A 72,089-nucleotide genomic window follows, 5' to 3' on the forward strand; every position below is an offset into this window, starting at 1 on the left:
GTCAGGTGGAAGAGGAACAAAGCTCACCTGGGAGTTGTGCAAGAAAAAGAAGAAAAAAATGAAGAACGAAAAAGCAAGAAGAGAGAATCGTGATTGAGCTTAATAAGAAGCCTGTTTTGAGGTATTTACTGTAATTAACCTTGCATTTGCAACCAGAAATTGTGTCTCTGTGGTTGTGTTTGGGGGTTAGGGTATTGCAGTGCCCCCTAGTGGTTTTTCAATAATTAAACAATTGCTAACTTCTTTATACACAACATCTAGGTATTTCTATACTGTGTGGAACTGTAAAATCTGTGAGTTAAATCCTTTATGATGTGCAACTTCTGACAGTTGTGTGTGTCCATTAGTGACTGCTTGTGAGTCCTAATCAATATATCTTAATTGGGTGCTGCTAATTGGTACCTGGGACAGAAAGTACTCCCGGGTCCTTAATAAAAGGGACCGCACTCCCTTATCCAGGCAAGTCAGAGCTGGGAGAAAGCAGAGCAACACTCAGCTGGAGGAGGGCAGTGCGGTGGTGAGAGGAATTGGGAAGAGATATTGTGTTTTGTGGAGAGAGACAACCTATCTTGTGTTACTTTGTGGAGGAATTGGTGAATTAGCCATCCTTTATTTGAACTCAGGACTCGTTATGTGTTTGTGTTTTGGGGTTTGGGGCTTGCTGATGCCCTGGGTTCGTTCCATCACACTGTCTCTTGCATTTTTCAGGTATGAAGAGAGACATTTTGATGTAAAAGAGTTACACTCAATAAGCCCCTTAGCATGGCAACTTGCTCAAAGTCGATTAGCACATACTAGCAAGAATTTCACTGTACTCTATACACATGATAATAATGACCTAATTTCCCTTCCCTTAAACCTCCAAATGAGCTCTTCCTCCCTCACCACATTCTATTGTGATGACAGCAGCCTTTCCATGGAAATCTGTACTTCAGATGCTTGGCACTAAACATAACTGGCATTTTTAGTGCATCTGTTTTGACTACTTACGTACAGTATATGGATAATGCTAGGAGACTCTACCTGAAAGAGGACCAAAACATCTAGTCCAGTAAGTCTTTTATAATTTTGGGAAATTAAAACATTAAATGATTGAAAGCTACTTGTGCTTTACAATGGCAAAAAAAAAAAAAAAATCAGAAAATCTCTCAGTGCTAATGGTATGAATGAGTAAAAACTTGTAACATTTAACTCAGTCATAAAGAATATTGGATATGCAGAAAGTTCATGTGATTTCTATATTATATTTGACACTGATCTATTCTTTAATGCTCATATTATTGTGATATTCAAAACCTGCCTTTTCCAGCTCAGAAAAATAAGGAAATGCACAAACATTTTATCTAACAATGCAATATAGAGGAAATGTAATTGGTGCCTTCATTTTAGATCGATTAACTGTCTAATCTATGTATTTTCACCTTGCAGCTATTTGAAAATGATTGCAAGGATCATCATTAGAGCCTCTCTAAAGCCTCTACATTGATTTGTAGTTACATTTGAGGAATATCTGAGGGTGTTAAAATCTTTGTATAGCATATTAATGTATATATTTCATGTACACTTTGATCTCAAATTGCAGCTCTTCTAAAACTTCCTAACATCAATAAATTATAAAACTATGTGGAAGAGCCCTTATTTATCTAAATACTGCTTTTACTACTACTTCTACTACGTACTGCTGTCTGTAAATGTTTCATGATTATGTCAATTTCTGTTACTGATTTTGGCTGGGATAGACTCCAGTTTTCACCAAGACTCTGCTCTTGATTAAGCGCTTTATAAAATGACATGACATGGTATTTGCACCTTTGTCTAAGTGTTCTAAATCTGTCTCAATAAGGAACTGTACCATAACATTAACAAACATGCTTAATCGATCCACTTAGTGTAGTGCAAGGCAGGGATCAATCAAGTGGGCTGCCTTTGAGGACCTTGCTTTTAACACAACATGGGGGTGAGGAACATTAATGAAACTGTCCCATGGATGAATTGCCTTTCATTGTGCTGCTTTACACATCTATGCTTTTTGCTGTCTTCGCTTTCCTTATGGTCACATCAAAGACGTAGATCTCATTTCATATTTAGGGAGATAACAACCAGGATTTTTTCTCGATTATGTTTAGGAGGCAGAGCATAACAGTACTGCACATTTGACAATTTACACAAATGTGACGTGTGAGTCCCTGTCTTGCACCCCAAAACATGAGGCTGTGTCTTAGTACTTTAGCAAAACTAGCTTTATTCAGCTTGAAACAGGAACAACAACAACAACATTTATTTATATAACACATTTTCATACAATCAATGTAGCTCAAAGTGCTTTACATGATGAAGTAAGAGAAGAAGGACAAAATAAATAAGAATTAAAATTAGGGAACACTAATTAACATATAATAAATGTAAGGACCGTTGGCCAGGGAGGACAGAAAAAACAAACAAAAACTCCAGACGGCGGGAGAAAAAAATAAAATCTGCAGGGGTTCCAGGCCATGAGACCACTCAGCCCTCTCTGGACATTCTACCTCACATAAATGACCTCAATTAGTCCTCGGTGTATTCAGGGTTCTCATTGAAAAATTTGATGTGGACTTCTGGCCTTTAATCCATCAATGTAGGGACATCACGGTGCTTTGATTAGGTGGTGGTGGCGACAGAAAACCGGAAAAAGAACAGAAGAGAAAGTAGGGGTTAGTATGGATTTTGGAGCCACCATGAATAGTAATTAATTGAATATACAGAGCGTCAGGATTAAACTTAGATGATGCTATGAGAAAGCAATGTTAAAGTAATATGTTTTCAGCAGTGTTTTAAAGTGCTCTACTGTATTAGCCTGGCAAATTCCTATTGTCAGGCTATTCCAGATTTTAGGTGCATAACAGCAGAAGGCTGCCTCACCACTTCTTTTGAGTTTTGTTCTTGGAATTCTAAGGAGACACTCATTTGAGGATCTGAGGTTACGATTTGGAATATAAGGTGTCAGACATTCTGATATATAAGATGGGGGCGAGATTATTTAAGGCTTTGTAAAACATAAGCAGAATTTTAAAGTCAATTCTGAATGACACAGGTAACCAGTGTAGTGACATCAAAACAGCGGTGATGTGCTCGGATTTTCTTTTCCTAGTTAGGATTCTAGCAGCTGCATTTTGCATTAGTTACAATCGATTTATTACTTTTTTGGGTAGTCCTGAGAGGAGTGTGTTACAGTAATTTAGCCGACTGAAAACGAAAGCATGAACTAATTTTTCAGCATCTTGCAATGATATAAGAGGTCTAACTTTTGCTATATTTCTTAAATGAAAAAATACTGTCCTAGTAATCTGATTAATATTTGATTTAAAATAGTAAATAAAAATAGTTCATTTTATTTTAGTATGATGAAACTCAAAGAGTATCCTTCTGTTAACTAATTTAACATGGCAAACTAAACTTTGTTTTTGGACATGTAAAATATTTCCTTTTAACCTGATGGACAGTATGGATTATTTTTCAGACAGCAGGGTGCTTTTTATGTAGAATTGCAATAAAATGAGATGTCTGTGTTGCTGTCACTTTCTTCGAAGCATGTACAAGTTAAGTTATTATGATATACAACAGAAAAACCATTCATGCTTTATTTGTACTACATTTACTTATTTGGCTGATGTCATCTTTATCCAAGCAGACTTACAACGTTTTAGCTACAATTGGTTGTATTTCTTTTGTTTTTCCAGTTGGACCACAGGAAAGTGAAGTGACTTGCTCATGGTCGCACAGGTCAGCAGCAGGTTTTGAACCCACAACTTCAGGATTTGAAGTCCAAATCCTTAACCTCTACACTAGAAGAGGGAGCACCTGACAAGGCGGATAATCTACAAGAGTTTCTTGATCTATAGAAATTAGGAAGGCAAATAAGAATGCTTTTATTTTCGAGGAAAGAACGATGTAAAGCTTGTTTAACTGAATTACTGACGATTTTGTGTACCTTATCTTTGACTCCATACCTGTGCTTACGGCATTGTCGTGAACAACATGGGTTTCTATGTAGTTGTCATTTGCACTTTAGTATCATTAAGTAAAAGTCTTGTAGACCAGAACAACAAAATTGGATGCAAACATGAAAAATGCCCTCCATCCTCTCCAGGCTCATTCCAGCATGAAGAAGCGCCCCACTACTATCAGGCAATTAATTCTATGCTTCAACCTGATATTGACATATTGACTGACTGACTGATTGTTTGGCTGTATTATATGTGCTGTGAGTCTGTGTCCTTGTTTTTTATGTTTCTGCCTCTGTATGCATCTGAATGTCCCCATGGGATTAAAGGTGTATCTTGTCTAGTCTAGTCTAATGTAGCAGATAGACTTAATGTCCAAACTCTCGTGAAATTGAAAAGTAATCAGAATCAGAATGAAAATCACATTTATTGGCCAAATATGCATGCATACAAGGAATTTGACTCCAGTTTTGGTGACTATCCAAGTACAAGTTACATAACTGACATACACACAACTGTTAATCACACGCCTGAGATAAAACAAAACATACGCATACAAAGTGCAGAGTGCAAGTCAGTGCAAGAAATGCTGAAATATACACTGAAAAACAAGTATTAACAACATGTAAACACTGCAGGAACTACCTGGGAGGATTGGAGGGGTATGGTGCCCAGGCTGATGAAATAAGCATTTGTGAGCTTGATAACCTGTTGGGGAAAAAAAAAAAAAAAACTCCAGATTGTTCTGACTACACCAAAGGGCCTGCTGCTCAATCTTCTGTCTGTTTGCAGACTCATCACCATTCCTGATGAACCAAATGATGGTTGTGTCATTTGCATATTTGATTAAGTCTGGGGCGGCATGGTGGCGCAGTGGTAGCGCTGCTGCCTCGCAGTTAGGAGACCCGGGTCCTCCCTGCGTGGAGTTTGCATGTTCTCCCCGTGTCTGCGTGGGTTTCCTCCGGGCGCTCCGGTTTCCTCCCACAATCCAAAGACATGCAGGTTAGGTGAATTGGCGATTCTAAATTGGCCCTAGTGTGTGCTTGGTGTGTGGGTGTGTTAGTGTGTGTCCTGCGGTGGGTTGGCACCCTGCCCAGGATTGGTTCCTGCCTTGTGCCCTGTGTTGGCTGGGATTGGCTCCAGCAGACCCCCGTGACCCTGTATTCGGATTCAGCGGGTTAGAAAATGGATGGATGGATTAAGTCTGACAGAGGGGTGCTTAGAGGTGCAGTTAGTGTAGAGGGAGAAGAGAAAACAAATCCAGATCATATTATGTGATATCATCTACTGTTAAATTGTGCTCTGTACTTGTAATATCTTTATTTTATTGTTATACTGTGTTCAGGTCTACTTGTGTGTATTGTATTGTATTGACCCCTTCTCCTTGACACCCATTGCATGCCCAACCTACCTGGAAAGGGGTCTCTCTTTGAACTGCCTTTCCCAAGGTTTCTTCCATTTTGTTCTTTACTAGTTTTTTTTTTTTTGTCTTCTTAGAGAGCCAAGGTTGGGGCCCATTGCCAAACTTCTTGTGGGATTTTGGGCTATACAAAAATAAATTGTATTGTATTGGGAGAGCACACATCCTGTTTTGATCGTACAATAGCTAGATGCGAGATTCTCCAGTTTCACCTGAGGTTTTCTATTGATCAGGAAACTCAAGGAGGCAGGGATGGAAAGCATAGTTTCACCATACAAGAGCTTCTGAAAGAACCAATAAAGAAACCTGTTTTTCTTAGAAAACATTTGGGGGCTTGATGTGCTTTGGACGTGCTCTGTCTCTGGGTATGTCAGAGGACAGGGACTGCATGAAGTGGGTTTTAGCCTCACCTGGGGAGGCAAAAAGGGAGGGTGGGGGGGTTAAGGGGGGAAGAGAAAGAGAGCAGGCTTGATCTATATCTAATCTATCATCTCAATCTTTATAATTATAACTATCAACGTAATAATAAGCTGCATGGCAACAACTCTTGGGGGAATAGGAAATTAAGACCTAAACTATTTCACTTCCAGTTAAGACTATAATATGACACCAAAAACTCAGAATCAGTGTCTCCATGATGGGACAGTTAACTTCGTAAGCTGGAATGTTAAAGGCCTGAATCACGAATTAAAGAGAAAAAGTACTTTCTCACCTAACAGGTCTAAATGCTAAAATAGTATTTTTACAGGAAACCCACTTACTAAGTAAGGATCAGTTCCGGCTGCAAAAAGACTGGACTGGCCAAATATCTAATCTAATCTATCATCTCAATCTTTATAATTATAACTATCAACGTAATAATAAGCTGCATGGCAACAACTCTTGGGGGAATAGGAAATTAAGACCTAAACTATTTCACTTCCAGTTAAGACTATAATATGACACCAAAAACTCAGAATCAGTGTCTCCATGATGGGACAGTTAACTTCGTAAGCTGGAATGTTAAAGGCCTGAATCACGAATTAAAGAGAAAAAAAGTACTTTCTCACCTAACAGGTCTAAATGCTAAAATAGTATTTTTACAGGAAACCCACTTACTAAGCAAGGATCAGTTCCGGCTGCAAAAAGACTGGACTGGCCAAATGTTCCATTCTAGTTTTACAAAGAAAACTAGAGGGGTGGGAATTCTCATACATAGAACAGTACCATTTGTAGCATCAGATGTAGTATTGGATCCTGAAGGGAGATATGTGATGGTCATGGGAGACTTATCTAACTGTAAAATGATTTTGATAAATGTTTATGCACCTAATGTTGATGATAAGGAATTTATACAAAATTTATTTGCATCCATTCCCAATCTGAACACTCATAAACTTATAATGGCTGGGGACTTTAATTGTGTTCTAAATCCACTTTTAGATAAGACTTCCTCCACAGGGGAACCGCAACTAACACCGCAAAGATAATTACAAAGTTTATAACTGATCACAACTTATCAGATCCCTGGAGGTTTTTAAACCCAAATTCAAGAACATATTCTTTCTACTCACCAGTACATCATTGCTACTCAAGGATTGATTACTTCTTTATAGATAATAACTTCTTGCCTAAGATTAAATCTTGTAAATACGATGCTATTGTTATTTCAGACCATGCTCCGATGATCTTGGAGCTGAAATTACTAAGCCCCATACACTCACCCCAGATGGCGTCTCAATCCGCTTCTATTAGCTGACGAGAATTGTACTGAATTTATATCCAAACAAATTGAATTCTTTCTAGAGACAAATACATCCCCTGAGATCTCTGCAGGAATACTCTGGGAAACTCTTAAGGCCTTCTTAAGAGGACAGATTATCTCATATCTTTCCCACAGAAATAAATCCGAGCGAAGAAAGTAGCAGAGATAAAAGCGAAATTACTAAAATAGATGAAGAACATGCCAGACTACCAAGCGAGACTCTACATAAGAGGAGGCAGGCTCTACATTCAGAATTAAACCTCTTGACAACTAAAGAAACCGAACAACTAATTTACAAATCCAGACATCATTATTATGAACATGGAGAAAGCTAATAAGCTTTTAGCGCAACAAATTCACAAGCAAGATGCATAACGCAATCTCGGTAATTACTAACACGAACGGAGATAAAATCATCGAACACAAAAATATAATGTACACTTTTAGAGACTACTATAAATCCCTATATACTACTGAGTTTAAAGAAGACAATATACAATCTAATGCATTTCTGGATAAATTACAGATACCACAAATTGACGCTTTAGTGTGGAGGAGCTCGATAAACCTCTGTCATTATCAGAATTACTGGATGCTATAAAGTCACTCCAAGGTGGAAAAGCAGCAGGCCCTGACGGCTACCCTGCAGAGTTTTACAAGAAATTCTCCGCTCAGCTAGCTCCCTCCTATTAGCAACATTTACAGAAGCCAGAGATAACCAATCTCTTCCACAAACCTTTCGCCAAGCACTAATCACTGTCTTTCCAAAACAAAATAAGGACTTATTACAATGTGCATCATACAGACCAATTTCACTTCTGAATAACGACGTTAAAATACTCTCTAAAATCATAGCTAGAAGGATGGAGAAAGTGCTCCCCTCAGTAATATCACAAGACCAAACTGGATTTATTAGGGGCCGACACTTATCTTCAAATCTTCGACGCCTGTTTAATGTAATATACTCACCAACTAAATCAAACACCCCAGAAATATTATTATCATTGGATGCAGAAAAAGCATTCGACATGATTGAATGGAAATACCTTTTACTATTTTGGAGAAGTTTGGGTTTGGCCCAACATTTGTGCATGGATTAAATTACTGTATACTAACCCAGAAGCTTCAGTTTGCATCAATAACATTTGCTCAGACTACTTTAAACTAGAGCGTGGCACAAGACAAGGATGCCCTTTGTCACCACTGCTGTTTGCAATTGCCATTGAACCACTGGCAATACATTGTCGAAATACTGATCAGATAAAGGGGATTAGCAGAGAAGGACTGGAACAGAAAATCTCATTATATGCAGATGACATGGTACTGTATATATCGGACCCAGAAAATTCTGTGCCTGCAGTCTTAGCAGCACTCACAGAATTTCAAAAGCTCTCTGGTCTCAGAATTAATCTGAATAAAAGTGTACTCTTTCCGGTGAATTCAAGCATATAATATTAGATTAGACACCCTTCCTTTTATCATTGCAGAACAGTTTAAATACCTCGGGGTAAACATCACAAGTAAACATAAAGCTCTTTATCAACAAAATTTCGTCGTCTGCATGGAAAAAATTAAACAAGACTTGCATAGATGGTCAACCCTTCATCTCACACTAGCTGGAAGAATTAACACTGTTAAGATGAATATTCTTCCTAAGCTCCTTTTTATTTCAAAACATACCAATATACATTAATAAATCGTTCTTTAAGCAATTAGATTCAACAATAACCTCATTTATTTGGAATTCTAAACATCCACGCATCAAAAGAGCGACCCTACAAAGACAAAAGGCAGAAGGCGGCATGGCTCTACCTAACTTCCAGTTTTATTACTGGGCAAATATACAGTCGATAAGAACCTGGACACAAATAGAAGAACATACACAGGCATGGACCGCAATAGAAGTAAAATCCTGCAGTACTTCTTTGTATTCCTTGCTTTGTGCTCCAATAAACACACGTTATCGGCAATACACTAATAACCCAATTGTGCTCCACTCACTTAGAATCTGGAACCAATGTAGAAAGCATTTTAAGACGGAGAAGCTTCTTTCTGTGGCACCCTGCAAAAGAACCACCTCTTTCAACCCTCACAAACATATGCAGTTTTAATATCTGGAAAAATTTGGAATTAACTTGCTTAGAGATCTTTATATAGACAACGTCTTTGCATCCTATGAACAATTACATTCCAAATTTAACATTCCAGCTACAAATTTCTTTCACTATCTTCAAATCAGGAACTTTGTTAAACAGAACCTTCCAGATTTTCCTCATCTTGCACCCTCATCCACGCTGGAAAAATTATTGCTCAATTTCAAGGAGTTAGACTCCATCTCTACAATATATAAAATCCTTTTACAATCCCTTCCTTTCAAAGATCCAAGAGGACACTGGGAAAATGACCTCTCAATTAATATATCAGAAAAGGAGTGGAAAGTAGCAATGCAGAGAATTCACTCAAGCTCCATATGCAAAGCATACAATTATACAACTCAAAATTATATATCGAGCACATCTGTCTCGACTAAAACTCTCCAAAATGTTTCCAGGGCATGATCCAACCTGTGAACGTTGCAACCAAGCCCCAGCCTCACTAGGTCACATGTTCTGGGCCTGCTCCAAATTAACATTATTCTGGACAAAAATTTTTAATTACCTCTCAGACAGTCTTGGACTCACAATCCCTCCTAACCCATTAACAGCTGTGTTTGGGGTTCTTCCAGAGGGTCTTAAAGTGGAGAAAGACAAACAAATTGTGATTGCATTCACTACACTGTTGGCACGCAGACTTATTCTGATAAACTGGAAGAACCCAAACTCTCCTCTTTAAGTCAGTGGGAAACTGATGTGTTATATTATTTAAAATTGGTAAAAATCAAATACTCAGTTAGAGGATCTGTGCAGACTTTTTTCAAAACATGGCAGGATCTAATCAGTAATATTTTGAAATGATTTTATAAAGCACAGAGAATTTGTTGATTTAGGTATTTTTTCAAGCCTTAAATTTTACACCGTTTGGCTTGCTCTCTCTCTCAAGGGTGGGGATCGATCTGTTCTTAGCATAATTCTTTTTTTGTAAAAACTTGATTGCTATGTATTGATTGTAATAAAATTAATAAATAAAAAAAAAAAAAAGAAAACATTTGGACATTTGTAAGTTTGTATTTGTATCTTTCCTCTTCTCATCACTGTCTTGGCTTTATATAACAAATCTGTTTTCAGTCTTATTTGCTCCTCTCTTCTGTTGTGTTTAAATTAGCCTTTAATAATCTTGTGTACGACAGAGTGGACTTATAATTCATATAATAACTTTGGTTACTGTGTGTTTTTATCAGTTACACAATGTATCTGAGAGCTAGAAAAGGCTGTTTTGCGTGTTCTTAATGGCACCTGAATTCATCCTATTAATATTGTGTCTGTTTTGCTCACTCGGACACTTCTTTTGAGTGTAGTTGAGTGAAAATAAAAATATCTAAAAAAAACAAAACAAAACAAAACAAAAACTAAACAGTCTGCATACAGTACATCCATTGAAGTCCTCTGATTACTGTTGCTGCTTCTGTAGTGCAGCTAAATACATATTTCATATGAAAGTGTGCTTAGTGTTAAGCTTTGGGCACTGATCTTCAATGGCAGTGTCAGGCTCCTGTATGTCGAGTATCCTCTGGTTTCTGAAGGATGTGTTGACCTACTTGGTCAAGGTGATGATAAATTATAGCCATAGCTATTGGCTAACTAGTTGTCAATATAAATTAGAATGCTAGGTAGCAATCAACTACCAAATTAATTTTAAGTCGTCGTATCCAACAAAGTGTTACCAATAAATGAGGCCGACTACATGAGCACTTAATGAAGTTGCTCCTTTCTACAGTAGTCATAATCTGAGGGAGTCCCAAAAGCACACAAATACCATAGATATTGCCGAAAAATGCCATCTATGCATTAAATACCATTCAAACTCCAACTAGACACAAAAGAGGCCTAGAATAATCGTTATAAAAGATTAATTTAACAAAAGTGCTCCATAGTACAAGAAGCTTCTTAGAGCACAAAAGGAATTGTATAAGAAGGCAAGGCAATCCACAGGCAAACACAGTCCCAATACAAAATCGCAAGGTGAAGTCAAAAACAGAGGAACTCACAATAAACTCAAAACACAACTCAACACTCTACTCTCTGGTACATTTAAGATGAATTGCCAGGAACTATGGAAGACCCTCCAGACAGTTTTTGTGTCACGTTGCAGCCAGCTTTCTTTTGTTTCATTAATATTGCTTGAATATTCTTTTTACATTTTTTATTTGTATCAATGCCTTGGTTATCTCCCAAGAGGTGGGGCTACCTGCCATTCACTGGCAGGCCTATAAATTTAATGAGTCTCCTGTACTTCCTGGTGGTTCATATCAAGTGTGTGTAGGAGTGGTGAGTTGGATTTGTGTTTTGTTGTACCTTTTGTGGATTTCTGGTAATTTTTTTATCCTTTAGCTTTGTTTTTTGACTGTGTGCGATACTGTATTTGGAGTTGTCCTCTTTGGATTGACAATGATTTTTTTAGGCAATTGCATTTTGCTTTTATGCTCTACTGAGCTTGCTTTTGTTCACAGAATGATTTTGTCAAGAATAAACTAAGATTCTTCAAGGCCATTTTGCAGTTGAGGTTGTGACAGTAAGTCAGGGTTGGGTTGTGACGTAATCCCCCCAGTAGGCAATTTTGGAAGTGTTTATGGTATTTGATGCCACAACAGTACGGTGGAGAACATCTGGGATTTGTCAGGGCCTATATTTAGTATGCCTGTTTCTATGTAGAGCACATAATGTATATAATGTCTCCAGAAACTATTAAGGACATTTTTTTTACATTTTGTTTTGTTGCAGCATTTAAAATTCTCTCAAATGACATTCAATACCCCAGAATGACAAAGCAATAAGGATTATTTAAATTTTGGTATTTTAAAAAAACAAAACCTGAAAGCACATTGAGGCAAGTATTCAAACAATTTGCTATGACACTTGAAATGTGGAACATGATTGAGAAGTTTCTACACCTTGTTTGGAGTACAAGTGATGTAATCAATTCATTTGCTTGGACATGATTAGGGAAGGTGTACACTTGTCGGGTCCAGAGTCCACAGTTGACAGTGTTTATCAGAACAAAAACAAAGCCATGAAGTCAAAGTCAAAGAGTTGCCTTTAGGGGTTAGAGACAGGATTTTGTTGAGGCACAGTTCTGGGGAAGGCTACAACAATAAAATATTATGCAGCATTGATGGTTCACAAGAACACATTGGCCTCCATAATTTTTGCATGGAGCAAGTTCGGTTGTTCCTAGAGCTTGCTGCCTGGCCAAACTGAACAAATGATCGGGGAGAAGATAGGTGACCAAGAACTTGATGGTCACTCTTTGACTGAGCTCCAGAAAACCTATGTTGAGATGGGAAGAACAACCATCACAGCAATATTCCATTAATCTAAGCTGTTGTGATTTTGCATACAAGTTGATAAATATTTTGTATGTTTTTATTTGTACCTTAGGCAAAGCAATGTAATATTTGTGTTACATTATTGATAATGACAGCAATGGTTTGATGGTTAAAGAACCCCTTCCCCCCTTTTAGGGTAATTTTACGACAGGGTTGGGGGAAGTGCCTCATATTTGGTAAAGTCTCTTTCTCAACCCCCACAGGAAAGCCAGGCTGCCTAACTGGTAAGGTTTACCTTAAAAGGTTTGGAGGGCTGGTGTGAAGGTGTTCTCTGCCTCATTGGTTTGAAGTATGGTATGTTTGGAACTGGCTTGTATCAAAAGCCTTTAAGTACCACAACACCCTATTGGCTCTAGGGGTTGGATAGAAAACCTATAAATTGGCTTGCTTTACCTCACTCTCTCTCTCTCTTACCAAACTGATGAAAGACCATCACACACCATGAACTGAAAATGACAACACAATGAAGATCACAGCACAGCAGCCATATTGAGACAGGCATGCAGCCTGTTCTGCAGAAAGCTGACCACAAATGATGCCTTAACTAGAGACATTTTAAGTAACTAGCAAGTCTGTGTGCCGCCTAAAACTACACATCACCATTTATCAGGTTGTATGGTTGCCAATATTCAAATGTACTTTGCATATTGTTATTCATGAATATTATCAATGACACTGCACAACAAAGTTTTTGCTTCTTGAACACTGTTGGATGTTTCTTATAGATTTTTATCCATCATGTACCGTTTCAGTTTTGCCATGATTTTTTCTTATATTTGTATCCAAACATTTTCACTCCTGTAAGTGACTTATCAACAATGGTTTGTGTAGCCTGGGCATGTCCAGGCATGGAATCAGGCCAGGCTGGAAGCTATTCTGTGGAAGTTGACATCCTGGGCAGGTCTGAACGAGCTTGACGCTGTCTCAGCATGCTATCAAGGTGGCTTGCTTACATCGATCCAACTCATTTGGCTTATATAGTCAGTCAGTTTGGTTTATATAGATAGTGTGTATGTATAGTATCAGTATAGTCACCTCATGTGCGTTGGAACTGGGGAGTCCTCTACAGCGCATCTTCAACCTGAGCCTGGAACAGGGGAGTGTCCCAAGGCTTTGGAAAACATCTTGTATCACCCCTGTCCCAAAGGTATCACGTCCTAGTGAGCTGAATGACTTCCGGCCTGTTGCTCTGACATCACATCTGATAAGGACCATGGAGCGGCTGCTGCTTCACCACCTGAGGCCACAGGTCCGCCCTCGACCCTCTGCAGTTTGCATACCAGGAGAAGGTGGGAGCAGAGGATGCCATCATCTATATGCTACACCGATCCCTCTCCCACCTGGACAGATGCAGTGGTGCTGTAAGAATTATGTTTTTGGACTTCTCTAGCGCCTTCAACACCATCCAACCTCTGCTCCTTAAAGACAAGCTGACTGAGATGGGAGTAGACTCACACCTGGCGGCATGGATTGTGGACTATCTTACAGACAGACCTCAATATGTGCGTCTTGGGAACTGCAGGTCTGACATTGTGTTCAGCAATACAGGGGCACCGCAGGGGACTGTACTTTCTCCGGTCCTGTTCAATCTATATACATCCGACTTCCAATATGACTCGGAGTCCTGCCTGCTATTGTGGGCTGCATCAGGTGTGGGCAGGAGGAGGAGTACAGAAAGTTAATCAAAGACTTTGTTAAATGGTGCGACTCAAACCACTTACACCTTAACACCAGCAAGACCAAGGAGCTGGTGGTGGATTTTAGGAGGCCTAGGCCCCTCATGGACCCTGTGATCATCAGAGGTGACTGTGTGCAGAGGGTGCAGACCTATAAATATCTGGGAGTGCAGCTGGATGACAAATTGGACTGGACTGCCAATACTGATGCTCTATGGAAGAAAGGCCAGAGCAGACTATACTTTCTGAGAAGGTTGGCATCCTTCAACATCTGCAGTAAGATGCTGCAGATGTTCTACCAGACGGTTGTGGCGAGTGCCCTCTTCTACGCAGTGGTGTGCTGGGGTGCCAGCATAATGATGAAAGACGCCTCACGCCTGGACAAACTTGTTAAGAAGGAAGGCTGTATTGTAGGAATAAAGTTGGACAGTTTAACATCTGTGGCAGAGCGACGGGCATTAAGCAAACTCCTGTCAATCATGAATAATCCACTGCATCCACTGAACAGTGTCATCTCCAGGCAGAGGAGTAGCTTCAGCGACAGACTGCTTTCACTGTCCTGCTCCACTGACAGACTGAGAAGATCGTTCCTCCCCCACACTATGCGACTCTTCAATTCCACCCGGGGGAGTAAATGCTAACATTAATTTTATTTTCATTTTTTTCATTTTTATTACTATTTAATGTAATATTGTTTCTTTGTATCAGTATACTACTGCTGGATTATGTGAATTTCCCCTTGGGATTAATAAAGTATCTATCTATCTATCTATCTATCTATCTATCTATCTATCAATCAATCAATCATTTGGCTTATATAGTCAGTCAGTTTGGTTTACATAGATAGTGTGTATGTATAGTATCAGTATAGTCTGTAGCAATATAACAGTAAGCTTGATGCTATAGATGTTTTGGTGTTGGGTGATATGTCTCATCAATGTTGCAACAGCCGTGATACATTCTGCTGTATCTGTGGCGAATATACACTTGCACCTCAAAGACATTGGATGACTGCTCTTGTGAAGAAAGCTTACCATCTGTATTTGGCTGCAAAACTGGTGATCAAAACAAGGAATTGGTGCCTCACATTTGCTGTGCGACATGTGCTGTCAGTCTGACAGCCTGGCTCAGAGGCTTTCGAAAGACGATCCTGTTTGCTGTTCCGATGATATGGCAAGAACAAAAAGACCATGTGACAGACTTCTGTTTGACAAATGTGTCTGGTTTCTCTGCCAAAAACAAGAAGTCAATTGAATATCCTAATCTGCCTTCAGCAATGAGACCCGTGCCACATGACGACAGTCTTCCAATTCTGAAACTGGTCACCAGAGGACTGGACCTTAGACGAACCAGATGAAGAAACTGCAATTCAGGGTACTGACAGTGACATTGACCCGGATTTTGAACTGTGCTCATCAGGCGATCCACATCTGATAACACAGTCTGAACTGAACGATTTGGCCAGAGAGCTGCTGGGTTCGAGACTGCAGAAATGGTGTTTGCTATCACCAGGTATGAAAATTTCTGTGTTTCGAGGCCGACATCATGATATAACCAAATTTTTTGCAGAAGTCGATATTCACCTGTTTCTGTTGCGACATTGAAGGATTGTTCTCGGCCTTGGGTTGTGATCACAACCCAGAAGAGTGGTGTCTTTTCATTGATTCATCAATGTTAAGCCTGAAAGCTGTTCTGCTATACAATGTCAACGTTTATCCTTCAGTACCTGTTGGGTATGCAGCACACATGAAAGAACTGTTGCTGAAGCACATGCAGTATAGCAGGTGCAATATCTGTGGAGATCTTAAAGTCGTTACTCTGTTACTAGGACTGCAGCTTGGCTATACAAAGTACTGTTGTTTCATCTGTGAATGGGACAGCCATGCCAAAGAGTCACACTATTCTCGACAGAGCTGGCCACTCTATAATGTTAGTTACAGAACAGAAAAATGTGGCACATGAATCGCTTGTTGACCCGGCAAAGATATTTTTGCCTCCTCTTCACATACTCCTCTTCACATAAAACTGGGATGTTATTGTCTAAGTAAACATGTTTGATATTTCTCAGAGTTCCTACGTGATGCAGTAAAATCAAAATGATATTTGTGCATACCCAGTAGGTACGTGTCACAATCAGCAAAAACTTTTCAGGAAGCAAAAAAAATGTTGTGCAGTGTAATACATTATTTAAATTGTAATTTAACTCCTTCTTGTCTTTTAATACACCTAATTGACTGAGGTTATAAATGTAGAAGGGAAGGTGTGGAGAAATTATATGGTACAGTACCTTAAAACAGTGGAAAGTCTGTGTGATTTGAGGCATTCTGACAAAGGCTACTTATTAATAACACAAAAGGGGAAAGTAGAGTAATATATTACTCTACCAAGAAAAAACAAGCTTTATGAGAGGCCTGAGACCACATGAAATCCCACTTGAAGTCTGACGGAAGAGACCCAAAGAACTCCCAATACTATGATCAATACTGTCAGAAACAAGATTCTCTGATTTGCTGAAATGAAGATTAAGCTGTATGGCCTCAATTGCAAGTGTCATAACCCGAGTGATCCAGGCGCCACTCACCACATGCACAGCACCCTTTCAACTGTGAAGCATGGGAGTGACTGCATCATTCTGTAGGTTTTTTTTTCTTATTTCGGTGGCAGAAACTGAGAGACTAGTAAAGACAGAGCAAGCTGATGTGAATAAAATACAGATTTCCTTATAATGAAGAAAGGTGCAACATTCACTTTTCAACAGAACAATGACCCCTGAGCACATAACAAATACAACACAGAAGTGGCTTAGTTAGGGACAACTTCCAATTTCAGTGGCCCAGCCAGAGTTTGGACTTGAATTCAATCAATATATCTCTGGAGAACAATCTAAAAATCAATGATCTGAACCCGATCTGACAGAAACAAAGGATCTGTAAAGAATATCAGAAAAATCCCCATTTCTAGGTATGCAAGGGTTTGTGACATCAAACCCAAGAAGATTCCATAGTGTAATTGCTGGCAACAATGCTTTCTAAAGGCACTGTATGTACTTGAGAATTGCACAGCAACTCCCCACAGACGATCAGGTAACCTGGCCATTTAGACTGATATGTCTAGTCTTTGTAAAGTGATTGCATCAACAGGGGAAAAATGCAAAGTTTTCTCAAAGTTGCCCAAACCCAGGATCTATACCACTGAGCCACACCACAAATAAATAAATACTTTGAAATTTAACTTAATGTAAATTTTTTTATTTCAACAGATACTGAGTAAAATATATATAAAAAACTGAACTAAGTACCATTACATTAAGGATGCATAAAATTGGCCAAAGCTTTTAAGGCCTCATTTGATGTAATCTTGAACATAAAAATATAGACCATGTAACTATTTTCAAATGCTGTGCCTCTTTGGATGAAAAGCTGCAGATATGCTAAATCTGTTTGCTTACTTAGATCTTGAAGAGTATCTTGTTGAAGAAAAAAATCATGACTTGAAAATATTTTCTTACAGTACTAGTCTGTTTACTTCATTTGATTTTACTCTAATAGAGAAATAGAGAGATCAATATCTGAGATCCTCTGGACATCCTCTGAAATTAAAAATAAAGAACATTTTCAATGGTAACAGGCCATTCATCCCAATATGGCTAATTCAAGCCCCTGGTGCTGTGTGCTTCTCATTCTCTATTTCAGGATGGATGTTGGAGTTGCAATGAAGAAGGGTCCATTTTGACTCAACAGGAGTGTGATTCTCAGCAAATATCACTGGGTCAGCAAGAAAATATTTGTCTGCAAGGCTAAAAAAATAAGCATGTTGTGACTAAAAACTTGCATTTAACACGTTTAATGTAATTTAAAGTAATTTAAATCCTAAGTACATATTTGGTCATTCCAGAATGATGTCCACACAATTCCTTTCCTCTCACATTCATGTCTAGATAAGTTAATGTTTTCATTTTTTTCAATTGGTAGTAAAAATTTACTTCAAGCCTGTCCTGGTGTTCAATTGTTTTGTGAATTCAGAAGCAGCTGTTGGGACTAATAAAAAAGATATAACAAAATATACACGATAAAATAACCTCTTGAAAATCTAAGGCAAAAAAATTTGAAGTAGTAAACTAATCTGTAATTGAAGTTACACAGAATGTTCTTTGGTTTAAGATAAGACAATTTCAAAAATTGCTTCTCAATATAAAATACAGAGTATTTCATTTGAGATTAAAAATTTGAGCTTTACTGACATACTGTTATTTCCTTGAACAGTAAGTTTGTGAAACCGCAATAAAATCAACCCAATAGAAGACCAGTTTCTTGAGAACATGACATTAGTAGTTTGTGGCATTATAGGTAATCGCATCTAAAAAGCACAGACTGACAAAAAACATTTTATCCAAGAATCAATGGTCCAGAGTGAAGACAAGTTTTTGTAAAGACAAAAAGCCATCAAAAAAAATGTGATCAATAAAAGTAAACACTGATCAATGCTTTTGATACATCTCTACATATAGTATATCAAATCCAACATCAGTCTGTATGTCTGTCCGATTTCACAAGAGATCTACTTAACGGCTTTTATATCGTGTTTTTTTCTATAATTTGCTTGAACATTCCAGTTGATTTTATGACTTCTGTCATTGCGCTAGGTATCAAAAGTCTGGCTGTGACACTAATTCATTTGTGTGAATCCAAGAGACAGGCTGAGGGCTGAGGGGAGGGGGAGTCAGGACCTTAGGAGTTAGGAGCCAGGTGTGGCCATAACTATTGATCTCTATCTCTCATCAATAACAATAATTCTCTAATTGATATTTTGATAACCATTGATCTCTTATCTCTCATCAATAAAAATTATGATATTGATGAGAGAGATATCATTGTTATTGATTTCTGTAGAGAGATAGATAGAGATAGTTAGACAGATACAGTGCATCCGGAAAGTATTCACAGCGCATCACTTTTTCCACATTTTGTTATGTTGCAGACTTATTCCAAAATTGATTAAATTCATTTTTTTCCTCAGAATTCTACACACAACACCCCATAATGACAACGTGAAAAAAGTTTACTTCAGGTTTTTGCAAATTTATTAAAAATAAAAACACTGAGAAATCACATGTACATGAGCAAAGCCTTTGCTCAATACTTTGGTGTGAATTGTCAATACAGCTTTGGCATTCACACCAAAGAGTTCAATCTTTGTCTCATCAGACCAGAGAATTTTGTTTCTTATGGTCTGAGAGTCCTTCAGGTGCCTTTTGCCAAACTCCAGGTGGGCTGCCATGTGCCTTTTACTAAGGAGTGGCTTCCGTCTGGCCACTCTACCATACAGGCCTGATTGGTGGATTGCTGCAGAGATGGTTGTCCTTCTGGAAGATTCTCTCTCCACAGAAGACCCCTGGAGCTGTGACAGAGTCAGAGTGACCATTGGATTCTTGGTTACCACCTTGACTAAGGCCCTTTTCTCCCGATCGCTCAGTTGGGCCGGCCAGCTCTAGGAAGTGCCCTGGTGGTTTCGAACTTCTTCCACTTACAGATGATGGAGGCCACTGTGCTCATTGGGACCTTCAAAGCAGCAGACCTTTTTCTGTAACCTTCCCCAGATTTGTGCCTCGAGACAATTCCTTTGACTTCATGCTTGGCTTGTGCTCTGACATGAACTGTCAACTGTGGGACCTTATATAGACAGGTGAGTGCCTTTCCAAATCCTGTCCAATCAACTGAATTTACCACAGGTGGACACCAATTAAGCTGCAGAAACATCTCAAGGATGATCAGGGGAAACAGGATGCACCGGACATGTGCTTTCTCAATTTTTTTATTTTTAATAAATTTGCAAAAATCTCAAGTAAACTTTTTTCATGTTGTCATTATGGGGTGTTGTGTGTAGAATTTTGAGGATAAAAATGAATTTAATCCCTTTTGGAATAAGGCTGTAACATAACAAAATGTGGAAAAAGTGATGCGTTGTGGAAAAATAAATCAGTTATTGATCAAATCTGGTGTGCGTGACAAGGGCCACGAGAAGTCTGTCTTGCGACAAGTGCAGCTTCTGTTTTCTGTAACGAACAAGAAGTTACAAGTGCCCAACTGATGACCTTTAAAATTGTGTAACTACTGATCCAAACAAAATTATTGTAAAGATGTAATGTCTTGAAATTCTTGTGCAACTAAAGTCATAAGGTAAAATTTTGCGCTTAGCATTATAAAAGATTTAGGACACCGACACCTGGCAGATGAAGGGCAGGTGTCCTAGGACTGTGCTTCTCTGTCATTCTTACCTTTGCCTGGTGTGTATTAATAAAATATTTTTACTAACTTTAATTATATCTCTGTCTTCAGTCACAAGAAATGACACTAGAGAAAAGTGTCCACACCGTGAATACTTTCCGGATGCACTGTAGATATCATTAATGTTATTGATGAGAGATAGAGATCAATAGTTATCGAAATATCAATTAGAGAATTATTGTGATGAATGATTGATACAGATTAATAGTTATCAAAATATCTCTCTATCAAAATATCAATTAGAGATAGATTATAGATAGATAAAGATAGATATCAGTTGAGAGATATCAGTTGAGAGACAAGATAAATCAGTTGAGAGACAAGATAACCATTGATACAATTAAGAGATATTATCTGACTTTTATAGACATTAATACAAGATATCAATATTGATTAAGAGATATTGATATTAAGATACTGTCACACACGTGCGCATGGGAAACAGCTGAAGGGCCTAAACAATTGTAATTCTATTGCGGTGAAGTGTACTGACTGTCTCTCTCAGTTCCTTGCTGCAGACTTTTCCCGGGAAATCCCGCCTGTTTCTGGCCCCGATGATGACATTGTAACAAGGAGTGTGCAAGAGAGGTGAAAAAGAGTGCAGGCAGGATGGAATGGGTGGAGAAGAGTATCAAGAGTAATTTGTGACAGATGAGTATCAGCAAGAGTGAACGGGAAGGTATACAGGACATTAGTGAGACCAGCCATGTTATATGGGTTGGAGACGGTGGCACTGACCAGAAAGCAGGAGACAGAGCTGGAGGTAGCAGAGTTAAAGATGCTAAGATTTACACTGGGTGTGACGAGGATGGATAGGATTAGAAATGAGTACATTAGAGGGTCAGCTCAAGTTGGACGGTTGGGAGACAAAGTCAGAGAGGCGAGATTATATTGGTTTGGTCATGTGCAGAGGAGAGATGCTGCCAGGCAAGAGGAAAAAAGGAAGGCCTAAGAGGAGGTTTATGGATGTGGTGAGAGAAGACATGCAGGTGATGGGTGTTAAAGAAAAAGATGCAAAGGACAGAAAGATATGGAAGAAGATGATCCACTGTGGCAACCCCTAATGGGAGCAGCCGAAAGAAGAAGATGATTAATAGATTTGATAAAAATGAGATAATCAACATCTATATCAATATTATTAGATCTGTATCAATTTCCATCTCTATCCATCTCTCTATCTCGATAGAGATCAATCTCTTGTTATGTCTTTATTAATTTCTTATCTCTTGATATCTTTTCTGTGTGTTGCTCTACAACATATCTATTGATAAGATTTCTATCTCAGTAGATGCATTTTGTGTCTGAATATCTCTTGATCTCTCATTTGATATATATCTCTTTCTCTTGCTTATTAGCCTGTTATTAGCCCTTCACTATCTTCTGTATCTATTCACCTAGCACATATACTTTAAGCAAATATTCCTTTTAGTTTTTATGTAATTTCTTCAGTAATACCAAATACAGTATATCAACTACTTATGTTTTTCTGACGTTTGAATTATTTCAAGTAGATTTTATATACATTTATCTAACTAGTTTTACCTTCTGTGTAGGTATCTGTTGGTACAATCAATCGCGCTTTTTTCACTTGGATCAATAATGTATGTATGTACGTAAGCATCTATCTTGTATACTGTCTTTCATATCTCGTTACCATCTCACTTTTTCTCACCTACTTACCTTACCTATCATATTTTAATAATAAAAACAACACTTTATATAAAACCTTTCCTGTTAGTTTTTATAGTATTTCTTCAGGTATAGCAAAGAAGTTAATCATGCTTACTTAAAAATGAATTTAGTTTCTTCTTTGTTGACATATCCAGCTCCCCAGGTTGCATCTATTAGATACCATGCTCCATCGATGCAAACAGCATTCCATGTATGAGTGGATTTCTTTTTGATGCTGCATGGCTCACAGTTTCCATTTATCAAAACACATTCTACATGTGCCAACCTGACAAAAAAATAAATTCACATTCAGAGAGAGTGAAGAAAGCAACAAAGTGAATGATGTACATTGTTTTTACAATCCTTGAAAAACAAAACATTTTGCTATGATGTAAATGACTGTCTTGGTAGGAAATGCAAAATATTTTATGAGCTACTGCATTAGGATTTTCTTTTGCAGTGACATGGAGCATTACTTGTGCACTTACACTAACAATCTCTTCAGATATTGAAAACATACAACATACAATTCAATATGACTATTAATGTGTCTGACCAGTGCCACAGGCATTTAGGCACTGCTGTATCCTTACCCTTCCTAACTCTGAAATAGCTGTGTTACATAAAATGGAACTGTGGTTCTGGTTCTGTTAGAATGTGTAGTATTTGTTAGAAAAATATTGCGCCATGTGTGCAAATTAATGTAGGGATTTTAACTTAAATTTTACCTGCACATTTCGTTGAACAGGGTTGCATATCCAGCACATACAGCTTTACGTTTTTTAAACACCACCTTGTGATCACTAGTCCATGAAGATTTCTTTTGCAGAAATTCAACATCATATGCTGAAAATACAGGTTTATTATTATTACTTTTTTTCATTTTTACTACTTGTCACTGTAGATAAATATGATGATTTCTTCAGTTTCAGTTTTTATTATTTAACTGATTATGATGGCAAAGTTACTGCTGCTGTCTTGGAGATCTGGAATTCATGGCTCAAATCCTTGTCTTTGGAATGTACATGTTCTCCTTATGTCTGTTTGGATATTTCTCTAATCTAGCCTTCATCCTAATCATGTATTTGATTAACTGGACATTGCAAATTGGCTCCATGTAGGCAAGTGGACAAGGTGATTGAAAATGTGTGTGCTTGAGTATTTTCCTTACATGGATTTGTATATGACAGTGAATTTGAATCTGAAATCTTTGTTTTCTGGTTATTCCTACTAACTTATACTCATGACCCTCTTTTAATTATGTGTTTCAAATAGAAAAGCAGCAGTGCCAACACTAAAGCACTGCTTTATAACACCATCTGGGTGATAACAGCAAATTCTGATGCCTACCTATATTGGTGCATACCCACAGCCAGATGGCTCGGACCCTCTCACGCTCTGTTGATGCCAGTTTACACAGCTTTTTGACCACCTTCTTCAGGGTTTGTCCTGTTACCTGTTTAACATCATAGACAATCTAGAATGTTGCAACCAGTTTTAAAGATACTGAACTTGGGAAAACATGGATAATTAATGAAAGTTTGTGTAGAACTCTTGGAGATTTAGAATAACAAAAACAATCAATTATAAATAGTTTAAAAATTTGAATTCAGATATATTTTAATCTTTTACATTTCAACTCTCAAAAGTTAAGATAATGAAAACAACAAATCTTTTTAGCATTTTATGTATCCAGAAAGATGCAATTACCAACATCCCTTGCACCTCTAGTCTATTAGACTTCAATGTTTGACTAACTGCTGCTTTATGAACCATTACAAACTTTCCTGTCACTTGGACTGATTATAAATGAAAGGAATCCCAGCTTATTCTCTCACCATATAGAAATCCCAGGTTACATCCCTCAAACAAAGATCCTAATTGCAGGCAATGACAGGTATGTCAGTGCTGTAGAGAGACCAAACACGGCCAAAATGAATTAAGACAGTAGTGTTCAAGATGGGGTTGGTTACAGGGCCATTCTTAGCAGTTTGGGGGCCCTACACGGTTCTGAAATGACAGGGCTAATTTAGGATGAGTAGGGTATTGTGACATACGATGTGAGGAACTGGCACAAACGGCTGCAGTGCCACGGGCATGACAGGGGCCCCAGGCCCACAGCCTGACAAAAAAAAAATCGTAAGTCGGGGCCGGGACAGGGGCACCCATCACGGTCAAGGCCCTACGCAATGCTCACAGCAAACAAACCCAATGAAACTCCTGAAATACTAGCCGACTCCAAATGTAACCGCCTCCACTTGCTGAAATTTTTATCTATATTTGAAAGACAGGACATTAAAAATTGGCAGCAGAAGTAGAAATCCTACTACAGTGATCCCTCTCTATATCGCGCTTCGACTTTTGTGGCTTCACTCCATCTCAGATTTTATATGTAAGCATATCTAAATATATATCACCGATTTTTCACTGGCTCACGGATTTCTGCGGACAATGGGTCTTTTAATTTATGGTACATGCTTCCTCAGTTGGTTTGCCCAGTTGATTTCATACAAGGGACACTATTGGCGGATGGCCGAGAAGCTACCCAAGAGCACGTATTACGTATTAAATAAAACTCATTGATATACGATATGCTTCCCACGCGGTGCTTCACATACTTTAAAAGCCCGAACAGCACGTATTGATTTTTGATTGTCTCTCTCACTCTCTCTGCTCTTGACAGTGAGGGTGTGAGCAGAGGGGCTGTTCGCACACTGGCCTAGAGGATATGGATGCTCCTCTAAAAATGCTGAAAGACTACCTTCACAATGCTCCCTTCCTTGCAGCTGCTTTGTCGCGGTGCTTCGCATACTTAAAAGCCTGAACAGCCCTATTGATTTTTGATTGTTTGCTTTTCGCTCTCTGTCTCTCTCTCTGTGTGTGACATTCTCTGCTCCTGACGCGCACTCCTTTGAAGAGGAAGATATGTTTGATTTCTTTTAATTGTGAGACGGAACTGTAATCTTTGTCTTGTCATGGAACACAGTTTAAACTTTTGAAAAAGAGACAAATGTTTGTTTGCAGTGTTTTAAAGTCCCTGTCTCTACAACCCCGTGTTTCTGTGCAAATCTGTGACCCAAGCGTGTCAATATAAAAATATAAACGTATGGTTTTTACTTCGCAGATTTTCACCTTTCACGACGGGTTCTGGAAAAGGAACAGGTTTTCTATGCTCTGACTGCGAAAAAATTCGACTTATAAATAAAGAATCCTACTTCGTGGAAATTCATTTATCACGGTAGAGTCTGGAACTGATTAACTGCGATAAACGAGGGCCGACTGTATACCAATGCAGTTCTATGCACATGCACCACATGATCTTCTAACTACACTATATTAAGCTTAGAATATGAAACAGATATACTTTATAGTGAGAGATGATTACCTACTTATTTTCTTATTTTCATTACCTACTTATCTACAGATGGGACTTGGACAGCATACAGGCTTATGTAGTAAAGTATTACAAGTAGGAAATAAAAATGTTAGGATTGATCGAATACAGAATGGGAGGTCTGAAGAATCACAGCTTGTGAGAAGAATTTAAGAGTTGTAGTGAACTTGTCATTAACAACTGCCAAACAGTGTTCAGAAGTCATTAAGAAGGCAAAAAGAATGTCAGGTTATACAGTACGATGTGTAGAGTACAAGTCCAAGGATGTTATGCTCAAGCTTTATAACACACTGGTGGGGCCTCATCTGGAGTACTATGTGAAGTTGATCTCCAGTTTACAAAAAGGACATAGCAGCACTAGAAAAAGTCCAGAGAATAGTTGTTAAGCTGATTACAGGGCTAGGGGGATGAGTTATGAGGAACGATTAAAAGAACTGAGCCTTACCAGTTTCAGCAAAAGAAGATTAAGAGGAAAAATGACTTGACGTGTTGATGTGAAGGGATTAGTACATCGGATCGAGACTTACTTGAAAATGACTTCAACAAGAACATGGGGACAAAGTTGGAAACTTAATGGTAAATTTCACACAAACATCAGGAAGTTTTTTCACGCAGAGCCATAGACACATACCAAGTAGTGTGGTAGACAGTTGGGCTTTAGGACAGACTTTGAATCCAGACAGTAGGACTTTGGGGGACTCATTGAAAAATAACTCCGGGAAAGGTCTATAAGAGAGCCTTTGTCGTAACAAGGAGCATTGACTCGATTATAGGGTAATGAAATGAAATATCCAAACAGCTGTAGATGTAATGAATTTTGAGCAAACACAATGTATCTAAGCCCTTGTCCCCCAACCATCTATGAGCTTTTAAGAGAGGAACTGTATATTGTCATTATAGTAATGACATGCAGTGCTACAGAGCAGGTCCATAATGCTCCCATAATATTTTTGGGAAATTACAAGATCATTCTAAGAAATAACAGAACAGAATGAGAATATGGTGCCTTGATATGGCTGATACGCACTGTGCACTAGCTATACATTCAGATAAAGATCATTGTAAGCCCCAGGACTGAGGACGTATTAAGTCACTGTGGCATATAAATATTAAAATGTTATATACATAAAGTATGTTGGAATGCATTTTTGTTCTGTTGGAAACAATATTCTTTCACAAAGCCTAAAAAGTTAATTGCAGAAATACATCACCTCTGACATCATTTGTTCCTTTGATTTCTCAAAATCATGACCTACGACAAACAAATATACAGTTAAAAAATCTTTCAATGCAAAGGTATTATTGCCCGGTTCATGTTTGCAATATAACAAATATTTGACCCTTTGTGGAACAAGGTGAATTGTAGAGTCTTAAACATAGTTGGGTTGCCAGCCTGGCCACCCTGTTTGAATTGTGAAGCAACATAAGCAATTGTAGAGTTTGAAAGAAATAGACACACTTTCGTGAGAACATAAAATCATTTGCTTAATCAGCATTTTTCTGGTTAAATGGAAAGCTCAGGTCATAAGCGAGACACCTACTTCCAGGGATGTCTGTTTTCATATGCTTCGGACTGGATGAGGTGGGACTTTTGGAGGTTTGGTCACTTGGTATCCAGGTGCGCCTTGTATGAGCTGTGGAGGAAAGAGACAGGGCAGTTAGTGACAGCACCCCCTCTCGCCTTGGGGTGGCATCTGATTCTTAATCAGAGCTGGCAAGGTTGTCCTCAAGTGCAAGTGTGTGCAAAATGTTTAAAACAAAAAGTACTAACTGTTGTAGAGCACAAATAGTCAAATTCATGAAAGAGTAGATACATTTTCAGAAAGCATAAACTAAGTAGTTTTGAACTTCTAGGGATATTTAGTAATTATTAATAAATTTTTAATATTTCTATTGGTGTCCTATCAAGGATTTGCTCTTATCTGTCATCTAAAATTGTGTGGATATCCGAAAGTGGAGTGAATGGGTCTAATAATGGAAAGATTGATGCACAAATTGTTTTTTGAAAAAGCTCTTTGTTAGTTGTAGGAATGTGACAAAAGAATGTACACAACAGTAAAAATATCTCTTCCCTTAGTTGATGAATGTTTTGTTTTCTTCTAGCTATACTCTTCTTACCCTAGGAACTTATACAAAGCTTTATTAAATGAACCTGTCCAGATTAACTCATTGTTAATAGCACATTAACCTTTTTGTTTTATTTTGTTCAAACATAATCTCTGGGGTTGTCTGCCAGAACTCACTGGAGTTACAGCATCTCTGAAGGAACAAATCACACACATTGCATATAAAAATGCACCAAACAAGAAACCTATGACACTTAATCAATGACATCTCTAAAAATAATTTATACAGAGGATTGCCCACTTCTCTGCTTTACAAATAGAATTTAATTTAATGAACATAAGGCAAACAGATACAACTATTACTTATTTCATTCTTATTATGAACATAGAGACAAGGTCTAATTATTATCTATCATACAATTATTCATTCAATTTCTGACTCTCCTTCTTACAGTAAACTAATATTTGGCACCAAGACCTTTACTGACAAATCTAAAATGAAAGTGAAAGTGACCTCAAAAAGAAATTAGTAAGTGCGTGCATTATTTCAAGATGGTTAATTAAACGTGAGGAAGTGCTTTCTTTGGTCACTTCACACGTGAATGTTCTCCATGTGTGTCACAGTGGTTATTCATTGCAAAAGAAAAAGCAAAGCACAATTGACATGTAGTATTACAGAAGGCGTATCATACTAGGCATCTCAGTTCCATACTGAATACTGTGGTAATTGTAGTAGCTGTCGGAGGAAGCACATTGCTTTTGGCTCATCTTGTGCATGAAGTACTGCCACATACCTTTCAAATTTGCAAAAAATGTAATGATTGAAGACATTGAAATCTGTAATAAAAAAACAGACTCAAGTTAGATTGATTTTAGCCTGCAGGAGGGCCTCATGAGTGAAAACATAGGTTTTGTTCAAACCGATTTTTCTCCACGCCAGTCTGTACTCTTTATTTTGACTCAAGGAAAGGTTATTGTCCGCACACTTTTTTTATACATGGAAATCTTCTAACTTTACATCTTTTTTTTACTTGATTTCTACAAACACAATTATTCACGTAAAGACAGTCTATCCTAGCATTTTCCTTAACCAGAAACCAACTAAAGATGAGGTATAAATAAAAACTCTGCATATTTTGCACCTGTAAATGTTTAACATAAATATGTTTTTTTAAATAAAGAAGGAAAGAAATTTACTTTAAAAAAGTTTATTTTCCCAGGATAATGATATGCACAGCAGAAGAAAATAGAAACAGCTATTTACCTTAAAAATGTCCCATGAAAAGCAGTTAATAGGAAAATGAAGACATTAGTTAAAAAATTTGGTTGGAGTGAAACCCAGCAGCAACCACATCTCTCCAGGACAAGAGTTGGTTAGAATTTCAGAAAGACAGACACAAATGCATGCCTCCTTTTTAGAGGGTGGTGCAGATCTAATTATGCAATATTCATTATGCTATAACTTATTTACATGGAAAATCACCCGAAAAATCTCGGACCATCGAGAAGTGTACAAACTGACGACGTGAAGAATCGTCTTCGCGCCCAACTGGAATTGTCCCTGCATCAATCAAAGTCACCCAGATGATCTGGATCTGCATAATTAGATCTGGACCACCCTGTATATTTCTTCCTATACTGATTTATTTTCATTTGCTATAACTAATTTATTAAATATCTGGCAAACCTACTATGCCAGAAATGAATAAATATGACAGTTTGTCATTCATCTCAATCCCGACTAAAACACTTGTGAACATTTTCTTCAGAGTTCAAATAAATTAGATTAGATTAGTTTAAAACAACAGAGGTTGCGCCAAAGTGCTGTACAAAAAAGCATTAAAATAAACACAATGCAAACAATCATGCAAAAGCAGATTAATAAAACAACCAATTATAACATCCACCACAATCCCATCATACACAATGAAAGACAGAAGAAAACAAGTAGGTCTTAAGCCGACTTTTAAAAACTTCGATTGAGGATGAAGACCTGATGTGCAGAGGTAAGTCATTCCAAAGTCTAGGAGCAACAACTGAGAAAGCTTGGTGTCCCCTTGACTTCAGCCGAGAACTTGGCACTACAATGAGCAGTCATCCAGATGACCTCAGTGCTCTTGGTGGCATAAAGGGGTGAAGGAGATCACAGATGCACGGTTGGAACGAGACCATGCAAGGCTTTAGAAACAAACAACAAGATTTTAAAATCAATGTGTCACCTCACCGGTAGCCAGTGGAGAGAGGCTAAAATGGGGGAGATGTGATTCCTTTTTCTCGACCCAATTAAAAATCTAGCGGCAAGATCTACACAGATAATAAAGCAAATACATTTATAGTACGGAACATCTGCATAATGAATAATGTGTGCTGTCTAACAAATTATTTTAAGAATGAGAGAAGTCAGTATAGCTTGGTGCCAACTGCACTACTTCAATTGAGATCAAGATTCAACTCGATAAACTCTTAAAATAACCATTATGGTTGGTTATACATAAACAGGGCAATAGCACGGACATTTACATAGATGTTTACAACTTTATCGTGAAAAGGCAGTTTATCAATCTTGAGAAGCTGTTTCATTGTTGAGAGTTCATGTTTTTCTGCTCAAAAATACAAAAGATAAAATTAAATGATGTACCTGGATAATCAACCAAGATTAATATACCCATGTTAAATTGTCAGAGGTGTGTGTGATTATTCCGGTGACCCCTAAGGCTTGCTTCTACCCACAGACTACATTTGGAGACTGTAATTGCCATTGTTTAACATGAGGAAAAGAGCTGTGCCAATGAAAGTCACATAAGCCATTATGAGGCTGAAAAACAAAAACTCTTAAAAGAGACTGAGTAAAACCTTAGGATTACCTAAATCAACTTACTGGAATGTCATCATGGAGAAAGATGCACTGCTGAGCTCAGTATTTGCAAAGAGAAAATTAGGTCAAGAAGATCTCTACTGCTGATGACAGAAGAATCCCCACTATGGTAAAGAAAAAGCCCTAACTGGCTGTCCCAAACACAGGCCACACTGCAAGATGTAAACCACTAATTGGCCACAAAAACCAGAAAGGTAAGATTACAGTTTCCTAAAAGTACTTAAAGAGACTGCAGAATTCTGGAAATGGTCTTGTGGACAGACAAGATAAAGAGGAACCTGTATCAGTGTGATGGCAAGAGCAAAGTGTGGAGGCAAAGGAACTGCCCAAGATCCAAAGCATACCCCCTTATCTGTTAAACATGGTGCTAGGGATGTTATGGCTTAGGCATGTTTGGCTACTATAAGTTCTTGCATGCTTACCTTCACTGATGGTGGGGCTGCGGATGGCAACAGCACAATGAGTTCTGAGGTTTAGAAAAATATCTTTATCTGCTCAAAAGCTCTAGTTCCAGTAATGGCCCCCAAACTCATGGATGGTGCTTCATCCCAAAAGAAGATAATGATCCCAAACATACTGCTAAGGCAACACAGGAGTTTTTCAGAACTATAAAATTCTTGAAATCCAAGCCTTCCATATGCTGAGGAGAAAATTTAAGGAAACAATCCCCGAAACAAGCAGCATTACAGGCTTGGCAGACCTGGTGAGGTGTATAAATCGCAGACTTCAAGTGGCCATTGCATACAAGGGATATGCAACAAAGTACTAAATATGACGGCTTTAATATACCAACCATTGCTGTTGTCCCAAACATTATGGTGTCCTGAAATGGGGCGGGGGGGGGATTACATCCTTCTATATAAAAGCAGTTGGGATTGTCCTTCCGTCCCGTGAGTGCTACGCAGGCGCAGAGTTTCACACACGCCCCGTTCATTTTGCAATGCACGATGGGATTTGTAGTTTCGTTTTTCCAGGTAAAATATGATTTTCTACTCCAGACTGTGCGATATCTTCTTCTTTCTTACTATATAAAAGCGGTCGGGATTGTCCTTCTGTCCCGTGAGTGGAAAGCATAGCGGTATTCCGCTTATCACAGACTTACTACTTGCAGCTTGCAGTACGAATCGACGTGATGTAAGCAGAGTTCTGGTGCTGTCATCGTTCCCTTGCTTTTGTGCGCGATGCACTGGAAAAATAGACAAAATGATGTCTCTGGAAATAATTAATGTTGATGGAGTACAAATGCCTCACCGCGTAGTAAATATCACGGGGGTTCAAAAGGGTGACCTCAATATAGAAAAAAAAGTTTCATCACAAAAATAACAGAAACTACGAGTATTAGAGTAATACCGCTCGAATGCAATATAACCAAATTAATGAGTTTATAGTATAAATTATCAAATTGATCTACATATTGAATTGCCTTAAGTGGTCAACTTAAAAGTCGGTCACCTTAAAAGGCGGGTCAGCCTAGTATTGTATAAAAAGTGTTGTCATTTCTACATGGTGTGACTAAAGTGTATGCAAATACCCTTAAATTATATTCTGTGATATGCACTTTAAATCACATCTGAACTTTGTGAATTGTTAAAAACTGCACCACAGAGATATATCTAGGAAAAATGTGTCTTTTTGTCCTAAATATTATGGAGGACATTGTTCTACTCATGTAGAGATCATTCTCACAAGATAAACTTCACATCCAAATAACAGACTGAGAACATCACTCGGTGCTTTCCTCAGGTAAGGAAAAGCTGCTACTCATGTTATTTGAATGCTCTCTTCTTTTTCAGAACAAAAATAAATAACCACCACTTGCTTATCTCAGTGCCCTGTAGGTCTGGTGACAAATGACGTCTTGTTTTTTTTGAAAGTATTCTGATAAAAGATGAATGAAAAAAGTTAAACATCAGTTGGGGATTACCAAAATATCTAATCTAGTACAAGCAAAAATAAAACTCTACCCTATAAAGATTGCCCTATAAAGATTGCACTCTCATCATATGAACAAAAAGTTATTTAACTGTAAATTTTTTAATGGTGTAACTGAAAGTGCCAAATGGGAAAAAAAATGAAATTAAATTAATCTAATTCGTCAGTAAAAAATAAACTAAGAAAAATTTCTCAGTCAAGGATTAAAATAAAATAAATAAAGCTGATTTTAACAATGATTAATTGCCTAAATAAAAGTGGGTAAAACTAGGAATCTGCATTTTTAAGGTAACTTTATACATAAACTTTATATGTGCAATATGCCTCCACCAGGGGGCAGTACAAATGACATCACTCTGCACTACAGAGGATCATAGATAATTGAAATGAATACATTTTTCAGCATGCTAAATTAAATTTAACACAATTAATACTAGAATTATACTTTTATTCTACATTGACAACATTTGCCTAAAAAGAATTTCCATGAATACAATTCACTTATACCTTTCATCTTTATCCTTTACCTAACTTTATTGCCATTTGCAAGATATTTGAAGGTCCAAAGTGGTAAACTGCAGTATATAAAATAACCTACGAGATGGAGAAATAAAGCTGGATTACTTTGTAAAGAAAGAAATGTTTAAAATGAAAGAATCTATAAAATTAAAAATCCAGGTAGGTATAGAAATGATTAGAGAAATGAAGGCTTTAACCAGGCTGTAGGGTGTTTATGCAGCATTTGTGGTGTCCTTTTGGTAATTTGGAATCCAAAACTGTCTTCTCAGAAATTGCATATATCTTTCAGTTCTTTTATATATACATTTGTGCATGAAATATAATTTAAGGCAATGTATTTTCAGTTACCTTGGTATATACATGCAGAGTTTTTTTGTGTGAGAATGGCGTAGTTGAGGAGTTCATTGAATGTACAAAATGTTTTTAGCAGTTATCACTCCCCTCTTTTAAGGTTTTGTATTTTTCAAAATTTTGGGGAACAGCTGCTGGGCAGTATTCTTTGCTTTACTGTCAAAAGATCATGCATATGGATGCAGCACCCTTACCATGTTATAGCACATATATTTTTTATTTGATGGTTAGCACTGCTTAAGGATTCTGCTTCCTAGATATGAACCCCAAACCCGATGGCTGTCTGGCCATTCTCTCAGTGTCTTCCAGGGATCAGAAGAGCCACAGAGAACTCGAGGCCATCTGGCAAGAGCTCCATGTAGTGACTCCAGGTGTCCCTGCAAAACCCTTAAAGTGTCCAGATCAATTTCAAGTTACATGTCCTAATTGTGGGTTACTGGGAGGCTAAACATAGACTGTTCAGCCTCCACCTTACCCCCTTGTCTAACTGGGGAATTTCTACCATCTCCCCCCAGTAAAAAGTTTGTACTCCTGCAGTGATCAGCTCCAGGTGATCTCAACATGGGGGTACAGCTCTCCCATCTTACGCAACACAAATTCTTGCTTTGTGTCCTCTCACTATTGCTGCAGTGCTTTGGACTTCAAACCCTGAATTTGTGGATTCAAATCCCTCCACAGACACCATGTAACCCTGAAGTCACTTCACCCCTCTGTGCTCCAACTGGAGAAAACAAGAAGAAATGTAACCCAATTGTATCTGAAATGCTGAAAAGTCACTTTGGATAAAAGTTTTGGCCAAATTAACAATTTAACATCTCCATTTTTTTTTTTTTACAATTAGTGTGCCTTTGGATCAGTTCACCTGAAAGGGTTAGACTTCAGAATACCTTTAAAAAACTTACTCTGAACAAACACAACTCATGCTAAATGCAAGTAAACAACCAAACAACTTGGTAATCCCAAAACATTATTTCAATCATGCTTTATTTACAAAAAAACCTGGCATACATGATAAATATGAAAAACATACATCTGAACAATTCAAATCAGGGTCACACAGCAAGCTTCTTACCATTTGGTTATTGCTTGTTGCAGTCTCTTCTCTTCTTAAACCAGTCATGATGCTAACATGTGCTTGGACGGTCGTCTTCCTTTTATAGGGAGCCATAGAGTGCTACGCTATGTAATATGTGGTATCAGCTGAATTTGGACAACTGATAAATTCCCATGGTCTGGCTGCTTGTTAGTTATTTTAGCTAGCCATTAAACATGTTCATTTTAAATTACCAAGCCCCCATTTAACATCTTCTTATAAGCATACCCACTGGAGAAATTATTCCAAATTAAATATATACATTCTAAATCTAATGATATCTTTACTTGCATTTTCTTTTACATTTGCATATCCCTCAGAATCTAGCACTTTTTTAAAACACAATTTGTCACCACGCTATCCTATTTTTCTTGAAAAAGATACGAATCATTGGTGATGTGGCTCCTTATGATCTAATCAGCTCATTTTCATCTTCCTTCTGTTCTGTTAACAGAACACTTTGATCGCACAATACAGACAATGTCAGCTTTCCCTTGTGAGCCCAGTGTACACAGTTTATATTTAAAGCTGCATTTAAATAATCATAAAATAGAAAAACGGTTAAACAGAAATGAAATATTACGAGTCACATTTAGCAAATTGTAATAATTTTATCCTTGTTACCTTGCCATTGACTGACTGAATGATTGACTATTATTTGTCCTGTAAGTCCATGTCCTTGTTTTTTTATGTTTCTGCAGCTATATGCATTTGAATTACACATTAGGATTAATCTAATCTAATCTAATATATCCATCCATCCATTATCCAACCTGCTATATCCTAACTACAGGGTCACGGGAGTCTGCTGGAGCCAATCCCAGCCAACACAGGGCTCAAGGCAGGAAACAAACCCCAGGCAGGGCACCAGCCCACTGCAGTAATATAATATAATATAATATAATATAATATAATGTAATATAATATAATATAATATAATATAATATAATATAATATAATATAATATAATATAATTATTAACAAGAACACCAATATAAAAAGAACTTTAGTGGTTAATGGGCCTTTTTTACACACTTTTACATTTACAACATTTGCTGTAGTCACAGGATTTTGTGGGCTTCTCTGACATTTTTGAGGTACAGTATCCCATGTTCAGAGAAGATGTCTAAACCGTTTAGGAAAACAGTTAAGTTTCACTGGTGTCATTGGAATACATAGCACAATGTAAACGGCAGCACGTCTAAGTATAAGGGAGTATGGTGGTTTATTATTGTTTTTGGCGAGAGATGAAAAATTGGTCCACATTTACTTGAAATGTTTTTTTAGCAAACTGTGTGTGAACCAGTTGTGGTTCAAGATGTTGCTGTGAAATGTAGTCCAGACAATGTGAGCAGACTTGGCTTTTAAACCACCAAAATGGAGAGAAAATGTAGAGTCAAAGGAGAAGATATGTCAATTGACAAAAAAGTGGCTAAATAGAGTATGATTATCATCAGGCAAACTTGAGTCAAAAGTAACAGGAGAAACGTGAAAAGCAAAAGCCAGACAAAGAGGGAATAAAAAAAGTCTATTTATCTGAAGAGAAGAATAAGTAATTTGAGTTTCAGAAAGAACTGAAGGTGCAAGATGTGGTTAGAAAACCATTTGCAGAGAGAGACAGCTAAAGAACTGGCCCTCTAGAAATCAGTTGTGGCTCAGAGTACATGCAAAGGCACTTGATGGTGCACTCACATTAGAGTGAAAAAAGTGCAGGAATAAACTGCTTGAGAAGTTTATTGAGAAGTTTAAGACTAAAGCAAAAGTTGAAGTGGATTCAGACAAGATGGGGTCAGAAGAGGAATTGGTAGCCTGTACCCTAAACTAAGTGAGTATAAGGAACAAATGGAAGGTAGTGGAGCCCCTCAATTGAGGATTCAACAAGTCTTGTACAGTAGAAGTGCAAACAATACAGGTTGGGGACTGACATTCATACACACCTTTGACAGTCTTTTGGGGAAAGGACAGACAGAACCATTTAGCTCAAATTAACACAAGAGCCAAAGTAATCTTGATACATGGTGATCCAGATAAATTTAGTGGCAAAACAGTTTGTGTGACATGGTAGTGTATTTAAATTTTAATTCAGGATAAAAGCTTTGATACTCAGTGCAGTAAAAGGATGGGGGTAGAACATGCAAAGTGGACACCACTGGTGATCCCTGCATCAGACCAAGGTGGTCAACATTAAAAAATACAGGTTTTCAGGGGGTACAAGGACATAGGTGAAACTGTGCAGAAGTTACTGAGAGTAGAGGTCATCAGACTAGCCACAAGTCCTTTTAATTCTCCAGTATGGCCTGTAAAGAAGCCCTGTTGCTTTTGATGAATGGCGGTGGATTACAGAGCTTTAAACAGCAAAGCACCACCTTTGACAGTTGCAGTACCTGAAATTGTAACTATACTTGGGAGGTACAGTATAATACAGAAGGTGAAAGAGTGACCTGCAGTAGTTGACCTAACAAATGCTTTATTTTACTGCAATTACATCTTGCCTGAAGAAGGGGCCTGAGTTGCCTCGAAAGCTTGCATATTGTAATCTTTTTAGTTAGCCAATAAAAAGTGTCATTTTGCTTGGCTTTTCTCTACATTCATAATGGCTAACACGGTACAACAACCTAGTACTGCAATTAAACAGGAAAGCTAAGATCAGTTTGTTTTCATAAGAGAGGACAGGCAGTATACATTCCAAGTGTTGTCTCAAGGCAATCTACATAACCCATGTTTGTACCATGGCATTGTAGCAAGAGACCTAACCAACTACAACTATCTAGAAGAAGTTTAGGTTTTTTACTATGTAGATTACCATCAGGAGAAGATCCTAGCACAGTGGCTGGAAAGCTGCAGAAGGTCATTTCCTACATAAGACAGAGAGGATGGGCTGTGAATAAAAATAAAAGATACAAGGAAGAAAGAGAGAGTGAGAATTTTGGGGGGAAAAACAAATATTTAAGAAAGTTCTTGAAAGTATTTTGAAGATTCCTGCTACAACCAGCAAAATGGTTGCACATTTCTTTCTATGAAGAGGAATTTCACTCCTCACTTGGGGAAAATGTTATGTACTTAGATATAAAGGTCAGTTCATCATCTACCGTTTTACTGTATGGGTCATCAGAAGATAACACACAGTCTTCCGTTATAATTTCTGAGTAAATGCCACATTTAATATTTCCATATACTGTCAAAACTTTGTTTAAAATCAATAGAATTGTTATACAAGGTGCAATATTTATCATAATACATTTCTAACGACTGTTGAATTATTAATTACTGATCAACGGATCCTCTGCCCATCCTAAATCCTGCCTGCTCCTCTACCATTATACCCTCCAAATATCTCTTCATTCTCTGTTGCAGGATCCTTGTATACACCTTGCATTGGTATTCCGTAGACTAAGAACAGGATGATTACTACATTTCATTTTGTTAGTTTTCTTTTGTATTGGGACAATAATGGCTTTGCCGCAGTTTGCCAAGCACTGTATTTTGCCATAGATTTCATTACACAGTGTGTGCATCATCTTCATTTTAATTGAATATTTTCTACATTCCTGTCACATTTGTACTGTTATATTATTCACACCTAACACCTTCTTCATTATCAAGCTTCACTGCTGCGATATTTTCTACGCATTTATGGTTGTTTTGGTGGGTAATTCATTTAGTAGTTTGTTATCCCTAGAATATTGTTCATTAAATATTGTTTCTATTGAACTTTGATATGTGTCTTATTAATTTGTCAAGTTTGTTTTTCTGATTTTTCCTAAATTTTGAGACGTTTTGCATTAAAGGTACTGTCTGAAAAACCTTCTGAATGTTTTGCCATTTTGAACATGTCTCCATACTATTGCCCTTCTCCTCTGACCACTTCTTTTTACACATTTTCAGTTTGTTATTTTGTTGTACATTTTCCCATCTTCTTTACTAAGTGATTTTGTTGTTTGCAGTTGTTTCCCTTGATCACATGAACCCAAGTCCTTCTATGAGATCCATTACTTCTTGTTCTGTGTCTTTCTGATTTGTTTCCTTTCTTTATTAACTGTTGCTATTTTAGTCTTATTGTGTATTTTTCCATTTCTCCTGTGACATAACATAGTACTTTCATAAAACAATTGTATCTTATAGTTAATTTGTATCAAATCTTCTCCTAAGTGTTTGACTGTGTATTGACCAACTGGTCTGATGCTATATCTAGTCTGAAAATAAATGATACAGTACTCCTACACCTCCACTTAACTAATACAAAGTCTATCTTATCCTTGTTTTTTCCATCTGGTGACTGCCATGCCCACTTCCTCATTGCCCTTTTCTGATAGAATTCTCTTTTCATTATCACAAGGTTATTGCAAGAACAAACATTTATGTTCTCTCTCATTTTTTTCTCAATATCCAAATTTACCTGGCCTACCATTACAGTTTTTTCCAATAACAATGGTTAAGTCGGTGTTAGATATCTCATACGTTGCAGATTGTAGCACTGTGTAGAATCCTTCAGTTTCTTTCTCTGTAGAGCTATATTTGTGTGACTCTGGTTTTTCCACATGATGTGTTCAATCTGGCCTTGATGATTCATGAGTTTAGCATGTTGTATCCAGTAAATGCCTTTGTTGCTTCCTTGCTTAGAATCATTGTAACTCCCTCAGGATGCTTGTTGTCAGACCTTCCTGAGTTTATCATCATACAATCTTCCTTAACAAATTCCCCTGGTCCAGTTCATCTTCCTTCACTTGGTCTCATGGTGCTCCATTTCACCTTCTTTACATGATGAAGTAGTGTAAGTAGCTTTCAACTGCATATAAAAAACACTGTTACATTCCTAGTTCCAATAAAACATTCTTTGTTATGACTAAATATATAATAGATAGATAGATAGATAGATAGATAGATAGATAGATAGATAGATAGATAGATAGATAGATAGATAGATAGATAGATACTTTATTAATCCCAAGGGGAAATTCAATACGTTGGGTTTTGTTTTTTTATGGTACAAAGGTTTTGTGTGTTGAAAATCTAAATGGCCTTACTGTCTTCATTCCTATTGGATGAAATAATCTGCTGAAAAGTCTCATTTATGTCATATAAATTTCCTGTTATCTTGCTAAAAACTGCCCAGTCTTACTGCCAGCTTGTGACCAATCCTCTCCTGGTGAGGTCAGTGGTCATCATTCCATTTTCCAGATTTCTTTTTCTTGTCAAGCGTTCCTCTCTTAGACAGATTGCTGCCTGAGAGAGCTTCATCTGCCCTGTCTCCTACTTTAGCCAGTTACCTTCAAGGTTCCTTCCCCTGCACTTTTTGAAAGAACAGGCAAATCATATTCTCCAAAATAAGCTTAGTGTGGAATGTTCTTAAAAAATTTGGTCTAAAAAAGGTTAGGCTTCATGGCATCATTCACAGTTAGGATTATGTCACTGAAAAATTTTAAACAATTTTAATCTTGTGCGATCCACAACTTTTAAAATGAACTGCTCCATACTTTGCTCAAATTCAAAAAGAGCATAGGTTTTGAAAAAATGGAATTCCATTGTCTATCTGAGATGTTTATTGAGAAGCCTCTTTCTCATTAATGCCTAAGATCTAGTCAGATTGATGGAATATAGTTCAAACACAAAGCCTGTATTAGCTTATTGGTTATATAGGGTTATCTTTGACTGAATTATGCTTTGCTTGTTCTGACAATAGAATATAAAAAAGAATTTACTATTAAGGTAGGAAAGGTTGCAAAGGTTCTGTAGATTGACCCTTTTTATTCCAAAAGTTACAGCTTTTGTTAAACGTGCTCTAATCTCTGCCATTTGGAAAGTATTTTTCCGGTGATTCACTTTTTACATGAAAAAACACTTTTTCTTTCATAGAGAAATATGTTTATACTTCTGTTCTTCACAAGGAGATAAGTCAGGAATGCACAGGAGATTAAAATCACAAAAAAGCAGGATGAGAAACCAAAAATGAAAGGCAAAAATTGAAATCCAAAAGATTAAAAAAAAAAGGTCACATTATAAAACTTAACGATAGCCAAAGTTCTGGAAAGCTGATAGAAAGGCTAATATCTAAAAATAGTGTTGTGGTGGAAATGTCAAGAGTGCCTCAGGGAGATGAGTAGAAACAAGAAAAATCATTAATGAATTTTTGTAGCTGGCTTCTGGAGCAAGAGGAGGCACTAACACAATTGTCGCTATATCTTTTGTACAGGTCTGGTACAAAGCCTGAGCAAGAAGAAGAGAAACACTCTTCCACCTAGCCAATAAAGATGTTGAAGCAACTAGGTTCCATTCTAGCACTCTTAAGTCTTCAATCTGCTGCAAGAATGATTTAAGATATGAAGAGGTAGGGAAAGTGATGGCCTAGGTGGTAGGGAATGAGAACGGCATCCGTACACATGCGCCGCCCTGCTGGCCACTGTTGAGAGTTGATTCTACAATAAAATAAAATGAAAATAACAAGAGGTCAATCATCACCCTGAAAGCGTATAGCAGACATCACGTAGTATATGTGTACCTAATTTCAGGTCAATAGTTCAAATGGTTTGCAAGCTACATGTGAGTTAAAGTCCTGGAGAGACAAACAGACAGCCACGGTAGCGTATTATATAAGAAGTTGTATGCAAAGTCCAATTTTAAGCAACAATTCCTTCAGTGTCTTAATGGTCAACTCCTTTAGCTTATCCTTAATTAGTTATGTGTTAATGCTAATTGGTTATTAGAGAAAAGTCTGTAATTGCATTAGCACCACTGAAACCTGTTATTCTGTTCGCACAGAGTTGCAAGGTACTGGCATTCCTAAAGTCCACTTGTGGGGTCAAAATACCCAAACTATTACAGCTTTCTCAAGAAACAGTCTGTTGTGTGACAGATTGCTAAGAAACTGAAGATTTCACACAAAGGTGCATGTTACTGTCTTGCGAAAAGAAGGCAAAGTGGATCTAATCAGGACAGAAAAAGAAGGGGAAGGCCGGGCTGGACAACTGCATAAGATGATAAGGACATTAGAATCTGTGGCTTGAGAAACAAATGCCTTACTGGTCCTCAGTTTACTATTTTTAAAATATATGCCAAATACCAGTGTCATCTGCAGCAAAGAAAAGAAGATTCCGGGATTCTGGCCTTAGCGGTAGAGTTTCAAAGAAAAAGCCATATGTGAAACTAGCAAATAAAAAGAAATGGTTCAAATACACAAGAGAATGCAGATATTGGACAGAGGATGACTGGAATAGTTTATTATGCTCAACATCCTGGAATTCTCTTTTCTTTGATGCAGACGACACTGGTATTTGGTGTGTACATAACTATTCATGGTGGCTCTAAAATATGTAATAACCCCTACTCTCTCTTCTGTTTCCTTTTCCGGTGTCCTTTTGGTGGCCCACCACCATCTACTCAAAGCACTGTGATGTTCCAACAATGATGGATGGATTAAAAGCCAGAAGTCTGTATGACCATTAACATCAAGTGACTCTGTGAGAACCCTAACAACAAAGAGGACTATTTCATTTATGTTAGGTGGAATGCCCAGAGGGGATTGGGCGGTCCCGTGGCCTGGAACCCCTGCAGATTTTATTTTTTTCTCCAGCCATCTGGAGTTTTTTTTTTTTGTTTGTTTTTTCTGTCCACCCTGGCCGTCGGACCTTACTCCTTTTCTATGTTAACTAATGTTGTCTTATTTTAATTTCTTATTTTGTCTTTTATTTTTCTTTTCTTCATTATGTAAAGTACTTTGAGCTACTTTTTGTATGAAAATGTGCTATATAAATAAATGTTGTTGTTGTTGTTATAAAAAAAAAGAAATAAAACCCACTTGGGGATTAATAAATATAATAATAATATAATAATATATCAAAACCAAATTAAAAAAAATAATTTTGTTGAGTTGACTCTGATTTTATTTTAATTCAGTCTTCTTTTATTTTTATTCTTCTTCTCTCAACACACTAGACTATACCACTCAATCCATCCATCCATCCATTATCTAACCCGCTATATCCTAACTACTGGGTCACAGGGGTCTGCTGGAGCCAAACCCAGCCAACACAGGATGCAAGGCAGGAAACAAACCCAAGCACACCAAGCACAATTCAGAATTGCCAATGCACCTAACCTGCATGTCTTTGGACTGTGGGAGGAAACCCACGCAGACACGGGGAGAACATGCAAACTCCACGCAGGGAGGACCCGGGAAGCGAACCCAGGTCTCCTAACTGTGAGGCAAAATTTCCAAACCCAGTATATCCTGGGTCTTTTCCCAGTGGGCTGTGCCTTGTATATCTATTGAGAGAAATGCTCAGGGAACATACTAACTAAATGCCCAAACCACCTCAACTGGCTTCTTTGGATCCTTCTACTCTGTGGTCCTCTTATATTATCGATATCTTTACCCTATCATAGTGAGTGAGTTATGTAGGTTTGAGAACTCTATGTTATAATGAACTGTTGGTTTCTGCTTGGCACCTACTGTAGTGTTACTCAAATTAATTCCAAGAACTCTCTTTTATTTCATTAGGAGGATTTTGAAATTGGAAGAATGTTGGGCACAAGTGAAGTATAATCTATCCATCTATAATGTGTTTATAGGACAAACTTCTTATGTCAGAAGGGTACCTTTTTGCTTTGTTATGTTCCTCATACCAAATTTACATGAATAAATTGGTTAATAGAAATAGCAAAATTATTCAGACTACATTTGTGTCTTTGTATATTGTATTGAGCACTGGGTTGAGGGAGACAGAGACACCATGTGGTATTAGCAGTTTGGCTAATAATTTTACCCAAAAACAGTATTGCTAAATAAATGGGCAATGCCTCCAAAATGACCCACTAACACAAAGGATAGTGTTCCTTCTTCTAATTCATGCCGGGTGATCACACTAACACTCCCTTAGACATACGGCTTACTTCTCGCTGTCTCTTCATCAAGAAAGTGTCTCACCTTTGCTACTCCAGACTTGGGCAGCTTGCCCTGTTGATTCTGAATGTGCTCCATCTGTGAGAACATAATAAAAAATTTAGCAATAAGCAGTTTCTCTACATACACTTCCTTGCCTTATTCTTATCCTTACATCCATGAATTTCTTAATCATCCCAAGATATTATGCCATCCCATTGTAGGGGGCATCAATTAAAGTTCAAAAACGCCCCCAGGAATACTATACATAGCCAGCTGGATCACAGCTTTCACATTTATAGTTAATGAAAATGCACTCATGTGAGACTTTATTTTAAACATATGAGAGCTTCTGATGTGGAAATCAGGCTGTAAAAATGTGAGGAAACTTTCCTTGTGGGGAGAAAAAGCAAGAAAATAGTTGACAGTCACCTACTGAGGCAGCAGTACAGAAAATGAATGACATGCTTCTTGAGTGGTTGTGGTTTCCCTTTCACTTCTTTTACTGTTCAACATTAGATTTGTTTCCCTACAGAATGAAAATGGGCTGAAATCCAGGATGAGTGCTGGAATGATGCTACCATAGTTACCAGTGCTACAAGAAATAATATCAGCAGTGGCCAACTCTTTCACCATACCAGAACTGGAAATTGACACCCTTAGAAATCACCAAAGTTCCAGAGAAACTTTCTTTCTTTCTTTCTTTCTTTCTTTCTTTCTTTCTTTCTTTCTTTCTTTCTTTCTTTCTTTCTTTCTTTCTTTCTTTCTACACACAGCAGATTCTACTATTTTCTTTCTTTTAGTGCTCAACATGAAAGACACTGTAGGAAATTAAACCGTTTAATAGTAAGGCTAATGTAAATCTGGTGTGAGATGTAATGAGACGGAGATGATGAAGTGTCTGGGAGTAGCCGGGGACTCTGTTTAATTAGAAACTGAAAATCTTAAATCAAAATGTTCAAAAACTGTATTGTGAATTGTGGGTGCCCAATTGCCTTTTCCTTCAGGTTGTAAGAACTGATCTCTATTGCGGAGATCTTTTCCCTCTGCATCCAGGTTCAACAATGAACGGGACTTCCATGGCAGACCCAGAAGTAATGTCAGGAGATGTTGTTGGACTTGTTGTCTGATCTGCAGGTGAAAGAAAAGAAGGTATTAGCAATTCTGCTTACCTTATAAGAGTAAAATCAAATTACCTCTGTATTTTATATAGCAGGCATTGCACACATGCACATCAGGAGCATAAGGTAAGCATTCTGACATCAGTGCCTGAGGAAGCAGAATTGCTAATACCTTCTTTTCTTTCACCCCCAGATCAGACAACAAGTCCAGCAACATCTCCTGACATTACTTCTGGGTCTGCCATGGGCGTCCTGTTCATTGCTGATCCCGGATACAGAGGGAACAGAAGTAATTTGAATTTAGTGGCTCAGTTTTAAGTTGTGTTTCACTTACTGACAGAGGTGCTCAGATTAGGCCCACTGGGGCACCCCATCTGTTCAGCCTGTTTGTTACAGAAAATGGAGAATGGAAAGCTGACAAATGATGACTAGTCTCTGTAGTGAATGGGCATGCCGGCATGATAACCAACCTTTGGGCTGTAGTTGGTGCTCAATTTTGGCTTCCATCCTCATTCTTACTCTTCCATTGCATTCAATACTCCAAAGGGAACCCACCTTTACACTTTGTTCTGATTGCTGCAAGGGGACTTCCACCCAACCCCACCAATTTCGGTCATGCTGATTTTTCCATTTGCACTCTTCAATCTTGTTCAATACTCCAATAGGACTCGACTCCCACTGCCTTAGGGCTTCACCAAGTATAAAATCAGCAGAGTAAATACTGTATATAAAATCAATGTTGACGAAGATGGGTATGACACTAAATAGTTGATTTAAGTAGTTGAACATAATTCTTCATTTGTTTATGTTAAAAACAAAGATCTGCCCTATTTTTGCCTTTCAGCTGACTGCTGCTGAATCAAAACTCAGCCTTCACTTTGTGATTTGCTAGCCTATATGGTGGCCCCATGTCAGATCATAAGGTTACCAACTAACTGATGCAGCAGTGACAGTTTTGTTCACATTGTACCAGTCTATGATAGCAAAACGGGTGTTAATTCCTGGGACAAATCCTTTGATTTATTTGTCAGTCCACCTAACCAATGGGTTTGAGTTTTGAATCGTGATTCTGAATGGACATGATGAGGTTCCCAGGGACCTCAGAGTAGAAGGTTTCAGAGAAGCCTGATGAGGTGGTTTTGGGCATTTAGTTAGATTGTTCCCTGGGCATTTCTCTCGAGAGCTATACAAGGCACAGCCAACTGGGAGAAGACCCAGGATATATTGGGTTTGGAAAGGTTGCCAAGGATAGAGTGGTATGGCCTGGTCTGTTTAGAGAAGAAGAATAAAAGAGGACAGAATTAAAATAAAATCAACAAATCATGTGCAGTCAGACTGAAATTCCACAGCTCTGGTAAGTCCCTGTAACTGAATTGCTTAAGGGTGCCATGATTGCCACTAGTTAGTGCTGTTGCCTCACAGTTTCAGAGTCCTGCACTTTCTGTGCGTTTACTAATTCTTCCGTTGTCTATGAGTTATTAATATTTTTTTACTTGAAATCTTGTTTTTTCTCCCATATCTTCTTGTGGACTGGAATCCTGTTTGCAGCTTCATAGTTATCAGGTATTTATCCCATCTGATGGTAATTGCTGAAACAAATTTACTTATGAGTAATAATTTTATTTCATTTTATTAAACACAGCTGGTGAACATTCCATGAGGCCCAAGGGTTTAGTTAGCCTGAAGCCCATCAGACTCATCTATTTTACAACTTAAAAGAGAACTCTTATTTACTTCTGTCTAAGGGACTACAAGTATTTACGCTTTTAATTTTGCAAATTCAGTTTTACTTTGCCTTTTGCCATGTAAGACTATTTTCTTTATTTTCAAAATAAAATACTAGCTGCCTGAATTTTAGCCAAAAATTGATATCGATCTACTTAAACAGTTTAATATCTTCTTTTGTCTCAAAAAAATAAAAATGAATATATGAATACATGAAACACTCAGAGTCTGACTGAATGACTTAATTCCCAGAAAGCAGGTAATTAATTCTTTCCACAGATATTAAAATGTCAGCTTCTACATGCATAAAGAAAATTCTCATTAGAACATCACTATACTGTCAATACTGCAAGAAATAAAAATTTGAATCTACAAAACTAGCAATTGCCCTGTCTTGTGTTCAGTGCTGCCTGGAAAGGCTTCCATGACCCTGAATTGGTTTAGATGGTGTGATGGAAACCAGGGAGTCAACAACCCCAACCCCACAACATGAACACACCAAGAGTCCCGGGTTCAAATAAAGGATGGTTTATTCAACCTTATTCCTTCCACAGTACCTCAGAGTAGCACAAGAGCACAGGTTTCTCTCTCATGAGTACACAAAAATCTCTCTCCTTCCAACACCGCACTGCCTGCCTACAATTAAATGTGGTTCCTTTCTTCCTCTCAGCTCCAACTTGCTTGCGTTAGTTAGCGCAGTCCCTTTTATTAAGGACCTGGGAGTACTTCCGGTGCCAGGGCCACTACCCGATGGAAGCACTTCCGGATCATATGAATGTTCATTAAAGCAGGGAGCTTCTCTCCCTGCAGTGCCCTCTTGCAGTACTTCCCACTGAGCAATAATAGTAAAAAACCCCCAGTGACATCTTCTCTTTTTAGTGGGCTGTCCATCCATCCGTTTAGTCCTTCCTGTGTGTGGCGGAAGTGCTGAGGACCAGGGCTCTCCAGGCATCGGGGTGCCCCCTGGCGGTGACCACGGGCCTCTATAGGGTTGAGCTTCCAAGCTCAGTTCCCGTGGCCCCCAAAGCCACCAGGGCAGTCGCCCCTTCATGGTCTGGAGGAGGCATAAGCCCTCCTCTGGTCCTCCTGGGCATCCCGGCTGGGTACCACTCCCAGCCATACGCCACACACGTTATGTTAGAGGTATTCATTACCTTACTTTTTAAATACTTTTTAAACTTGCACTTTTACTGTAAAACATTTTTTTAATTAACTTTTCATCAATATCGCATTGAATTTTGATTCTGTGACAACGCAACGTATAACTGACCGTGAGTGAATATCGTTTCTTTCTCTCTGATAAATAAATTGACTTTTTCGATTGTTTGTCCCTGTGATTTGTTAATTGTCATTGAAAAAGCTATTCTAATGGGAAACTGTAAACATTTTAATGTGAATGGCATATAAAGATCTTCTTTGGTATCTAATGTTATTTGCGGAAAATGTACTACATTAACTTTTTGTCGCCAGTTAAAATTTTACATGTCAGAATTGTTTGACCAGTTTGAATACAACTAATCTTGTCGTATTGCATACCCCATCACTCATACATAAATTACACAATAACATTACGATACGTCCTTCTTTCAACAGTAATTTGGGAGGTGGAAGAAAGGACGGTTTTAACAGTTGTAAGTATTCTACGAGATATTGTAAGTTGATGTTTTCATCTTCCACACCATCACAACCAACTGTTTCAGCATAGTCAATTGATACGCATTTAACCAATTTGCTGTGTAACCGATCTACAATTTTCACGTTAATTCGTTTGACTTCATCGTTTCTCGGTGCTAGGATTGCCTGTGTACTCTGGATAACCCTATGGGGTGAAATTCTTCAATAAGATTTGGACATAATAAGACTTCTTTTACTGGGAACTAAAAATGAGGAAAGTGTAAAAATTTATAAGAGCTGAGGAACTGTGTCTGAGAAAAGCATTCACATGAATAAGAGGTGAGAGGATCGTGGCGTGGGCCATTAACCAGAAATGGTTGAGAGGAGGGCGGATTTGAAAAATCTCTTGGCAATAGTCTTGTCTCATCACAAGACTTTCTTTTATAATAGAGAGATATTATTATTAGAATTTGATAACCTGTTCAAAACCTAAGTTTCTAAATTATGCTAACATCTTCAATGTTAATTTAAACCACAGTGAATAAAACATCTTGCCTTTTTTCATGGTGATCATCCTGAATATTTTATTTGTAGTTTTAAAATATAGCAAGTAATCTCCTCTCCAGCCTCATTTAGCTTTCAGAAAGACTTAAAGCCATTGCTTTTCTATTTCTCACCATCATTTAATTTAGTCATGACTTTTTAATTCAATAATATCAAAACTTGAGTTTATGGGTACACATTTGAAAAGAAATGTTGTTCTTTTGTTTGTTGTTGATATGTTTTGATTTAGAAGACCTTCCTTGTCTTTCATGTCATCTTTCTCTTTTCACCTAGAATTTCTCGCTCGAGAATTTTGCCTTTTTCTTGTGGATGCAATCAAGCTCATCACACAAAAAAATGTTTTTGCTGAAAGGCTTTCCTGTTCTGGACAACATGAACTGCCACTTGTTAACATCCTGGAGCCTTTGCCCTCTTAATTCCTTTGAGTCAGAGGTTGAGTGAGAATCCCTTCTAGCACATTTTACTATGCAATGCTTATTATGTGGCAGCCTCAAGCTATAAGCTATAAGAAGTTATAAAAAGGGGGTGTGGCCAGCAGCATGTTCTGTTATGTTTACCACAGCCACTTTCTTGAGCTCCAAATATTTTCAACAAGAAGAGATGATTCATATAATAAAAATGAGCAAACAATTCCCAATAATAAACATTTGAATTGCTTGCTCATTGTGGTTTTGTTCTGGTCAAATCGTGGGTTATGTTTTGGATGTGGTATTTTTCCTACTTTTTTCTTCATATATTAATTCAGGCTCTGACTGGCTATTTTTATGTTGCATCCATTAAAATTGTTTGTATTTCTGGCACTATTCTTTTATGATCGAACTAGCTGTGCTGCCTGGCCAAGACATGTTGAATCTAAGTAATCAATGCAGACCTCAGTGTTAAAAGTTGCAGTGTACTATTTATCAGAATGTATTTTGCAACGCATATAGCAATAAAATGCATTGAAATTGTCATTCCAACAGATGGTGCATCACATACATTTAGACTAAGAAAATACCCTATGATGCGCCATCTGTTGGAATGACAAATACAACATTCATGCCAGTGTTATATACCATTTAGTATGGTATTCATAAAAGCAGTGCTATTGTTTTTGAAGTGCCATCTGTTGGAATTACAAATGTAATGCATATGTCTCTGTTATATACCATTTGGTATGTGATTCATAAAAGCAGTGTTAATGTTTATGTGCACCATCTGTTGGAATAACAAATGAAATGCATTGTATTACTGAAACTGTTTGTGATGTGCCATCTTATGGAATGGCAGAGACATAGGAACAGGTCAGACTCACAAACACTTACCATTTTATTAAAGTAGATATAACAATTAAAACCACAAAAAAAATCACCTTTTTGTCACATATGCTTTTATTTCTGCTCATTCAGATCTGCAGTGTGGTGCAGAGTGGCTGTGCCATTGTTCCCAATTCTGTGGACATATTGACACCTGATACCACCATGCCCTCATCTATGCATCTGATACCACCATACCTTCATCTATGCACTAGTACTGGATATTCAGCTCTCAAGGTGCAGTTTCTTTCCTACTACTGAAAGTATATGTGAAAAAAATAACTGATCTGGTAAGACTTAAGTTTATTTCCAAACTGTTTTTTTTCCCAGGGGCTGTGTGCTTGATTTCTCAATAACAGTTAAACAGTAGGGCAGCTCACGACTACTGGATATAAGTGCTCAGTAGCTGCTCTGGAAATGGCTGTGCTACCGAAGATGGAAGTCTTCTTCCACAATCATCATTTTTCTGCCTTCTTCCAAATTGACTCAGTTTGCTTCCTGTGATGATTTTTTTTTTTGCTGTTTTGGTAGATAATATTTGAATCCATGCTTTTTTTTTTTTAGGTTTTTGGATGTTGAGCTTTGGGGATTGCATGGTGGAGCACTGTTGCCTCTCAGTAAGGACAGCAGGGTCTGTATTCTGGGTCCTCTCTGCCTGATGTTTGCTGGCTCTCCCCGTGTCTGTGTAGTTTTCCTCCCACTGTGCACAGACATGCAAATCAGGTAAATTGGTGAGGCTAAATTGGTCTATCTATCTATCTATCTATCTGTCTATCTATCTATCTATCTATCTGTTTTTCCTGCAATGGACTAGTGCCCTGTCCAGGGTTTGTTCCTGCCTTATGCTAGATTGGACAGACTCGAGTCTGCCAATGTGATCCTGGTCTGGAGTAAGTGGGTTAGAGAAATGACATGTGCTTTGTCTTTGTTACTTAAATAATTAAGCCTAAGTATGATATTGGTCAACCTCAGCCAGCATCTTATTGTTTTTGCTTTTTTTAATAGAGGTTATTATTTTGAGAATTGTGTGGCTGGTTCCCATTTTCTTTAAGAGCACTATGTCTACAAATTTTCTGCTCAAGCACAAAAGTACTTGCAGTGTGGTCAGACATCTGAAGTAAGTTTCTCAATTGTAATCTGATCATGAAGGACATTTACACTGACTCCATGTGTTCCAGATTAAAAACTGCAGAGGGATACGTACACATTCTCCCATTTGTACCCTTTGAATCAGTTATCTATCTGCTCCAGAAGGCTTATGCCAATCTGGATAAAGATGGCAGCACTATGAGGGTAATGGTTTTTGATTATTCCAGCACCTTCAGTACCAACCATCTGTCTGTGTTAAGCATTAAACTGAGAGATATGCAAGTGGATGAGCCAACGGTGCCCTGGATAATGGACTATCTGTTAGGCAGACCGCAGTTTATGAGATGCTGTCATTATGGGGTGTTGTGTGTAGAATTCTGAGGAAAAAAATGAATTTAATCCATTTTGGAGTAAGGCTGTAACATAACAAAATGTGGAAAAAGTGATGCGCTGTGAATACTTTCTGGATTCACTGTATATACTGTACATATATATATGCTGTATATATATATATATATATATATATATATATATATACTCACCTAAAGGATTATTAGGAACACCTGTTCAATTTCTCATTAATGCAATTATCTAATCAACCAATCACATGGCAGTTGCTTCAATGCATTTAGGGGTGTGGTCCTGGTCAAGACAATCTCCTGAACTCCAAACTGAATGTCACAATGGGAAAGAAAGGTGATTTAAGCAATTTTGAGCATGGCATGGTTGTTGGTGCCAGACGGGCCGGTCTGAGTATTTCACAATCTGCTCAGTTACTGGGATTTTCACGCACAACCATTTCTAGGGTTTACAAAGAATGGTGTGAAAAGGGAAAAACATCCAGTATGCGGCAGTCCTGTGGAAAATGCCTTGTTGATGCTAGAGGTCAGAGGAGAATGGGCCGACTGATTCAAGCTGATAGAAGAGCAACTTTGACTGAAATAACCACTCGTTACAACCGAGGTATGCAGCAAAGCATTTGTGAAGCCACAACACGCACACCCTTGAGGCGGATGGGCTACAACAGCAGAAGACCCCACCGGGTACCACTCATCTCCACTACAAATAGGAAAAAGAGGCTACAATTTGCACAAGCTCACCAAAATTGGACAGTTGAAGACTGGAAAAATGTTGCCTGGTCTGATGAGTCTCGATTTCTGTTGAGACATTCAAATGGTAGAGTCAGAATTTGGCGTAAACAGAATGAGAACATGGATCCATCATGCCTTGTTACCACTGTGCAGGCTGGTGGTGATGGTGTAATGGTGTGGGGGATGTTTTCTTGGCACACTTTAGGCCCCTTAGTGCCAATTGGGCATCATTTAAATGCCACAGGCTACCTGAGCATTGTTTCTGACCATGTCCATCCCTTTATGACCACCATGTACCCATCCTCTGATGGCTACTTCCAGCAGGATAATGCACCATGTCACAAAGTTCGAATCATTTCAAATTGGTTTCTTGAACATGACAATGAGTTCACTGTACTAAAATGGCCCCACAGTCACCAGATCTCAACCCAATAGAGCATCTTTGGGATGTGGTGGAACGGAGCTTCGTGCACTGGATGTGCATCCCGCAAATCTCCATTAACTGCAAGATGCTATCCTATCAATATGGGCCAACATTTCTAAAGAATGCTTTTAGCACCTTGTTGAATCAATGCCACGTAGAATTAAGGCAGTTCTGAAGGCGAAAGGGGGTCAAACACCGTATTAGTATGGTGTTCCTAATAATACTTTAGGTGAGTGTATGTATATATATATATATATATATATATATAAAAGAATATGTTCCCATGGACTTAAGCCTGACTTTTATTTTGTAGGGTCCATGTGGCCTAAGGTATCAAACAATAATAAATTATCTTTATTTGAAAGAAGGAAACCAGCTTCTCTGATGAAAAACAGTTCAGACATGATAAAACCATGAAGACCCCTACCAGGGGTTTTAAACTCGGATCATAGAGGATAGGAGTGGCTGCAAGTTTTAACTCCAACCATTCTTTCAGTTACCGCTGCAAATGAAACAGATATCTGTGCTTTAGTTGACTCACTTTTTAACATTCACAGCCCTTAATTGTTTATTTTACTCTCAACCTGCATACAAACAGTGATGAGAGTCAAAGTGAGACAAGAAATGACAAGATAACCAGATCCTGTTTGCAATTATGTGTTCATCATATAATATGTATTTCATTAAAATATTTGAAAAGGAAAAATTGAAGGTCTGACATAAAGTGGTCAGGTCTGCTCTACAAAATAGTGTATGGTGGTCTCTGAAAAAAACCCCAAGATCAACAATTTTACAGAAGTCTGGTGAGGCAGAATGAGAGTGCTAGCAAGCTGTAAAATTAAATTGGCGTCTGATTAAGAAATTGGTTGGAATAAAAATGGTGAGCTTTCAGAAAATATAGTTTGAAAGCCCTCAGTGAAATGGTCGTATGTTCACTTTGCATTTCATTATTGTTTGGCTGTTAGTTATGAAATAAGTAAACATGAAAAAGTTCTAAATCTTATAAAAAATCAAGGTAGTTCAAAATAAGGCAAATTGAGACTGACCCAATTGCAACGGTAATTGGTTACTAATGAAGCAATTGACTGGGAGGAGACCCTGCAGCCTCTGAGGCCATCCAGGATCTGAGATTGACACCCCAGCTCCATGAAATCAATGACCTAGGATCAAACCTGAATCTCAGTATATCTAATGTAGCTGTTCATAAAGTGTGAAGGGTAAGACAGGGTGTCTGCTAAGTGATAACAATCCTAAACAAAAAGACATTAAGATTGCCCTTAAAAATACTGATGCCACAGTGGTTCTTCAAACCACTTCTTCAAAGTGATGCTATACAGGAACCATTTTTAGATCCCAAAAGATCATCCACAAGAAGGTTCCAGAAAGAGCTTTAATTTATTTAGATCTGTAACAGGTTTCAACAACAAATAACCATGATGATAACAGATTTGCAATATATCAATGGTCTATTGTTTTAAAAGGACTCTTTTGCTGTATACTAGCACAGGCTAAGTTCAGGTTTTCAATCTGTTAGTGTTCTGCTAGGTAGCTTACCATCCATCCATCCATCCATCCAACCATTATCCAACCCGCTATATCCTAACTACAGGGTCAAGGGGTCTGCTGGAGCCAATTCCAGCCAACAGAGGGCGCAAGGCAGGAAACAAACCCCGGGCAGGGCGCCAACCCACCGCAGTAGCTTACCATACATTAAATTATTCAGATGTTTCTTCCACATATTGGGAAATTTTTCAAAGCACAAAGAATCAACTCCATATGCAAAGAAGCCTTCTCAGAAGGTCTGCAACATTTTGAGAACCCCTGATCTAACCGAAATGACCACAACTAAGTACGGATTCTTCAAGCATAGCTTGGCGACTTTTTGATACAATAATGTTAGGTCGGTGTACACGGGCACATTTACGAAAACAGAAAAGAAAGTAAACTTCATTCACAGATCTTATACGTTGTATCACCGTTACACGTGGCACGACATAGCACATGAGCCGCTAAACCAATAGTACTCTTTCATGCATTTTTATTAAATTGCAAATCACAATGAATAAGGGATTTTTTAAACACAGTTATTCAAATACGGGAGAAATGCCTGATCCATAAATGACCAACTCATCATAAGTGAGAAACAGTAAAAACGGGAGACGAGAGTTCGCTGTTAATAGCGGCGGAGCATCGATGAGTGTAGCCTGTCGGGTTTACACAAGTTTACACGGGGTTTGACGTATTTAAGTCCACGTCAATCTATTTTTTAAATAACATACTTTCCTCATTACTAATCATGGAAATAAAATAATACTACACTAGATTCCAGAAAGCGCAATGGATGAATATGTACACAGAAGGGGGCGTTATATATACAATTATACATCGTCGTTAAGTGGAGTTTTTGAAAAGCGTGGATAACAAGAATTACTTTGTAGATGTATACATTTGGAAATAAGCGCATAATCTATCTATCTATCTATCTATCTATCTATCTATCTATCTATCTATCTATCTATCTATCTATCTATCTATCTATCTATCTATCTATCCTATCAAATCATCCCAGTTTTGAGGCAGATTCCTCCAGGCTTGGAAGGGAAAGTCTGTCATCACTTAAATTTATAACTTAAGCATTTTGTTTCCACAATTTTATAAGGATTTGAACAGGTGTGCACGCGTATCTCTGTTTTAGCATTTTGCTGCTTAATTAGATCGAATTCTCCCGACATAACGTTAAGAATCCCGTTTTCCTATTAATGTATGTTGCCCTTGGAGCCGGTTGATGTGAAAAGCAGTTTAGATTTCTCCGTACTTGTACATAAAACAATGAACTTGAACCTGATCATAAAAGTACGGTCCCATAATGCAGTCTGCTCAACAGAGGGCGCCAACTTTCCACTCTTCTTCATTGTTCTGTGATGTCTGGTAGGGAGCTCTGACACAAGAACAAGGTATTTGTTTCGCAATTAGCGGTTATCAGTACTTAGACATCCATGTACCGGCGACTTCTTTGAATGATATGATTTACTGCCAGGTGCATATGCAGTCATTCTCCACACTTAAAACTGACCACTCTTTCATAATCGAATAGGTTTAGAGCGACAGGTACAAGTAATTTTTGTCTGGGAGGATCGTTTCCAGGTCCTGCTGCATTATTTGCCACACTCACACAAGCACACGCGTTAGTTCTGCCATCTGCTCTAGCAGACGGAGGCGAAATCTGTTATCCATCCATCCATCCATCCTCTTCCGCTTATCCGGGGTCGGGTCGCGGGGGGCAGTCTGTTAGCACTTTCTATATCCACTTACCTGCGTCTTTGTTTCTCATTCCACACTCCGAAGCCGTGTATGTTAGGTTGACTGGAAACGGTATATTGGCCAATAGTTGATATGTGTGAGTGTGTCTTGCTCCCACATGTCCAGGACTCTTTTTGTCCTGTCTCTAAAGGAACAGGTTCTGGCCTACGTGACCCAAACTTTGACTCACATAAGGTAGTCCAAATGCATTGTTGTTGAAGAACCCATTTGTGATTTCTCGTGGATTCGCGGGCCCCTTTACTTTCTATTTTTGACTTTTAAAATGACATAGAATATCAGAATTTGAGATTGGAAAAGCAGGTGAACAATTGGGATGGAGTTAGAGGAGGGCTAGGTGCAAACAGACCCCCGTCGAATTACTTTCATTAATTTTATACAAGCTCTGGGTTTTTGTTTTCCCATTCTCTATTGCCTTCTAACTTTGAATAAATGGAAATGGAAACTTTGTATGTCTGTGTTTTGACTTTTTTTGTTCATCTCCTTGAGCCAAAAACTACAGCGCACCAAAATAGGGATGATTCCAGCATTGCGCTCGTTATTAATGAGGGAGTATCCGACTCGCCTGAAGTTTAAAAGTGGATGAGTAAGTGTGGTAACTCATGATAACGAACGCATTACTTGGTTATTTTCACTATCGCCTTACTAATACAATTGTAAACATGCCGCTGTAAAAAGTGCATTGTATTGTCTTAAGAGAGTGTGAGCTGTGCTTTCTTCTTGGGCTGCTTATCGCTACCGAATCTGTCCAGGTTAGCCATAATAACGGTTTTCCTGAGCATGAATTGAGCATGAAAGTCACGAAGAGCGTAGCTGCCGAAGACAGCTATATAGTAGTAATGGTCGAGAATGGTTGACTGAAATATATTACAAAATAAAGTATTAGGGGGGAAAGACTCATTCACAACAGGGAAAGGGGTGTGGATCCAAGTTGGGGTGAGAAGTCTTTTCTGAGTTTTTTTTTTTTTTTGGCCACCTCGACTGTAATCAAGTTTAAACACATTATAGCTCAGTATTGCCAAAACAAACAGACTCCCATCGTAAGTAGATGCCGGCAATAGTTTGAGTGTTTGCATAACAGTGTGGCTTGCCAGGCGGTGGCGTGCATTCCAGAGTTTAGAGCTTTTCTTAGGAGACCTTGGAGAGCTCGGAAGGTTACAGCCCTCCTACGCTCTGTTTTGGAAGCAAGGAAGGCGGTTCCTCAACGTACCTGATGAGGGCGCAGCTCGTCACATGTCGGGACCGAAGCGCGGCAGGTCAACTCGAGAAGCGAAAATATTTATGGTGTACACACACGCTCTGTTTGTACGAAAACTCAGTGGATCGTTCTGAAAAAAAATTGCTGAGATGCTTTGCAAATTATGTTAACTGGCAGATGGTAGATAACGCCTGGAATGAAAGGAATGCAGATTCATGAAGAGGAGATTTTTTTTTCAGAGCCAACGAAAATTGCAATAAGCATAATAAACAGATAAAAAGATTGATCACTCTTAAAACAATAAGGGTGCCAGACTAATTCTTTAGAGAGATGCAATAGGGGAGCCATTTTTGTTTCCAAAATAAATAAATAAATAAATTTAAAAAAAATCCACATGATGGTTCCAGAAAGAAACATTATTTATTTAGATCTCTAACAGGCTCTTAATAGGCAATAAGAGATTTAGGAAACTTTTTTCAAATCCCAAAGAACTAATTCCATAAACAGAGAAACCTTCCCTGAATGAAATGGTGCTTTGTCAAGCAGTAGTTCAGTGAGGATTTCCACAACTGAGTAAAGTGTCATTAAAGAACTGTTATTTTGAAGAGTGTAGGGGCCAAACGTGGCATGTGCTAAGATGAGCTGGCCAGCTAGTATATTTTAGCACAGTTAATCCTAAAAAAAAATAAAATATTTTAATTACCACATGATTAAGAATAATTGTTTATAGAATATGAATGGAGCTTGTAAGAGTCCTCACTTTTTTACAAAATATACAATGATATGTTGAAAGTGTTGAAGAGCTGACAGATGGTGTAGCAAAGTCAGCTTCAGTGTATAAAAATACAGCAGACTGAACATCATAATAATGGGACAGGGCAGCTGGTGGGGCACAGTGGCTACAGGTTTTTGTTCCAACCCAATTTTCTAAATAAAGGTAATAATTTTGTATTATTGAATTTGCCATTTAATTAGAAATTATTTTCTCATTGTGTCCCTTGTGTACAAATGTCAGCTTTCATTTTCCTTTCTTATAAAAATCAACAAAATGGACCTGGGAGGATCAGAGCTCCGTATCCACTTGTCTTTTCTCTACTTATTTATTTCTAACATTTTCATTAAGCAGCTGCTTATTAACAAGTGTGCATTCAAGGGACAATTGCACTTTTTTTTTTTACAAATGATTAATAAAACGGAGCAGCAACACTTTGCAGTAAGTGTCTCTTATTACCAGTGCTGATGCTAGGTTAATTTGTGCCCTAGGCCAAGCTTATTAGTGCACCAACTGACTGTTTGTAGCTAATCTCTCTAGTTTTCCCCCTTATGATCTGTGCCCTAGGCGAATGCCTGGTGGTGCTGACCCTTCTTATTACTATACTTACATGTAATTACTCCCTAATTACCAGTGTATCTACAGAATGACTAAGTGTTGTTACTGTGGATATGAGAGTAACTCATTTAGCTGGCAGTGTGACCACTCTGGGTGTCTCAGAGCCCCCAAACACAACTGCAAAGGTCTAAATCCAGGAATCAAAAAACGTATTTTGATTTCTTCACACATACGTTTTCACTGGCTTTTCTCTCTACTATATAAAAAATTCCTGGGATGAGACAAGACTTTTTAGCCTGGGACAAGATGTAACTTTTTCAGAGAGATACTTTCAAGTCCTGTGAGATGAGACTTTGTGCCAAGAGATTTCAACACGCCTGGGGCCGGAAATAAAAGACAAAGAGTAGATGACAAAGTAGAATGTCGTAAAGAATTCAAAAACATTGGCATAATACGCATGCAGAGCATGTTAGAGATAATGAAAGTACTAAAATTTGGAAGTCTCAAAATAATGATAGTAAAGATCGCATTAGTGCGGCGGTTCTCAACCTGTGGGGCGCGCCCCCTAGAAGTAACAAAAAAGGGGGCGCGAAGATGTGAAAAATAGAAAACAAGAATCAAAAATATGAAAAATACATCTATTGAAACCAAAACAAATTAACTTTAACTACATTCTGATACTAGAAAAATAAATATAGAGTTAGATAAATGTCGATAAAAGTTAAGTAGGTATAATAAAACCTGTAGCGGTGTATCAGCAGCAAAAAATATAGGAATACATTTTATTAGGGTTTCAAAAAAAACATTAAGGGGGCACGATTAAAACTGTTATGAAAAATCAGGTTGAAAATACTTAAAGGTTGTGAAACGCTGCATTAGAGCAAACAAATGGAAATTATTACTCTGTGAAATAATGGAACAGTGAAAAGAGATTCACTATATTGTCCAGATTTAAACTTTAAGTCAGAGACTTGTAGATTATCTAATTCATGTTGCCATGAAGAGGCGTATCTGCAAGAATTAAAAGTTTTGTTGTTTGGTGAAAGTAAAATCCACATACGTGAGCGGCAGAGATGCAAAGTGGCACAGGCCAGGAGGTTGGTAAGTGAAGCAAGCAGGGGCGAAGCCCCCTAATCTTTCTACAATACAATTCTTCCTCCAATTTCTTTCCCATTCTCCACTCCACTCCAGGCAAGTGTCATCCTCATTCTCTCCTGACTCCAACTTTCCTGGTTTGGCAGAGTGGCTTCTTTTATGCCAGACCTGGGAGTACGTCTAGTGTCACAACATTGTACCCAGGAAGCACTTCAAGTTCAGATGGAACCTCCTTAAAATTGAGAAATTCTCTTCCCAGCAGCTCCCCCTGGTGGAACCCACCAGCAGGATGCAGTGTCCTGGGGCCTCATGCATAATATCATGCGAAGAAGCACTATAACATGATGTAAGCACAAAAAAATACGCACAGAAAAATCCAAATGCAGGAATCTGTGCGTTCACCAACTTTTGTGTTCTTCCGTTACATAAATCCCGGTCAGCGTGAAAAGTAATGCTCGTTCAAGCGCCTGTTGTCCCGCCCCAACACCTCCCAGAATTACTCCTCTTTGAATATGCAAATCAAAATAAATATCCCTTAAGCTCAGCGTTCTGTGAAAAGACAATGGAAAAAGCACGAGGGAAAATGGAAAAATTTCAGCGAATACATACTATTTGTTCAAATAAACAGCGGTATAAACAACAAAAGGAAGTTGATCAAGTGACATAGCGTGTCGGAAAAACTCGAAAGCTCAAGTTCACAAAGTCGCACAGTGCCCGAATAAAAAAGATGTTGTCAGATATCAAAGTTGCCGTGAAAAGGCAAGTCGTAGCCCACTGGCTGAGTGTCATATGAATGCTTATTAGGGTACAGAGAAAAAAAAAAGCGCACAGTGGGGAAAAAGCACAAAATGTCAAGTTCAATCTCGACATTTGCACTTTAATCACATAGTTTATTTTGTCATTAAAGTAGAACATCATAAACTTCATCTTAAAATTGTTTAATTAACTAGTTTCTCAAATCACATCGTAATTAAGGTAGCACGTTAAATACTTTGTTTTGTATGTGATCTTCTATGTGCTCTATGTGTGTGAATCACTATGTGCTTCTTAAACTGGCTTTCTCTTCTCCAACTGGACACAGAATCCATTACATTCGTGATATTACAGCTCTCTGAATAACTAAAATACTGAGATGTATATGTGATATCATTTTCATGATGGGAGTTAAAGCACGTTATTAAACATGGGAACACAGTGGCGCAGTGATTGTGCGCAACCTTCAATGAAATAATTTATTGAAGCAGTACTCAAGGGCAGCTCTAGGCTCGTGGCGGCCCTGGGCAGGGAAAGAATCGGTGGCTCCCTTGCCTGCCAATGTCAATAAGGTATCTTATGCATGGTGGATGACCATGTCCGTTGCGGACACTGCATAGCTGCCTCGTGCTCATGACACAAGCGTTTAACTTTTGCCGAAATTTGTCGCTGCGTTTTTAGCTGTGTCATTATTTTCTCTTTCTGTTTTATATTCAATATATATTGGCCTGGCAGCCCCTGGGATTTGGCGGCCCTGTGCAGGTGCACAGTTTGCACATGCCTAAGGCTGCCCCTGCAGTACTGTCTCTTTCAAACGTACTAACCTTCAATTCCTGTCCTTCCTTTTCTTTCTCCAAGTAACCGATCGCCACACAATCAGCTCTGTAATGGACGTTAAGCCATCTGTAAGCTTATACCGCCAATTCTTCAAAACTTTTAAGGAATATTGAAATATCTTCGTAGTACATGTTTAATCATTCTATCCTTCACGCCAGTCCCAGTGAAGCATATAGTGCAAAGCAGGAACAACCGTGAGTGGAGTGCTAGATCCTTGCTAGTGTAGCAACACCCTGTCCTTTAATTATTAACAATATAGATTATTTAAATTAAGTTAAAGTTTTATCCGTATAATCTAATAAACATATTTTGCTGCATTTCATCTTAAAAATGATATCGTCATCATATGTAAATACACACTTTATAAAGTGGCTCAGGTTGTGCAATATTATACCTGTAGTGCAAGTTTACAGTGAGGTGATTGTACTTATAAGTACAAACAGTTCTACAAGGAGCAATTGATTGAGTGCGTTTATAGTTCTTGGGATGAAACTATTTCTGAACCGCGAGGTCCATACAGGAAAGGTTTGAAGCGTTTGCCATGTGAGAAGCAGTTCAAATAGGAAGCATGGCTGAGGCAGCGTGTGCTTGATGCTGTATACCAATAATTCTCTTTCCGATCAGCTTCTCTGAGTGGTGCAGTGAGAGTAATATGGAAAAAGATGATCCGCTGTGGCAACTCCTAACGGGAGCAGCTGAAAGAAGAAAAAGAAGGTGCAGTGAGCGTAACAACGCTAAAGCAGTTATGGAATTTTGAATAGTTTGACCATTCCGTGGACCATTATATTGTTACAGGTTAATTACAATCAGATGCATTAAACTAATAAACAATATGGTTAATTCAGTGTACTTATAAAGCCGCGTGAGGGATGTTGATCTAAAAAAGAAAGGGTAACCACACAGGAACAGTAGCACTGCTTTGACGCTGGGTGCCGCCAGTCTTCAAATCCGAGCGGAGAACTTGTGTATGACAGGGTATGAGGTACCATGGAAATGTGCGTGGCTTTACGCCAAGTTTAGGTTTTATACATTGTTGTTACGCAACATTGCACAACATTTCTGTGCGTACGCACCATTTATACATGAGGCCCCTGGTGTTTTGGTAGAGCACACAGTCCTGTAAAGCAGTCTCCTGCTGTCCTTCCATTAAGGGAACATTCTCTGTTTATTAATAGGGCATCCTTTCCCAGCCATGATGCCAGCCCATCCTTGCCTTCCATCATAGTAGTTACACTATTTTTATTTCAAACTCTATGCTGTACTGATACCATTTTCTAAATTGCATAGTAAGTATTTATTTAAAATACTTGGTTACTGTGGTAATTATTAAATAATTAAATTGTAAGTACACTAATGGAAATGATGTAAAGTGTTATGAAATAAACAAAAAGGAGCCTAAAATTCCATTAAAAAATAAATTTGATCTTAAATTAAGAAATTGGTTAGAACAAAGTCCTGCAGTAACAGGGGCTGTCCAGACAAACGGCCGGAACACTTCTGTCAAATGGACACAGCAGTTAAGGGAAACACAATGATGAGACTAAGATGGACTGGTGCCTCATCCAGAGCTGTTTCTGGCCGTGTGCCTGATGCTGCTGGGATAATCATTGGCTCTCTGCAGTCCTGAATTAAATGACAGGTAAGTGGGTTTAAGAGTGCTATGTTATGTTGTATTGAACTGGAATTTACTGGTGCTGTTTTACAACTCCAGCAGACTGCATTTGAATTCTGAGTCAATTTCTATCTGTTTAGAGGGCACAATCTCCCAGAGTCTGTGTGTAGTTTTCTATAGGTACTTCATTTAACTACTGTCCTTAAGTTGTCTTTGTAAGTTTAACTTGGAACTCTAAGTGGGCCTAGTGTGAGTAAATGACTACATGTGTGTTCTGGAGTGTTCCTTGTGATTGGCTGGCACCTCTTCTAGGGCTGCCATGTGTCCAATGATGTCACTTGGATGGACATGAAAATTAAGGAATCAAGGCTTCAAGCATTAGGATGTGACATGATGTGACATAAACACACTTAGTTCAATTAAGGGTGCCTATCTTGGTCTTGAACTAGGACTTTAATATCTACTGGACAAAGCCTGGCTGAGAGACCTAAGCAAATGATTCCAGAGAAGAGGAGACACCAAGAATTGGCAGAGTTAGAAAAGATAACATATAATACTTGATTAAACTAACAAGCAGAGTCACTTGGGATCACTGATATGTCCTTGGAACAGGCATAGAGAGACTTTGTCCTTATGAAGCTTCATGAAATTATTAGATTCTTCTCATTCTCATCAATATGAATTGTGTTATAACACTTTGACCAGTGAAAAATTCCTGTATAAAAATATTACAACATGAGAGATCAATTGTACCATCATCAACCAGGCTCTTTGATGTTAGATTAGCTTAGCAACAGCACTAAAGAATTACATCTATGAAATGAAATGTTGCTTGGTATTTTAAATAATGGAGGTGGTTTCTGTGCCTTAATGTGCATGTTTTCTTTTTTTTTATTTAGGATTTTCTTAAAAGTAAACTGCTCAAAAAAATTGAAGGAACAACTTGAAAACACGTCAGATCAGATCTCAATGGAAAAAAAATCCTGCTGGATACCTGTACTGATATGGACCCGGTAATGTGTTAGGAACGAAAGGATGTCACATCGTTTGATGGAAATGAAAATGATCAACCTACAGAGGGCTGAATTCAAAGACACCCCAAAATCCAAGTGAAAAAATGATGTGGCAGGCAAGTCCATTTTGCTGAAATTTCATTGCATCAACTCAAAATCGTTCTCAGTAGTTTATATGGCCCCCACGTGCTTGTATGCATACCTGACAATGAGACAATTAATGAGACAATGGATGGTATCCTGGGGGATCTCCTCCCAGATCTGGACCAGGGCTTCATTGACCTCCTGGACAGTCTGAGGTGCAACCTGGCGGCATCGGATGGACCAAAACATAATGTCCCAGAGGTGTTCTATTTGATTTAGGTCAGGAGAGTGTGGGGGCCAGTCAATGGTATCAGTTCCTTCATCCCCCAGGAACTGCCTGCATAGTCTCGCCACATGAGGCCAGGCATTGTCGTGCACCAGGAGGAACCCAGAACCCACTGCACCAGCACAGGGTCTGACAATGGGTCCAATGATTTCATCCTGATACCTAATGGCAGTCAAGGTGCTGTTGCCTAGCCTGTAGAGGTCTGTGCGGTCCTACATGGATATGCCTCCCCAGACTGTCACCGACCCACCACCAAACCAGTCATGCTGAATAATGCTATAGGCAGCATAACATTCTCCATGGCTTCTCCAGACCCTTTCACATCTGTCACATGTGCTGAGGGTGAACATGCTCTTATCTGTGAAAAGCACAAGGTGCCAGTGGTGGACCTGCCAATTCTGGCATTCTATTGTAAATGCCAATCAAGCTCCATGGTGCTGAGCAGTGAGTACAGGGTACACTAGAATACGCCGGGCCATCAGGCCACCCTCATGACGTCTGTTTCTGATTGTTTGGTCAGAGACATTCACAGAAGTGGCTAGCTGGAGGTCATTTTGTAGGGCTCTGGCAGTGCTCATCCTGTTCCTCATTGCCCAAAGGAGCTGCTGATGGGTTAAGGACCTTCTACGGCCCTGTCCAGCTCTACTAGAGTAACAGCCTGTCTCCTGGAATCTCCTCCATGCCCTTGAGACTGTGCTAGGAGACTCAGGAAACCTTCTGGCAATGGCATGTATTGATGTGCCATCCTGGAGGAGCTGGACTACCTGTGCAACCTCTGTAGGGTCCAGGTATCACCACATGCTGCCAGTAGTGACACTGACCGTAGCCAAATGCAAAACTAGTGAAAAAACTATCAAAAAAGGTGAGGAGGGAAAAATGTAATTGGCTTCCACCTGTTAAACCATTCCCATTTGGGGGGTCATCTCATTGTTGCCCCTCTAATGCACCTGTTGTTAATTTCATTAACACCAAAGCAGCTGAAACTGATTAACAAACCCCTCTGCTACTTAACTGACCAGATCAATAGCCCAGATGTTTCATTGACTTGATGATATACTGTGATTAAAAAGTGTTCCTTTAATTTTTTTTAGCAGTATATATATTTATTTTTTTAAGAAAGTCAGAAATAAGTGGAGTGGGGTGGAGTGATGGCTCTGAGGCTTGGGATCTGCACTAACAATTGGGAGGTTGCAGGCTTAAATCCCATAGCATGCCAGAAGTGACTCTACACCGTTTAGCCCCTGAACAAGGCCCTTAACCTGCAATTGCTCTGTCCTGGGCATGACGTTAATCTGAATCCAACTCTTGCAGGGAAAAAACTTGAGGGTTGGCGGCAGGATTGGCACTCTAGCCACCGTAAAAAAAAACTCATACTGATCCGGTGTGGTGCTGAGGTGTCATCAATTGCATGGCTGCACTCGGGTCCCAATGCAGGTAGTTTGTCATATGGTAGGTGCAGCAATGTGCTGTATCAACACATACTCTCAACCTCCTCACTCTTTATCTGATTTTCTTGGTCACTTTTTTATAATTTATATGCCCAAACCAATCAAAGTCTGGGATAATAAAGTTTATCTTGATCTTAACTTTCTCTTTATGCTGGATTTTAAACCACTAATGAGATTAGAAGTTAGAAGACCTTGAGTAGTTTTCATTCTTTTATATGATCATTCAATGTAGTTCACAATGGCTTCCTTTGCATCATTTTCCTCTTCTTTGACCACTGGGCAACAGCATCTCAGTTCAGATCTCTTCCATGATTTGCATTTTTATTTCCACCCATTGAATTAATTGTCCTGCTCAGCAACATGACAAGGGCACACGATAGGTTCCTTACCGCAAAGCATTTGCACAAATTAGTTCACCCAGGTCATGGAGCTGACTGGGCGCGCTTCTTTCCTCATTTCCTGAAACATGTTTTTAGTCATGCGGTTGAAATGCCTTAGGAAGAGGAGGAGAAAAACACATAGCTTTCCCACAATTGTTCCTCCCGTCTGTATTTTCAAAATAATTTCAGCTATGCTTCTGAGGAATGTCTCTCATTTTTTTTTACTGCACACTGGCCTCCTTCCCTTCACTGCATTCACCCTTGTGTCAAGTGCTTCATTGTTCCCATCCAAAAGGAAACAGAATAGCTAGCCTCTAACTCAGTGTCCAAGCATGTGAGGTGAGAGCCCTGGAATGCTCAAGAAGCAAAAGTCACATACTAATCTGTGTGGTGGCACCACTCTTCAGCTGAAGTCAAGAGAGGAAGAGGATGGCAATGATAAGTGGAACAAAATCCACTAAAGATGGTCAGTCCTGAGTGAATGAACCCACATCCTACGCACAAGATGTGAGAATTCTGACAGTTAAACATTGGTAGCTAATGCTAATTTTACCATTTACCCAAGCTTTAGAGATGAATCAGGATGAGTCTGACTAGTTCCTCTTAAAGCATTTTACTTGTAAAAGAGGACCCAGTTATGAATGGCAGTGCAGTCAGGTTATCATAATGTGGGCCAGCAGCAGGACTTTAACAGACTTGGAAAGAGTGTGCAATGTGAGTTACCGTCTCATTGCAAATGGGTCAATATAGCTAGAAGTGATGGACAAGACCCCAATCTAAACTCCAGGAACAAATAATTAGTTAAAATTCTGTAGGCGATGACATGTCATTTAACAGGCGTTCCCTACTCTGATAATCGTCAGTAGATAGGCTCATTTCAGTTCGTATGGCTGCCTTCGATATAAACCTTCAAAAAAATTAAAGGAACACTTTGAAAACACATCAGATCTCAATGGGAAAAAGAAATCCTCCTGGATATTTATACTGATATAGACTGGGTAATGTGTTAGGAACGAAAGGATGCCACATCGTTTGATGGAAATGAAAATGATCAACCTACAGAGCCCTGAATTCAAAGACGCCCCAAAAATCAGAGTGAAAAATTATGTGGCAGGCTAGTCCATTTTGCCAAAATTTAATTGCAGCAACTCAAAATTGTACGCAGCACTTTGTATGGCCCTGTGTTCTTGTATACATGCCTGACAACATCGGTGCATGCTTCTAATGAGATGACAGATGGTGTTGTGGGGGATCTCCTCCCAGATCTGGACCAGGGCATCACTGAGCTCCTGGACAGTCTGAGGTGCAACCTGGTGGCATTAGATGGACCAAAACATAATGTCCCAGAGGTGTTCTATTGGATTTAGGTCAGGAAAGTGTGGTGGCCAGTCAATGGTATCAATTCCTTCATCCTCCAGGAACTGCCTGCATACTCTCACCACATGAGGCCAGGAATTGTCGTGCACCAGGAGCCACTGTACCAGCATAGGGTCTGACAATGGGTCCAAGGATTTCATCCTGATACCTAATGGCAGCCAAGGTGCCTTTGTCAAGCCTGTAGCGGTCTGTGTGACCCTCCATGGATATGCCTCCCCAGACAATCATTAACCCACCACCAAACTGCTCATGCTGAATGATGTTACAGGCAGCATAATGTTCTCCATGGCTTCTCCAGACCTTTTCACTTCTGTCACATGCTCAGGGTGAACCTGCTCTCATCTGTAAAAAGCACAGGACACCAGTGGTGCATCTGCCAATTCTGGTATTCTATGGCGAATGCCAATCGAGTTGCATGCTGCTGGGCAGTGAGCTCAGGGCCCATTAGAGGACATGGGGCCCTTGGGTCACCCTCATGAAGTCTTTCTGGTTGTTTGGTCAGAGACATTCACACCAGTGGCCTGCTGGAGGTCATTTTGTAGGGCTCTGGCAGTGCTCATCCTGTTCCTCCTTGCCCAAAGGAGCAGATACTGGTCCTGCTGATGGGTTATGGACCTTCTATGGCCCTCTCCAGCTCTCCTAGAGTAACTGCTTGTCTCCTAGAATCTCCTCCATGCCCTTGAGACTGTGCAGGGAGACACAGCAAACCTTCTGGCAATGACACGTATTGATGTGCCATCCTGGAGAAGTTGGACTTCCTGTGCAACCTCTGTAGGGTCCAGGTATCGCCTCATGCTACCAGTAGTGACACTGACTGTAGCCAAATGCAAAACTAGTGAAGAAACAGTCAGAAAAGATGAGGAGGGAAAAATGTCAGTGGCCTCCACCTGCTAAACCATTCCTGTTTTGGGGTCATCTCATTGTTGCCCCTCTAGTGCATCTGTTGTTAATTTCATTAACACCACAGCAGCTGAAACTGATTAACAACCCCCTCTGCTACTTAACTGACCAGATTAATATCCCATAAGTTTCATTGACTTTATGCTATACTCTGATTAAAAAGTGTTCCTTTAGTTCTTTTGAGCAGTATATTAAGTTGGACGGACTAGTTGGGGCATTGACTAAGCCTTTAAATGAGGGCTACATCAGCCACTAGGGGAAGGTCTAAGAGGATAGTTATAGGAGTAATAAAGGGCATTCCCCACCCTAATAGGATGAACCTGAAAATAGTCTACAGCTTAAAAACTGCTTTTTGACTTTCCACTATTTGTCTTGGAAATTGATGGAGTTATGATCACCATTTTCTACTTCCTGTGATGCCATTTTTTGGTTTTGGTGGGCATCGTCATTTCACACTTTATGATGACGCGGGTCAAAGGGTATACTGGTCACTAAGATCTCCAGACTGTCTAAATTTGAGGATGCTCAAATGAGTATCAAATCTTGTGTGTGTGTGTGTGTGTGTCTTCAGAGTTCATCAAGGCATTTATTTAATACCTGTTTTTTAATTCTGAGTGAGGATCACGTTTTGGCTTAGGCACTACGCATTATTGATTTTTTGCCATGAAATCAAAAAACTGAGAGGTCCTTTTCCTTTGTTCTGCATTGCTCCTATACCATTTGCTTATTATTTTCCTTACATATAGTAAGCCCATCTTATAAATGTTGAGGTCTGGGTTTGAGTGGTGCAGCAATAGTACCCTTTCACGGCTACATACTGTAAACAACTTACACCCATCACTCATTCTATGTTCAATGTTCTTCCTACTGGTCACTTTGAAAGGGGAAAACTATGGCAGATAAAAAATGCCAAATCAACATTGTAAATTGAGAACCAACACATCTGGGAGAAGTACAAAATTCATTGTAAGAAAATGAGTCTCACATGAACTGAAAGAGTTAAGCTGTCTGAAAATCAGATGGGAAAAAAGCCTAACCTTTATCCAGTTGATCTCTAGCAAAGAGAGTGTTGAATGTCTGTTATATTCAGCTGTGTAAACAGCAAAACATTACAGACTGACTAATCTCTTCAGCTTATATGGTGCCTTTCATATTCTGCTACCATGTTCACGACAAGAAGGAGAACATACAATGAATATCCATCTGTTTTTGGTGCACATGATCCAATTCAAGATGGAGGAATGAAGTGGTCACAAGGCCAGCACCCTAGGAGGGGATACCTGTGCTACAAATTTATCTTTAGTAAAACATGTAACCTGAGTGCATATTGTGACCAGGTAAGAAATGGCTATAGCAGATGGGTTTGAGCAAGTTAAGGGTCAAGTCACCCCCTTTGGCACCTCATTGTCTTTGTTCTCCTGGTACTTTAGAGACTGCAGATTAACAAGTGGTTTCTATGAAGGATACCAAGTGGCAATTTTAGAATGAGGAGAAACATTCTTTTTTTTGGTGGGTAGAATTCTGTGTAGTCGGTCAATATAAAAAGAAAGGTAATAAAAAACACAAAAAGTAATCACCAGGAAAACCTTTGAGGGATCCTTTGAACAACACAGGAAGAGAAGACATAACTGGCTACTCATTTCTCTGCAATGAAGATGATTTGCAAGTAGCATTGTTAGAGAAACCTAGACATCGCATTGGCAAGAGGCACAGCTCTAGAATAATGTTAGAAAGACATCCAATAACATTACCAACATGCATGACACAGCTAGCAGCTTCCACATTACATCATTCAGCAATCAGGCATACCACAGCAATGGCGTTACCCAAGTAAAGGAAAAGAACATTTGGCAGAGGGCACAACGGCACTCATATACTGAGCCAAGCCGAACTTGGCAGATATTACTCCATAGCACCAGTCTTGGAGAGATGCCTCAGGCCCAGTCTCAGACTGTTTTATTATTAAGGGAAAAAGAGAAGTCTGAGCAGGTATGAACAAGAACGCTTAGTTTGACTGAGAAATTTCTTTCTATTAAATTGCTGTAATTGATTAAGAAATACTGGAAATTCCTGACGGTCTTCTCTGAGGTCTGCACACTGTAATTCTGACACAATTTCATAGTATCTTTGAGGTCATGGAACCAGGACTCATCTGACAAGTAGGAAAAAGGTTGCTCTCCATGAATGACTCCTTTCAGAGTACATGAGCAACTCAGATTTTAATAAAGACTACACCTTTAATCAGTCAACTTACTGATTTTTTCCATGCGTGACGGGTATGTTATCATGGCTGCCTCACAGCGAATGAGTCCTGTTTCCTAATCGGAGTCTTGTGAAATTAGGTTTTCCCTTTGCAAAGAGTGTGGGTATGTGCTTGTCATCAGTGGGACTAGCACTCTGAATTGTTTCTTACATTATATTCAGTGCTTCTTGGATAGTCACCATCACCCCATGACCCTGAGTTAGACAACAGAGGTTGTAGAAGTTGGATGAAAAGATTGTACTGTAATAGGCAGTAATATGCAACTGTAAGAATCTGACATAAAAATGAAGTGGTAACAGGCAGCTGAAGAGTTAAATGCTAGCAGCCTGTGTGGAAGATTTAGTGTCGGTCACATGATCAATTGAGCTCATTTAACCAAGCAAGCAAGAAAACAGAAAGAAACACCATGGAATACAAATCAACTCTGGAGCTGCTAAGAGAGCCACAGTAGGGTTCCTTTACGGAGAGAGAGAGAGAGAGAGAGAGAGAGAGAGTGAGGTTAGGAGCCCATGCTGATACAGTGCATTGCCACACCCACCACAAACCAACTTAGGATCCAGATTAGGACCCGAGTGCAGCCATGCAATGAGTGATACCTCAGCACCACACTAGTTCAGATGGAGTGGAACAGTTTGAGTTTTTTTATGGTGGGTGGAGTACCAATTCTGCCACCAACCCCCAAGTTTTTGGAGGTAAGAAGTTAATGTTAAACATGAACTCAAACGTTATGGGTATAAACAGTTTGCTCCCATCATAGAAGTCCTATTCACTGAGATGCAGCTTTTCATTTATTTTATTTTATTTTATTCATATATCCATATGTCTTTTCAGCCAAAACAACTGTCTGCACCATAATGAAAATGAAACTGTGTGTATATCCTCTTCCCATAACCTGTTTTTGCCATGGTGAGGCTCACAAACAACCTGATCCATCTTTCGTTTGTTGGAATATTTTCATCAAGGAAGAATTGACCTGCTTGCCATCCTTGAATCTGAGGCAATCTATTCAATCACAAAATATGAATTCATCCATCTAACTTATATTTCCTTTGTAGTCAATTATGGTTGCATTTCACACAGAGCTTGAATCAGCACTGGAAGAGAAGCATGTCCATCTCATATATACATCTTTGAGACCTGAGACAGTGAAAACCCTCAAAATAGACAAAGCTATAAACCCACCAGCTTCTAACCAGAGACTGCCCTGACCCTTCAATATGTGACTCAAGCCTGGTAAAGTGATCCAGTGTGGTGAGTGATCCACTGGGTGTAAAGCAGTTACTAGCGGGGAAAAGTCAGCATGTTGTGGGAATGGGACACTAACCAATGCCACAAAAAATAAAAGAAATGGGGTGTTTGCAATGATGTTTCATAGTATTTATTATGCAAGCACAGGAGGAATGGTTTTATCCAGGTCTACTACTGCGCCTGATGCCTTGGAAGGAGTTTAGACCAGATGTTCAGGAAGATTGAATGACTAAGGCTGTGAATTGCTGAAGCATGGATTAAAAACTTCTAGGCCAATCAAAGGCATCTGAAGGTTCTAAAAGTTGAGAATAGGGATTATGTTTTGCCTTTATGAATTTAGGTAGAAGTACAGCTGTCTTACAGACATGGCCTAGGATTGTATGGATAATAAAGACTGCTAGAGGGAACTCTTGCCTTTTGTCTTTGTTGTCATGGTTCAACTGGTAACATGTTCCTATTTGTTCTTTGGTCTTTTAAATTGTTTTGAATATCATTGTCAGGCTTTTGAAGACCAAAGTATCGTTTGGTTACAAGTTACCCCGGTAAGACAGGAGTGTGTAACATGTGAAATCTGCAATGTGAGTGTACTGTGTAAAGATCTGCGTATGCATTCTCCAAAAAAAACCTTCAGTGGTCATTCTTATGAGTTTTTTTCTGATTTA

Source organism: Polypterus senegalus, chromosome 1, assembly GCF_016835505.1.
Source record: "Polypterus senegalus isolate Bchr_013 chromosome 1, ASM1683550v1, whole genome shotgun sequence".
Classification (NCBI taxonomy): Eukaryota; Metazoa; Chordata; class Cladistia; order Polypteriformes; family Polypteridae; genus Polypterus; species Polypterus senegalus.